This window comes from Trifolium pratense, linkage group LG7 (genome assembly GCF_020283565.1).
Source record: "Trifolium pratense cultivar HEN17-A07 linkage group LG7, ARS_RC_1.1, whole genome shotgun sequence".
In the NCBI taxonomy this organism is placed as follows: Eukaryota; Viridiplantae; Streptophyta; class Magnoliopsida; order Fabales; family Fabaceae; genus Trifolium; species Trifolium pratense.
The window spans coordinates 4,243,662-4,296,311 of record NC_060065.1 but is presented as its reverse complement, the minus strand read 5'-3'; the positions used below and the strand labels follow the sequence as shown (position 1 = coordinate 4,296,311).

The 52,650-nt window shown below is 33.4% G+C and overlaps 7 protein-coding genes across 8 annotated transcripts; 3 read left to right on the top strand and 4 right to left on the bottom strand.

The window, feature by feature from the left end:
- The first annotated feature begins 7,075 nt into the window (after positions 1–7,075).
- Positions 7,076–9,646, top strand: LOC123900078 (F-box protein AFR). Its single transcript, XM_045951393.1, has one exon. It carries the CDS (start codon positions 8,317–8,319, stop codon positions 9,373–9,375), a length of 1,059 nt encoding a protein of 352 aa, XP_045807349.1. The 5' UTR covers positions 7,076–8,316; the 3' UTR covers positions 9,376–9,646.
- Positions 9,647–15,499: 5,853 nt separating this feature from the next.
- LOC123900080 lies at positions 15,500–16,192 on the top strand. Its single transcript, XM_045951396.1, has 2 exons — positions 15,500–16,030; positions 16,105–16,192. Exon 1 carries the CDS (start codon positions 15,758–15,760, stop codon positions 15,956–15,958), a length of 201 nt encoding a protein of 66 aa, XP_045807352.1. The 5' UTR covers positions 15,500–15,757; the 3' UTR covers positions 15,959–16,030; positions 16,105–16,192.
- Positions 16,193–16,375: 183 nt separating this feature from the next.
- LOC123900079 (putative peptidyl-tRNA hydrolase PTRHD1) lies at positions 16,376–20,557 on the bottom strand. 2 transcript variants are annotated; one of them, XR_006805795.1, is made up of 3 exons: positions 20,075–20,557; positions 17,575–17,960; positions 16,376–16,604 (listed from the first exon to the last, which is right to left on the bottom strand). XR_006805795.1 is itself a non-coding variant. In XM_045951394.1 (2 exons), the coding sequence occupies exons 1-2, from the start codon at positions 20,453–20,455 to the stop codon at positions 17,778–17,780; spliced, it is 564 nt and encodes a 187-aa protein (XP_045807350.1). In that variant the 5' UTR covers positions 20,456–20,557; the 3' UTR covers positions 16,376–17,777. The 2 variants fall into 2 exon arrangements, 1 of the variants encoding a protein (XP_045807350.1); XM_045951394.1 differs by having other exon boundaries at positions 16,376–17,960.
- Positions 20,558–22,401: 1,844 nt separating this feature from the next.
- On the top strand, positions 22,402–23,978 carry LOC123897261. The gene is made up of 3 exons (XM_045947823.1): positions 22,402–22,438; positions 22,535–22,665; positions 23,424–23,978. Exons 2-3 carry the CDS (start codon positions 22,567–22,569, stop codon positions 23,763–23,765), a joined length of 441 nt encoding a protein of 146 aa, XP_045803779.1. The 5' UTR covers positions 22,402–22,438; positions 22,535–22,566; the 3' UTR covers positions 23,766–23,978.
- Positions 23,979–27,739: 3,761 nt separating this feature from the next.
- Positions 27,740–29,341, bottom strand: LOC123897260. Its single transcript, XM_045947822.1, has 2 exons — positions 28,682–29,341; positions 27,740–28,497 (listed from the first exon to the last, which is right to left on the bottom strand). Exons 1-2 carry the CDS (start codon positions 28,918–28,920, stop codon positions 28,008–28,010), a joined length of 729 nt encoding a protein of 242 aa, XP_045803778.1. The 5' UTR covers positions 28,921–29,341; the 3' UTR covers positions 27,740–28,007.
- A 4,235-nt stretch (positions 29,342–33,576) lies between these two features.
- LOC123894177 (probable WRKY transcription factor 17) lies at positions 33,577–34,395 on the bottom strand. Its single transcript, XM_045944094.1, has 3 exons — positions 34,031–34,395; positions 33,734–33,862; positions 33,577–33,637 (listed from the first exon to the last, which is right to left on the bottom strand). Exons 1-3 carry the CDS (start codon positions 34,393–34,395, stop codon positions 33,577–33,579), a joined length of 555 nt encoding a protein of 184 aa, XP_045800050.1.
- A 4,752-nt stretch (positions 34,396–39,147) lies between these two features.
- On the bottom strand, positions 39,148–40,618 carry LOC123897758 (probable sarcosine oxidase). Its single transcript, XM_045948510.1, has one exon. The coding sequence runs from the start codon at positions 40,486–40,488 to the stop codon at positions 39,310–39,312; it is 1,179 nt and encodes a 392-aa protein (XP_045804466.1). The 5' UTR covers positions 40,489–40,618; the 3' UTR covers positions 39,148–39,309.
- Positions 40,619–52,650: the final 12,032 nt, after the last annotated feature.

Genomic DNA, 52,650 nt, shown 5'->3' with positions numbered 1-52,650 from the left:
AACCTAAGGCTGATGTTACTATTGTCCAGAAACCTGTTCAAGAAACTGCTGTGGTGAAAGTTGTTGGGACATCTGTTGACCCATCTGACTCATATGATGAAGAAACAGGATCTGATGAAGAAAATTCTACTGAGGTTGAAGAAGGGTCTCTCAGTCTAAAGAAAGTCATCAAACTGTGCCACTTAATGAAGAAGTGGTTGATTCTGAAAAGAATATGTATGAGGTTAATGTGCCTACTACTAAGAAGAAACAAAGTCTGAAAAGAAATGAAGCATCTTCAAGTGACTCTAAGTATAATGTTGAGGAGGATGTGCCAGACATCACACCCTTTGCCTCAAAGAAAAAGTCTGGTGGGAAAAAGATCCCTCAGAATGTGCTTGTTGCTCTCTGTGACAATGTTTCCTTTCATCGTGCTTCCTTTGCACAAAGATGAGATCATGTGTACAAGAGGAGTTTTTATTAGATGGATGCTCAATGCCCTGATTAGAAGACCACGTGCTTTGATACTATGCTGGAAGAACCTGTGCTAGAAGTTGTGCTACCATATGTTGCAACATCTTTGCTAACATGTGACGTATTTTGTGATTGCTCATATTCGCTCTGATACCACGCTATATAGACATGTTGAAACATCTTTGCTAACATGTGCTATGTGTTATGCTAACATGTGTTGAAACATTTTTGTTGTCAAAGCTCTGATACCATACCGGAGGAACCTGTGCTATCTGATGTGCTACTAGATGGTGAAACATCTTGGTCATCTTTGATATTATTGTTGAAAATTTTGTGTTGATGAAGTGTGATCTGTTTTAGGCTATTTGATGATGACTCCACTGCTGATCTATATCTGATGACGTATGTATCCCATGGTGTTGTCTTCGTTTGTAGTAGCTCTGTGCACTATGTTCCTGGATATCTATACTATTGTACTCTTTGATTAATGCATGAAGACCCTATTTTGTCTAAACTTCTGACTAAAAAGGGAAGTAGTTTAGTAGTTGGTAGGCATGATATGTTTTGCTGCTAATGTCTGTTGTGCTACCTGATGTTGAAACATATGCATGCTCTTTTAGTGGTTGGATGTGTTCTACTATATGATGTGGTGTTTGATGCTTAAACATTTGTTAATCCGAGTGGTGTAATATTGAATTTGTGCTGCTGAATGCTTATGTGCTGATATGGATGATAAAATTGAGGGGGAGTAAGAATTGTTTTCTGATGATCATTCTAATAAGCATGTGTCAATGTATTTGGAGGGAGTGAAATTAATTTTTGCTCTGATTCTGATTGTGAGGGGAAGTAGCATAATGCAGTAAGTAGTTACTATTCTGTTGTGCAATGATCTATTTGTTTGCTCTGGATGATGTCCTGCCATATGTTGGAACATCCTGGTTGCATGAGAACTTATTTTTCTCAGCTTTGTGGGAATCTACTCTTCCCAACTGCTATTTTGTGGTTTGCTTAAGGAGTTGTGATCTGTGATGTGTTTTGTGTGCGGTAGCAGTATGTGATGTATGATATCTGATGATTATATGATGTGGAGCATAATATTGAGGACATTTGCCTTTTCTGTTGGTACGTGATGTAATGCTTCTGCTATTTCAAGACTATGGATTGCTAGATACTAATATATGGATCTGTTATGCTCTGATATTCTGCACTATAGATTTCTGTGATGTTCATTACTATTGCTCTTAATGCACGAAGTTTTTGTTTGGCATATTTTGTGGCTAAAAAGGGGGAGTAGTATGTTTGTGTTTTGTCTGCTACTTTACAATGTTGTATCTGATGTTGTGACATGCTAGTCTAGCCTGTCTATGAAGAAGTAGTAGTGTGTGTTGTGACATGCATGAATTCAGGGGGAGTAAGAACCATTTTTTTCTGATGGCCTGATGAGATGCATGAGCTGATGTACTCAGGGGGAGCAAAAGTATGTTTTTCTCTGATCTGATATTAAGGGGGAGTAATGCAATATCAAGTTCTTTGCCTATGTGTGCTTAATGTATGGATGTTATGATGCGCTACAAAATGTTGAAACATCTTGATGCTGATGTGGGAATTTATTTTTCCCAAGTGTGCTTGTGAGAGTTTATTTCTCTCTACTGAAGGATGAAGCTAAGTATGTTATGATTCCGCTGCTGTGTATGCCTCTGATGGTTTATGGTAAAGTTTATTTCTTTACCCTGTGCGTTATTTTCATTTGAGGAATTCTTTTGGAAGTACGTAACATAGAAGATGTTCTACCTTCCTTCATATTTGTGTTCTCACGTTGACTTGAAGGGTTGTATGGTTTTTAAATCTCTCTATGCTAATTAATGGGCTGAAGTTGTTTTAGCCAAAAATTGCCAAAGGGGGAGATTGTTGGATATTTGTGTGTTGGCCTCATTTTGCTAAAACAAATATACAAGCAAGATGTTGGACCAAATGTTTCAACATGTTAGGTACAAAAGATGTTGGACCAAATGTTGTAACATGTTTGGGTACGACAGTCAGATTGCCCAAATCTCGCGCATTTATTACACGTATCTGCTATATATGGAAATCCACTCTACAAACGTGTATATCAAGATTTGATATGATCAAGACGTTATTAGTGCAGATATGTTCTTATCAAGACTTAATGGAATGATTCAACACATTGTTTATTTCCTAAAGAGGATCAACTATTTTAGGAAAGTTTTTATTAAGGTCTGATTTGCTTAGCTGGACGTGACTCAAAGACCAGCTGTGTTCTGAAGCTTATCTTGGAAGATCAGGAGCGTGCTAGCTCTGTCTATATAAAGAAGACTCAAGGCCAAGATTTTATGAACCGAAACCATTGTTTATCAAAGATGTAGTCTTTAGGGTTTCGTGTCTTTAAGCCACTCTCTAGGAGAGTTGGTGTAAGTGAACCACTCGGGTTGTGAGATGGTCACTATGTCCTCACTCAGAAACCTTTAGGTAATGAGTAGAGTATTGTAATATCTCCGAAGCTTTTAAGCAAGGAGATAGTGTTTGTGAGCCTCTCACGTATTGATTTAATACGTGAGTAGGACTGTGTTTTATTGAGTTGTAATGTTTTAAGGTTACTCCTAAGCTTTGAAGTACGGAGTTAACTGTGTGTGATTTACTCGAAGCTTTTAAGCAAGAGTAAAATATGTCACGGTGATTGTCGCCACATTTTATTCAACATTATATGAACAACACAGGTTGTGTTGGCTGTGTGGAAGTGAGATGGGATCTCATGTCTAGGAGTTCCTAGGCAGAAGTTACATGAGTAGTGTCGAGGTCATAAGGCGTAAACCTAGGATTTGCTGGAGGTCTTAGTGTAAGACGTAAACCGAGGGTTTGCTGGAGGTCTTAGTGACTAGAGCTATTAGTGGATTTCCTTCCTGGATTGGTATCCCCCAGAGTAGGCAGGTTGGCTGAACTGGGTTAACAATTTCCTGTGCAGTTTATTTACTTGTTGATTTTATTATGTTTCGTAAGATGTTCCAACATTAAGTATGACATTCTCTTTAAATTGAATGTTGGAACATCTGATAAAACATTATTTCTCAGTATCCGTTTTAATGTTATATGCCTTGCCGTGTTATTTTTGTCAGACCAGATGTCTCGACATTCTATACAACATCTGGTTCTGCTATACCAGAATTTCACTATATCTTTCCGGTACAAGTTTGTCCTGTCCTGTATTATCTTGTTCTGTTATGTATTGTTCTGTCCAGTCCTTGCTGTTTTAAGAATCAAACGCACCATCAGATACACTTTCATGAACCAAAATAATAGTTTGCCCCTTTCTTTTGTTAATTTATCTAGTAACTATACTTACACATCTTAAATATTGAGAAATAAAAAATCTTGTGTTCGAACTCAAGTCCTTGAATCCCAATATTCATGCAGGTACCAACTAAGTTCTACTTACTCTTAGACACAACATATAATAACTAATTAGGATACATTACAAACATAAACCTTAATTACTACTCCTATAATACAATCTTAGTTCACATAAACCTTAATTACTTCAAACAAAATCCAACACACTAATTAGGATACATTACAAACATAGGAAACTTGGGAAACTAATAACTATTGAATCAAACTTCATAATAAGTAGTGACACTCAATACAATCTCAAGCAAAAACTCTTCTCTCCAAACTTAGTTGACGACGAAAGTTAGTAATAAAAATCTCTGCTCTTTTATCAATATCATCATCTTCATAATCATAAATTACTGTTCTATTTTGTAGTATCATGTTATTATCCCTATTTATTTTTTCATCGTCTTGGAACCTTCGCAAGCTCTTTCGATTACAGAACAAACTACGCCATCTTTGTTTTACATTTTTTGATACAATATTTGAATGCACTCGCAATAGATACTTTAGTTTCTTCACATCCCTTTGTAATTGTAGAATTAGTGGTGAAGATTTTTGCTTATACATATTTTTTTGAAATATTGTTGACCACATGATATATAATTTTATTTTGGTTATTAGATGAAGTTTATATAGAAGAAAATTAAAGAAGCTTCTGTAAGAAGCTCCTTATGTATTAATTGGAAATTTACTGAAAATTATGTTGAAAGATCGAAATGATTGGAATAATTAATAAGAACAAGGGAAGCTTTTCATTCAGTTACTTGCGTGGTGGGTTCGAAGAAATTTAGAGCAGTTTTGTTCATGAAATTGAAGGAAATATCCAAGACTAAAATGTGGACTATATTATATATATTGGATTTATTCTTGGAAGGGGTTTATATATTTTTCTGTTTTGTTAAATATGAAAAGGATTTGACACTTTTATTTTCAACAGTTGCGGTGCCGGGTGCCCAAATTATGAAGGTGATCACCATATACTAATTATATTATATTTAAAATTCATAAAAAATCTTATATAATAATTGTGTTTAAGATTGAAAATGTTCTGGACCGAGCTTACAAGCCCAGATACTCAAACACCACGAGCAAATAGAACCGAGCTGGCCCTTAAGACGCGGGCATATGGCAATTGCTCGGCATTCCAACGGTTACATTCCCAGACCTCCTGTAATGTCAAACTCCACCGGAATGATGAGCAGTTTTAACTGTTCATCAAGGCTTTCCAGCCGTTTTCCGGCAGTCACTTGATGACCATTAATGCCATCAAGGGTTTTGGCCCAACGTTGGGGGCTATATATACGTGATCCCATGCGATTCACAAGGTACGTACTATCTAGCATAAGAAAACCTCTGCTTCACCCTCACTAACTTGAGCGTCGGAGCACCTGTAGCAGGTACACAATCCCCCTCCACTTCAACAGAGGCTTACGAGAGTTAAACGCCGGCGCGGTCGTACTTTCTGGTCCAGCACGGACCCTTATGTATAAATAAGATCCTTTGTATTCATTGTAATTAAATTGATCAAATCATCAAATAATGTTTGTTCGTTAGTTTTTACGTGGACCGTTCTATGTTGATTGTCGGTTCATTCACCTCAAATTGTAGGACTTCTATTTTGTTCGTGGATTATCTAGAAGTTGGTTTATTTTATTGTCCTACGCGTTTTTGTGTGAGCTCACTAAGTTAGGTTTATGTCCCCAATTTTGTATATATTTTTTTTTCCTTTTTTTATATATAATACGAAAATATAGATAAAGGATATAGGCAAAACCTGCTTTATCCCTTGATGTCTGGATGCTACCTTAAAAAAACTTTTTTACCTAATTTCATTTTTGCGGGTATTTATTGGGTATGTGTCAAGTTTCTATCCCCAACTCACGCTCATCATGTGGTGGATTAACACACACTTTCTTAGTTGGTGGGAAATTTAAAATGTATTTGAATAACTTTGTCAAATTACGATAGATCAATTTTATCTCTTGCCAAATTGAAATTAAAACTACACTTTTAAATTTGAACCTCTGCATAGCTTGATCATGTCATTGTGGTTCGGTTCTGTAACTCATGATCAAAACAAGAGCTAGCTAGTACTATCACTCAAACCAATCAAGTTTGTGTTCAACTTGAGTAAGAAAAAGTTCCAAAACAAAATAATGTTTTGGATTGGTTCACCGAGTTCATCATGTTCACGCAAGCTGCTAGACTCCTCCAATCTTAGTCATAGTCATCATACAATCAATTCTAAACTAACTTTTTTGTCATAGTTTGTTATAATTCTTAGTAAATTATTTGAAACTTTCTTATATCAAATTTCAAGATTAAAGCTAGCACTGGATGGTATTCAATATTAAAGCACCAGATGGTAGATGATATGAACTGAAGTTAAGATTTTCATCATTTTATGAGGAAACCTAAGAAAGTGAAGAAAATTGGAGAAGAAAGTAAAGAGTTGTTTCTTTTTGACAGATAAAGAAAACTTGGTGATAAAGCAAACTACGTGTATTTGTTAGTGTTCATACTTGATTGTAAAGCTGGGTGTAGGGACGGATCAGGTTTTAAAAGAGTCATCAAATGTGTGTAGTTATGCTGTCTAGTCTATAATTTGGGACCGTTCGATTTCGATTAGACAGTCTAAAAAGATCAAAATATATTTTTATTTTGAGTCATCTAATTTTATCAAACAATTAAAAATTACCTCCATGACTGCACATAATATACATTCAAATAGTGACAATCCTTAGTTAAGGATTGAAAATATAAGAATAATATAGTTACACTTACACGAATAAGCAGTTTTGATTGTTAATTTAAGATTGGAAGGTTTAAATCACAATCATGTAATCGATTTTAAACAATTTTGCCGGTTGATTGAAATCGGATAGTCGAAAACATTACCTGCATCAAGAGATCTATTTCTTTAGTTAAGGTGTTTCCATCGGTCGGTGTCATGTTTATTTATGATGAAAACAACCAACGGCTCATTCCACACTACACATTAAGTTCATATGGAGAAGCAAACACTCCTCTCCAAGTAAAGATACCCACCCATGACCCATCAATTCAAATGTCAATAGTATGTAAACAAGAAACTCTTGTGGGTCACAAGAGTTTAAACACAAGATTTGGACACTCTTATAAAAATAATAAAATATAGAATAAAAAAACTTTAATAATATTTTCTATGGCTCTCAATCGTCCGATCTTGATAAATGACTGAGATATTTAAATAATGTTAAAAATGATATATAATCCAAACCGTGATCACAAATTCAACCGTTGTGATCAATTATTGTGTATAACTGCGTGTTTTTCCTACGCCAGCACATCTCAATCCCTACAAATCTAATCTTGGATCAAAACTACCCTACACATTCATATTCACATATATACATGCGGCTACAAAGCAATTCCACCAAAGTAGACCCATCCCCCATCCCCATCCTTTTGGGGGGATTCCTTCCTTCACACCCACAACAAAGTACAACTAAGTAATCACCATTTGCCAAAAAAGAATAAATAAAAAAAATAATGGAATCCATAAAAGTCTATCTTGATGGTTCATCTTAAAACAAAAATGATTAACACTTTTGTGTTGGCGATAATCAGCGCCCAACCTCTTGTGTTGTCTACACTCTCATATATTATTTCCTTACTTTCATTCTTTAATCAAATCATTGAACCTTTTCTTAATTTTCTTCTCCATTTCTCAAAAAACAATAAAACATCTCCCAAATTCTTCTTCACCAGCCGGAAATTAAGACAAAGTAACCAAAACAAACAACCTTAACTTCTCTTTTTCTCTTCTAGCCGCTACCTCCACTGTTTCTTTCTTCAATTACGTCACTAGGACACTAACCCTTTTCTTTTGCCTTTTATTCTTTAATCAAATCTAGTGATCTAGTAAATAGCAGACATCACTGTAAAATATTCAACAAATTTTATCTTGTCTTGTATACTAATATTTAGTAGACAAAATTATTTTGATATTTTAGACAATTTAGTTTTTGTCGGTTCTCGACTTTCAATTTGTCTACAAGTAGATTTAAAATTGAATACACTATAATTGAAATTTTCACATCGATTGTCTTTTCAGTTCTGATTTTAGTCTTTTTCCGATCACAATCAAACCGTGATTCTCCCTACCAAGTTCAGCGTCAATCATCACTGAACCAACTGATGATCGTTGCATCGATTGCCTTTGTTACTAACACGGATTATCAGGAAATATTAATTATACTCTGTCCTGTCCCTTTACACTTCACTAAACTCCAACCACCACCAAATATATTATACTATTACTAATCAAATCACTAAAACCTAATCTCTCTTTCACTTTTCCCTCCATAAAACCCGTGTCGTTTCATACAAACATCTCTTTCATCTCTTCTCTTTACATACATACATACATACATAAACACCCATTCAAATTCACTTCTAAAAAACATTAACAAAATGGCAACTGTAGAAGATGTGAAAGAATTCAAAAAAGAGCATCAAGAACTTATTCCAGGTTTACCAAACGAAATAGCAGAGATTTGTCTTCTTCATGTTCCATATCCATATCAACCTCTAGTACGCTCTGTTTCTTCTTCATGGAACAGAGCAATATCAAATCCATCTTTTACACTCTCCAAAAAAACCCTCTCAAATCCACACCTCTTTGTATTAGCTTTTCACACAGTAACATCCAAAATTCAATGGCAATCGCTAGATCCTTCTTCTAACCGTTGGTTTATACTTCCTCCGATGCCGCTTCCAAACGACACCGTTTGTCCAACCTCGTTTTCATGTGCTTCGTTGCAACGTCAGGGTAAGATATTCGTCATGCGAGGTACTTGTTCGGAAACGGAGACATTCATTTACCGTGCCGCGGTAAATAAATGGTTGAAAGTTTCGGAAATGATCACCGGGAGAAAATCGTTTTTCGCGGCGGAGGAAGTTAACGGAAGAATCGTGACGGTTGGTGAGAGTGGGACAGATATCTACGATCCAGAGAATGACACGTGGAAGAGATGTTCGAAATTTACCGGCGAATTGGATAGGTATGAAATGGTGGTTAACGGAGGGAAGTTGTACGTAACAGAAGGATGGTGGTGGCCGTTTGCGGTTAGACCAAGAGGTTGGGTTTACGAACTGGAGAATGACACGTGGCGTGAGATGGGAGACGGAATGAAAGACGGTTGGACAGGGGTGAGTGTTTCGGTGTGTGGGAGAGTGTTTATGATACCAGACGTTGATTTAGCGATGAAGGTTTATGATGAAGTGACTGACACGTGGCGGTGTGTGGGTGGTGAGAGATTACCTAGAGAAAGAATGAAGAAACCGTTTGTTGTAAGAGGTTTAGGTGATAGAATCTATGTGGTGTCACTTGGTTTGAAAGTGGTTATTGGTAGTGTTGTTGTTGATGATTCTGATGATGTGTGTGGTGTTAAGGTGACGTGGCAGGTTTTGGAGGGAACAGAAGTTTTTGGTGAATTTGCACCTTCTAGTTGCCAGGTGATGTATGCTTGAACAACTACAAACAGTAACTGTTTTGAACTGGTGGACAGGGTGGACATGTTTTTGTTTTTGTGTATGATTTTTGTTTAATAATGTTAATTAATCTTTCAAGTTCCAACATGTTTTCCCAATGCTTCCGCTTGGTGTTTTTTAATTTCAATTTGAGTGAGGGTTAATGGAATTGGGACTTGTTAATTGAAAATTGAATCTGATTTGAGGGTTGGCCTTGTCTCATAATTCAAATGTTCAATGTAAAATACAAATGGGGTCTAACTTCTAAGTACAGACAATATGTGTTGTGTATCAGGATAAAAACATTGAGTATGCGCTATTCACTCTCTTTATTTGGAGCCAATGTATCTTGTTACTGGATTTCAAATTTTGTAGAATCGTGGAGTGCATGTTCTTAGTCTTAAAAGAGTAAAAGACCTCCTATATTCCTATATAGTTGTTTAAACCAAATATTAAAATAATAATTCTTTCGATCTCCTTTAATAACTAATATATTCAATCTCGAATATAACAACTCGCTTACGATCCAACGAGCCGTTAACTATCGGTTTTGTTCCCATGTTATGTCTCTAAAGGAACTTCTCAGTTCAATCTCTAAGGGAACACAATATGTGTTCTCATATTTGCAATCCATCAAGTCCATTAGTGATGAGTTATCACTTATTGGACATCCACTTGATGACCTTGATCTAGTCATTTATGCTCTCAATGACTTGTGACCATCTTTTCGGGAATTTTTCGCTTCTATTCACACACGAGACTCTTCAATACTCTTTCACGAGTTATATGACAATTGACAAGTTGGTTGATTTTGAAATGTTTCTACAGCGTGAAGAAAGCATGAATACATCTCTATCAGTGGCTGCTAATCATGTTCAGCATTGTCATCCTGGCAATGGTCATAATTTTGGTCTTAACCACAACAACCGTGTGTTTGATCCAGCTAGCTCAAGCACCAAGAAAACTTTGTTGTCCGTCAATATTGTGACATACCTGGACACTCTGTGAGATCATGCTACAAGATTCGTGGCTATCCGAAAAACCACGTAATTCATCTGCTCATGTTGCTCAGGTTGCACCGCCCACTTATCATCCTCCATTGTGGCTTTTTGACTCGGGTGCTTCTCATCATATCACAAATGACATGAGTAATTTGTCCATCAAGAGTAACTACAATGGCGCCGATAACCTGCAGATTTACAAATGGCAATCACTTAGCTATCAGTATCATACATATTGATTCTTCCATTATTTTCACTCCTTCTCACTTAAAACTCTCAAATGTTTTGTGTGTCCCCACTGTCATTCAAAATCCAATTTTTGTTTCTCAGTTATGTCAGACTAATAGAGTTTCTATTGAATTTTTTTCTTGGCATTTCGAGGTGAAGGATCTATGCACTCGAAATTTTCTTTTAATTTAGAAATTTAAATGTTGCAAATTTTAATTAAAGAAATCATGAAAACACAAATAATATACCATATTTTTTTTAATATTAGATAAATAATACACAATTTTTTATTTTTTTTTACACAAAATACACAATTTGTTTTCCCATTTTCATGTGTTAAATATGACTCTTGAACTCATATGTATAAATCACTATAATACTACCAACCAAATACATGCATGACACCACCAACCATGAAGTTTAAATTAAAATATTAAAATTTTAATATAATAATTATAAACAAGTTTCTGGTTCTCATGTATTAAAAATATGTCTCTTGATGTCATGCATATCAATATATCACTAAAAACACACATAACCAATTATTACATATTATATAACACCATCAGTATATTAGAATTTGTTCTTCTTAATTTTTCATGTAATACTACATACATAATCATTTCTTTGATATTTTATTTCTTTTCGTATGTCTTTTGCATTTTTCTCTTTTCACTTCTTTCATCTTTTTTGCATATATTCATAAAAATAAAAGAGAATTGCGTAAAAATATGGTGTATATTGCTATATATTACAAAAAACAACAAAAATATATATATTCTCTAACTATTTACAATACTACTAAGATAAATTATGTTCATCCAATATTTATATATATATTATATGTATTATTAAAAAAAATTTGGTGCCCTTTAAATATGGAGCCTGGGCAGTCATCCATCTCGAACGATGCTCGGGGCCGCCATTTTTACAGGTATTTACCGTTATTTATTTTAATTAATTTTATATATGTATAATAAAATAATTGTATACTTATATGTACTCATTTTATTAATTTTAAACATATACTCTTAATTTTTTATTTCAACTTGGACAAACAAAACTTATTTATTTTATATTTATACATATTAGTAGTTTATTAAATTATGGGTTATAATATGATAATTTTTTTTATTTCTCATATATATATATAAAACTATGTGCAACCAAAACAATGGGCATTAAAAAAAAGGTATGTTGGTAGAAATTTGAACTATGTCATTAAAGCACTTTGGTGTGTTTTAATTTTTTATATAGTCCTATTATAAAAAAAATAATTTAATCCTTAAAAAGTGTAAACTATTTAAACTTTTGAAATGAAATTTTATCTAATCACATAGACAAATTTGTATCAAGATTACCTAATAAAAAAATATATGAATGCTAAAATCTTTCTCCTCTTTGGATCACTTCATTAATTCAAAAATATATACACAATATACAAAAAAAAAAAATACACAATATACAAAATTGAAACCCATTAATATTTGGCCTAACAAAATCCATTAATCTATTAAGAAAAATGCTAAGTAGTGTCTCCGGGCACTAGTTAAGGATATTAAAAGAAGAAAAATAACCTTGAAACCTGTGCTGTCAAAATGTCTAAAATATAAATAATGTTGTTTTCAATGCAAAATTTACCTTTTTTTTAGTTCTTTTAACTAGTGCTTCAGGGACAATAGTTAGCATGACCCATCTATTAATATCATGTGTAAGTCAACGGACTTGCACAAAATCTACACCAAATATCACACCACCATCAAATAGAAAGAGCAAAATAAGTTCAAAAATAAGTTTATATCAGTGGAGAAAATATATTATGAATTGGTGTAGTAACCGGTAACAAAAATGCTAAGTCAAGTAGTTTTGGTGGCGATGGTTAGAATTCATAGCACCGCAAAAGTACTTTTTGTGGCTACCGATAGTTCCTTTATTAGAATAGGGTTTTGCAAGATTTTAATGAACGAGTTAGACAATTCTCTATGCTTCCTTTGAAGATGGAGAGGAAACGTGGCAAAATCAATAAGGATTTGAACCAATCGCTAAAATGTGACAACGTATTCTGGATTGTTAGTAGTCTGGATTGTTAATATAATTCAATGTTTCATGTGTATCATTGGTAATATGTTTATAAAAAAAATAAAAAAGGTTGATTTAAAAAATAAAAATAATTGTAGACAACAATATGTGTTAAGGACAATTTTATAGAAGAAAAATCAATTACTTGTCAAACAATTTTACTAGTGTTACTTACCTATAACTAATTAATTTGTTAGGAGTTTGTTAGATTGCAATTAATAGTTCAGTAGTGTTTTGTATCACCTATATAAAAATGTGATCAATAAAATTTCTCAGCGCCTATCATGAGCTTGTCGCTAGTTTTATGTGTCCGCGTCTATGGCGCACTCATTTTCTGCATTCATCATCAAGCTTAGTTTGAGCTTTCACAATATGTATCAATTAAAGATTAATGTAAACAACAAAGCTGATGTCAAATGGCACAAATCCAGGCCAATGCTAGGGTGGGAGACCATGACATGTCTCTCACCGGTGCACCATATGATATGTGGATTGGATTGAATGTGTACATGATATTATGGTGTACTGTCAGTATTATATTATTTATATTTTTTTGAAAAAAAAAAGTTTTAAATTTTTCTGGAAAAAAGTTTTCTATCTTTTTTTCGGGCACAAAATTTTCGATTTTTTCTTTTGGAAAAAAAGTTCCTGATTTTTGGGGGAAAAAATTTCGATTTCACATAAAAGCAATTCCAGAGTTTTTCTGGGAAAAAAATTTTCCGTTCTTTTTCGAGAAAAAAGTTTCGGATATTTTTCAAAAAAAAAAAGTTTTTGTTTTTTTATGGAAAAAGTTCAGATTTTTCCCAAAAAAAGTTTCCGATTTTTTGGGAAAAATAGTTTCGAAATGTTCACCTAAAAATTATTGTCGATACAAAAAAGAGTAAAAAAATAGAAAATATTTGAAACTTTTTTTTCCGAATAAAATATTGGATCTTTTTCAGAAAAAAAATCGGAAACTTTATTTTCGGAAAATATCCGAAACTTTTTTTTTTTGAAAAAAGAACGAAAACTTTTTTGTTCAGCAAAGACTCCGGAATTGTTTTTTTCTAAAATCGAAACTTTTTTCCTTAAAAATTTGGAACTTTTTTTTCGAAAAAAAAAAACCGAAATTTTTTTTCCAAAAAAAATAGAAAAATTTTATCCGGAAAAATTGAAAACTTTTTTTTTCAAAAAAATTAATAAATAATATAATACTGACAGTACACCATAATATCATGTACACATTCAATCCAATCCACATATCATATGGTGCACCGGTGAGAGACATGTCATGGTCTCCCACCCTAGCATTGGCCACAAATCCATAGCAACAACAGATAAGTCACAAATGTTGAAGCACAAAACATGAAATCCTAGAAGAAGGTACACCATGTACCGCATAGTAGAAATATAAAAGGTATTGTAGTCTGTCTGTCGTATAATTAGTTGAACTATATGGGGATAATATGCGATTTCAAGTGGGATCAAGACATCAAAACGTCACATCACATTACTGGTGTATTTTCTCAAAAAGAAGTGTTGACCCCAATATTTAGAATTTAGATTCGTCTTTTGATCGGAGTTCGAACCGCGAAGTTCTTATTTTCCACACTTAAAATAATCACTTAATTTAATTATACTCATGTTTAATAAATTAAGCTTTTTATTTTTCGTTTTTGGATAAAGATTTTTTTTTTCTATATTTTAAATAATTTTGAGTGATAATAATACATGTCTAGTTTAAAATCTATAAACGCAATTCTCATTAAAAAGATTATAAATACAAGCATTATCCACACACCAGCCTCATATATATAAATAAAAATTAGTCAAAATAAAACCAAATGCATAAAAAAAATGGTTTTTTCTAATTAACCCTCTCATAAATTGAGGGTATATACCCTATGCTGATGTGGCACCAATTAAATTCATTCACATGTATTTAAGGCAAAAATAATTAATTTTTTACCACAAAGTAATTTTGATTACTTTTATTTTAAATTAATTATATTTTAGGTATTATATTCTATATATGAATTTACATTTTGGTCCTAATTGCTTCTAATTTGTTTGCTTCTTCTTCAAATTGTTTTACGGTCTCAAACAACTTTCTTCATCGCATAAAAAAAAACTTTCTTCTTATCGTAAAAAAACTTTCAATTCATCTTCTTTATGATTTCACCTTCAAGCTTCAGATTTGTTCTCTGATTTCACCTCCATTCAAACTTCTCCTCAGATTCGTTCAACCTTCAGCTTCGATCTTCAAAATATCTAGGTCCAGTTTCTCATTTGTTTATTGTTAAATTATTGAAGGAAGAACTGTTTTGTTGAAGGAAGGATCACAAGTGAAGCGGAAAATTTGGTGGCCGATGAAAAGAATGGAGACGAAAAATTTGGTGGCTGATGAAAAGAATGGAGAAAGAAAATTTGGTCGCTATGATGAAATTGAATGATAAAGTGCGTTTACACAAATAGCCTAAAATATAATTAAAGAAAATTAGTAACCTAAAATATAATTAATTGAAAATAAAAGTAATCAAAATTACTTTGTGGTGAAAAATTAATTATGTTTGACTTAAATACATGTGGATGAATATTATTTGTGCCATATCAGGCCACATCAGCATAGGGTATACACCTCAATTTATGTGAGGGTAGAGAAGTAGTCAAAAAAAATTACCAATTTTTAACTATATTTGAGAGAGAGAGGGAGATATTGCGGAGTAAATAATTATCTAGTCCAAAAAATATGGAAATGATCGCTTAGAGGAAATTACAAGGATGATGTCGTGAAAAAATATGGAATAGTAGAGTGGAATTTTCTAGATACGCGGTAGCGTTTGTTTGCATATGTTGGAGTATTCTCTCTTCTCCTAGAAAAGAACCTTTGACTTGTCTTTCTTCTCCAAGTTGCCTCAACAATTATCTTTCTTAGACACTATATAGTTCTGATCATACAAGTTGCTTCTAACGTCCGATCAAGATTCAAGATTATTCACCTCACAACACAGTTAGACAAGACATAACAAGCTTTTATTATTACCATACCAAGTACCAACCGATAGACACAACACAAAGAAGGGTAGAAGAGGAAGATGTGTTTAGTGTTTGTTTGTGGACAGGATGAAAGAGTGGTGTCAAGGCAACCTGCACCTGGGGCATGTCCTTATTGTGGAGGGATGATTCAAGCTGTGGATGTAGATAGCCAGTGGAATTTTTGTTTCTTACCTTTGTACCACAAGACCAAACGTAGGCACTATTGCACCATGTGTTCCAAAAAACTTGTGGTCAAGTAGCTCCAGTCATCATGATCATTCATCATCACAACATACCACGCAGGATCAACCTTTTTTCCAGTTCTCATTTACTTTCCGTGTACAATGATTTGTAAATCGATATATGATAGTAATAGTACGAGTTTATCTACTGAGATTAGACTTACTTAGATTTATGTATCACTTTTGTGCACTAAACATATTATTGTAATGATTTCACATATATAATAATCTGCAAGTTCCTGTTAAATTTCATACAGTATAACAGAAATACCAATTTCTCAATTGAAAGAGGGCCTATGAAAAAGGCACAGGACACTTTATTAAAAAAAAATGATATCAGATTTAGATTGTTAATGTCTTCCTCACCAATGACTGTCTCAGTTCTGTGCATTTTACGAGATAAGGCAAAGAATAAGAAATTCGAAACAGCCATAGTTCAGGAAGGAAAAAGTAAGGAAATACTGTAATATCAAATATGAGATCACTTGCAGAGTTTCAACTTCTTAAAATACGAAGATACAATAGACTTAGGGTAAGGTTTTGTGGCAAGGCAGGTAGGTATGTTTTCAGGTTGCTCAATCCACAGTTTGTGAATGATCCCACCAGATGTCAGCTTCTCAGACAAGTTTTTGATCTGAGGTTCTCCCTTCACTTCTAGTGTGACCTAAAGTTCAAGTTCAGTAGCTAGTTAATTCATAAACGAAATGCTATGCTGCAACAAACGGAATTAGAGATATATAGTCCTTGAATAGAAACTACACATGTATCTGTGCACAGCCAGACACTACAACATAGAATTATAGACAACTTGATAAATGTAAATAACAAAGCTGATGTCAAATGGCACAATCCATAGCGACAGCAGATAAGTCACAAATGTTGAAGCACAAAACATAAAATCCTAGAAGAAGGTTCACCATCCATATACCGCATAGAAATACAATACTGAGTGTTGACACCCAATCGAGGTTTAGAAAATCAAACAGATCATTGACTTGGTGAAGGTGTTAGTTTGCAATTCTAGTCCAACCATATGATTGAGCCATAGCCCATAGTAGAACGAATAAAAATTGAATAAAAAATCATAAGAAGGCAATTAAATTTTTAAATTCACATACAATGATCATATTTATGTAATGAAAAACAATGCACGACCCTTGTTAACTAACTGTTAGACCTTGGTTTATGTATCTGGACAAATTATTGAATTAAAATATATAAACACTTAGTTCCCCACCATTGATTTACACATTAGTTAGACTTTAACGAGAGTTTATGTGACAAACAACCAGTGCGGTCGAGTTTTTAACCAACAGTATACATAATAAACATAGACACACATAATTTGAAGTTAGCTCATTCGGTTTCTTCTAATGCTATAAAACTAGCAATGACTAGTTAGACAGAAAAAACGAGGATATTGTTGTGGGTATGTCTTTCGTCGTCACAAGACTTTGTATAGTCTACAAATCAAATAACTAGATGCAAACAAGTATAACAACAATTGACTTGTCCAAATACACTAAGGCAAGATAGATGTTAAGATTTCTTCAACACAACATCATGAGCCTTAAAAGGAATTAAATAATCTGCAAGTTCCTGTTAAATTTCATACAGTATAACAGAAATACCACCTGAATTGAAAGATGACCCACGAAAAAGGCACAGGACACTTTAGTTAAAAAAATGATATCAAATTCAGATTGTTAATGTCTTCCTCACCAATGACTGGCTCAGTATTGGGCATTTTAGGAGATAAGGCAAAGAATAAGAAGAAATCCGAAACAGCTATAGTTCAGGAAGGAAAAGGTAAGGAAATACTGTAAAAAATATGAGATCACTTGCAGAGTTTCAACTTCTTAAAATACGAAGATACAATTGACTTAGGGTAAGGTTTTGTGGCAAGGCAGGTAGGTATGTTTTCAGGTTGCTCAATCCATAGTTTGTGAATGACCCCACCAGATGTCAGCTTCTCAGACAAGTTTTTGATCTGAGGTTCTCCCTTCACTTCTAGTGTGACCTAAAGTTCAAGTTCAGTAGCTAGTTAATTCACACACCAGATGCTATGCTACAACAAAAGGAATTAGAGATATATAGTCCTTGAATAGAAACTACACAACATAGAAGTATAGATAACTAAATAAATGTAAACAACAACGCTGATGTCAAATGGCACAGTCCATAGCAACAGCGGATAAGTCACAAATGTTGAAGCACAAAACATGAAATCCTAGAAGGTTCACTGTGTACCACATAGTAAATATTTGGCAAGCTTGAGTACAAACAGCGATGTTAACCAATCCCCTCGAACATGGTTTGGGGGATTCAGCAGTGTTGTTAAACAGTATGACATGATTAGGGGTGAAGCTGATCATTCCGTATTTTATGAATACTGCTCTAAAAAATATATCTATTTGGTCGTCTATGTTAATGATATAAGTGATGAACATGATGGGATGGTAGGACTTAATATCTAATCCAACACTTTCGCCTTTCAGGTTAAAGATCTAGGTTGGTTGCATTATTTCCAGATAAAGTATGCTCTTGATATAGAAGAAACTGGTATGCTCGATTGCGAGCTGATTGATGCTCTAATAGATCCAAATATCAAACTACTACCTAATCTAATGTCGTCCTTTCCAGACCCAAGAAAGTGCAAAAGTTAGCTGGGAACTTTTCAGCACCAAAATCTTATTCTCAAGTAGGGATGGCAACGGGCGCCCATGGGTGCGGGTTTGACACTTACCAAACCCACACCCGGAATCATCACCCAAACCCAAACCCAAAGGTTGTTCGGGTGGCAAAACAACACCCACGCCCACATCCATTGGGTACGGATTTTTTCCACCCAAACCCAAACCCGCAGCACATTTGAAAATAATTTGCAAATTTAAGAAATTGAATTCCAACATAGACTTTGAATTAAATTACAACTAAAATTAAGGTCTTCCAAGAAAATTCAAACATAGACTTTCAAGAAATTACAACATAGACTTTCAAGAAATTAAATTACAACTAAAATTTAAGGTCTTCCAAAGAAATTGAGGGAGACTATGGGGGTAATTAGGTAATTATAAAATATTTCGGGTGGGTGTATGGGTTTCGGGTGTGGGTTTGACTAATACCAAACCCACACCCATATTATCGGGTGTCACCCAAACCCAAACTCAAACCCAGTCAAATCGGGTTTCTCCCGTTGACTTGGGTTTGGGTTCGGGTGGGTCTCTCGGGTTTGGTTTTTTTGTCATCCCTATTCTCAAGTGATATCACAGCTCAATAATTTCCAATAAGAAAGAAGACATTATAAAAAAACCAAATGTTTTTCACAGTCTAATTGACAGAGAGGCGGGTTTACTTTGATGAGTAAAGGGCAACAAGCACTTCTAGTTTGCCGGATGTAGAGAAATGAACATCCATGATATACATGGAAAAGCCAACTACAAATCACATAACATTTTGTTTTGCCCTATAAAAAATTGAAGAGATTCATTACCATGGTTTCTGTTATGGACCAAGCCTAAGCCCAACTCAGCATCGAGCACGACCCACTTAGGCGTCAAGCTCGGCCCAATAGGACGTTGACCCAAGGCGATGTGTTCCTGCTCAACGGCCACAGAAGTTGGCACTTCTATAACGTCCGACATCGAAATGCCTGACGTCTGACATCAACTGTCAATTATGGCTTTTCAGCCGTCATTCCGACAACCTTCAATGGTGAGGCCACGAGGTTCGCCCTCACATTGATGGTTTTGGCTCCGCGCTGGGGGCTATATATACATCCTTCTCATGCAGAAAGATCATGTATTTATTTCTTATTCTCTACCCTCAGCTCTCACTTCAGCAAGTTTGTTACTTCATATTGAAGTAGTTGTAAGGGCATTATTGGTGTGTATTCCTAACTGTGTTTTTCCTTAAGACATTTTATGTTTCTTTTATCATATGCTAGTATGCTACACAACTTTTGCATCTTTGTGCTTAGGTTAGTTTTTTACTCCCATTACTATTACTATTACATACTAGTATTAATTTTTTCGACTATTCTTAATATGTTAAACTAGAAAATCTAAATTAAACAGATTTCACAACCTAGAAAATCCACATTGCAAAAAGAAGAGAAGAAGAAAAAAAACTTACTTTGTGCATAGAATCGATTTTATCGGGGCTGCAATAATCAATAGTGATAGGATCGTCTTTGTTGGACCAAACAGCGGAAACAGAAGCGTGGCAACCTTGAGTAATCACACTACCCAATGGCCAAGTATCAATCAGATCGCGCCGGAGCACCACGTACTGGACAACAACATCGGCGTTTTCTGACGGTGACGGAGCATCATTAGGTGTCGAGATAGTGCTGGAATCGGTGGCGGCAGGTTGACTCATTGAGTTAGAGGCGAGTCGACTCGTCCGGTTCGAGAAAGAAGCCGCGTGTAAAGTGACAGTAAACTTGGTTGTTGAGAAGGGGAAGTTGGAACCGGAGGGTTTGAAGAGACGAAGCGATGGAATGGTGTAAGCCATTGATGAACTGACACGTATGGTGTTTTTGACAAATATGGTGTTTTTTTTTTACTTTTTATTAGTACTTTTTTTTGAAAGCATTTATTTGTAATTTTTATGCTTTAAAAAAATGTAAAATGTGTTTTTGGGCTGGGCATAATAGTAACTTAACCTAAAATGGATGACCCATTCGAAAGAGTAGACTTCCTCAGCAAGTCGAAGTCCACAACGGCTAAAAAGGACAAAGTGTCATAAAAGGTAGAGCCGAACATCAAGCCATCATTGCGAAGATTATGATTTGCGCCATAAAAGTTTTACCCGTCGTTGGCTCCTCAATCTCGTTGCAAATACCTCTCTAGATAGAATGAAGCGTGAACAATTTCTATATCTCGAACCATCTTCTATTTTGCTCACTTACTAGTTACTTAAGCAACGTCAAAGTGTTTGCATGTATTACCTCCCATCAACACACAAAATGTTGCCCGTCCATTGTCAATAGAACCAACTTCTCGATCTAGTTCAGATCGAGGTGTTATTTACAATTAAATGGAATATTCAATCGAAGGTTCAAATTATAGTTTGGAGACTTATATATGGAAGACTAACAACTAGAGATCAGAGTTGATAGAAGGGTTATTACTAGGAGAACTTTTTAAGTGGACACAACGATTTTGCTCATAACATTCGGTCACACACAAAATTGATAAAAGGTAGAAAGAAAAAAAATAATAAAATAGTGCGTATTTGTAAAATAATTAAATTATGTAAATTTTTGTTAGAATGTCGTAAGAAAAATAATTTATGTAAATTTAATCTCATTGATTTTTCATATTTGCATTTTTCATCTCAAATGAATGAAATTAGTAATATTTTTTTTATATTATCTTTTCATTTGCACCAATATATATAAGTCGAAAAAACTAAGGAAAAAAAGTACAAACAATTGTTCGGTGGGAGTGAGAAATCAAATTCCAGGCAAAGCAGTGGCCATTGAGCTAACAAACAGGATGCAGCTCCCTCCACCCAAAATCATGTCAATGTCTTATCAATTCCTTCTATCTATCATCAACAATATGGGAATCTGGAAACAGAAACTTCCTTGTTGGTTCTATGTTTTTTTTTTTTGTCTTTTCTCATTTTCAATTTAAATGCTTAAGTTTTGGATTTTCGAATCAATATCATTTTGAACTTAGGTTTTGGTGGCGATTGTTTTAGGACAGATACTTTTGGACCGTGTTTGTAGTATGGTTTTACGACGGAGGAGGATCCTCTTCCGTGGACAATTAATTAGAGGACCACCCTCACTTTCTAATGTGGCATGTGGGAATACAAATGGGGCTCTGTCTAGAATGGGAAAGTGGTGTAGGTCTCCCATCATGGGAAAGGAGGTTTTAGCCATTGGATATATTAATAAAATAATTAATGGATAGGATGACTGACTGGCAACCTGAAGGGTGCAGTGTTCTTCAGTTTTTTGTTTTTCATACTATTGACCACATGGTTTTGAGTAATTAAAATTTGTCCATCACCAATATAACCCATATATTTCCTATAATTTAGTTTTAATTCCACTGATTTTAAAATAATAAACCAAAAAACATAATTGGTGTTGTGAATGTGTCGTATTAATCTCTATAATTCAGTTTTAATCACATGTTTTTAATCCCATTGAAAACCCCCTTGTACATCATTGTGAAGGTGTTGCACAGATGGAAGAACACGATGAACACGATGAAGATTTCGAACACAATCGCAAGAACACGGTGGTTTCGAACCAGACTACGGTTTCAAGATTGATACACAATCACATATCAGTGAAATCAGAGACTACAAGGTAAGATTGATACTGATTTGTCCTTGAAATTTGTTGAACATGATGAATTTCATTGGGTTGTTAACGTTTTTTTTTTTAAAAAAAATTATTGATTTTTGAGGTTTTTTTTTTGTTGGTAATTGTTGATAAAATCGATGCAACTCAGTTTGTGTTGAATAGAGGGAAAATTGGTAATCTCTCTTTTTTATTTATTTAATTATAGATTTTAAGGGTATAAAAGGTTAGTATGATGGAAACACAACTCCCCCAAATTGTGACTGTGTTAGGGTTAACAACATTTTACCATCAACTCATCATAATGTGCCCTGGACGAAGATTTTTCGGAAATGTTTGGAATTCTAGTATGTTTAAGGATGTGAAAGGTGGATTTGCAACCGTCACCATGAATTTCATGGAGGTGAGCATTTATTTTTGTTTGGTTTTTTGTGTTTAAGCATGATTTTTTTGCAAATTTGAGTTTTTTGATGTTGAATCGCATTTTGTGTTGTGTAACCTTTAGTTTGGTGTTCAGTTATAAATTTGATTGGAATTTGCAGATGTTATTGTTGTTGATTTTAGCATAGATGATGATTAGGTTATAAATTGTGTGTTGATTGAAATTGTTTCGTTCTAAAAGGTTTCACTAAGCATATACATTCTCCATATAACTTCTGGTTCTTTCCAATTCGAGGAAAAATGATAACTTGATCTTCCTGTACTATAAAACTGTTAAAACTCAAAACCAAAATAGCATGGTTCAAAATCATAATAAGTCAGTTACAAGAGACACCTACCAATGAAGAAACATAGTAGCTATTTTTGGTGGTCAAACACAAAGCTAGTTAAAGGGGGATAGTTTCTACCAATCTAAGTTTAGGGCTTATAGCATCCTCTAAAACCATAATTCAGAGACACCAAGACAGTAGAAACCAAGTATTTGCAAATCAACAAATAGTTACTTTCAGCCTTAAACTAAAATGTAAGTTTTAATTTTAACATCCAAAGAAAATAAAGGTACCTCCAAGTTGGAGGTTGAAGTTATGGGATTTCGATAAAAGATGGAGAAGAAACAAACATGTGCTCCTTAATGAAATGGTTATGTAAAATTACAAGAGTTTGATAGGTTTATGTTTTTGACAAATATATGATTGTGTTAAGTTATTTTTTTGTTCGTAGAGGTATGCCGAGGTTGACCCTAAATTTGTTGAAGAATTTAAGGAAGAGCTGGGTGGAATTTTGAGATTAAAAGATGAATGTGGAAATAGGCATATTGTGAAGTTCAACAATTCAGTTACGACTCCTGACATTTTTGAGGGTATGACTGAACTCAGACAGTTTTATGGGTTGACCGGAAGCCATTTACTATTATTTGGCTACAAGGGTAACAACAAATTCAGTCTCACCGTGTTCAAGAAAGAAGTTGATGAATTCAGTTTCCCCGCATTCCATAGTCAGAGTAGTATGTTATCGGACAAAGAAAATGCTTACATATGTATTAAGTTATGTGTGATGTTATGAAATTAACCCGTTAATGTAATTTTGACCCTAGTTTATGGTGGAGTAATGTTATATCTTTCGAATTTTCGGTGAAACCAAATGGGGTTGTTCTGTGGAATTTAAAGAAAGGTTTGAAGTTTGAACTTGGGTGTGTGATTGTATCTTAGGTCATATAATTGTCGTGTAATGTGATAGCGGAATAATTAGAGAGTCTTTCTCATACTTCTTTAGATCAAATAAATGCCTAATTAGTGTCCGAAATAGTTAGAAAGTCATTCTCATACTATTTTAGGTCAAATAAATCCCTATTTAGGGTCTGGAATAATTAGAGAGTCATTTTCATACTACTTTAGGTCAAATTAATTTGTAAAACTTGTCCGGAATTTTAAAGAGTCATGATAATACTCCTCCGTTCCTTTTCCTTTTTACTTGTCGTTTTATGAAAAAATATTTGTTTCAAATTACTTGTCGTTTTGATAATTTAAGGTTATATTTTGTCTATTATACCTTCATGTAAATTCCAAATATTTAGGATTAGCCGTTGAAATCGTAAAAGATTTAATATATATTTAGAAAATTAGAGTTTTTTTTTTATTTGTTACATAACATATTAATTTATTTATTTTTTGAAAGGTAACAAATTCATTCAAAGAACAAGATTACACTTGGAAATATTAATTTTGTTTGTTACATAATATATTAAATTTATTGGAAAGAGAAAGTTGTTTGGTATTTACGTACCAATTCAAGAAAACAAGAAATTTTCAAAAAAAGTTGTTTGGTATTTATTATTTTTTTTCAACTTAATCATCACTTTTAAGTTAAATTTGGTGGTAAAATAGATTAATAACTGACTTATCATAAATTCATGATCATCTAAATTTAAAAGGTAATTATCCTAATAATATAACAAACTTAAAAAAGATAATAATAATAATAATAATAATAATAATAATAATAATAATAATAATAACAACTTTAAAAAGATAATTATCATAATTGTTTTTTTATGAAATAAATTCTTTTTTTAAGTCACTTATATTGTGTTTTTTCATTAAAAAAAGACACTTTTTATTTTAATAATTTTATCGAAATTATGTTGGGCCCTACTTCTCCTTAAAATAAGTAGAAAAGTAAAAAATAAGGACTGCCAATCGGACACTTATAGAGTCATCCTAATATTATTTTAGGTCAAATTAATCCTTAAAACTTGTTCGAAATAGTTAGAGAGTCATTCTCATACTACTTTAGGTCAATTTAATCCGTAAAACTTGTCCGGAATTGTATAAGAGTCATGATAATACTATTTTAGGTTAAATTAATTCGTAAAACTTGTCCGGAATTGTAAAGAGTCGTGATAATACTATTTTAGGTCAAAATAATCCTTAAAACTTGTCCGGTATACTTAGAAAGTCATCCTAATATTATTTTAGGTCAAATTAATACTTAAAACTTGTCCGGTATACTTACAGAGTCATCCTAATACTATTTTAGGTCAAATAAATCCCTAAACTTCTCCGAAATAGTTAGTGATTTCATCGTCATACTACTTTACGTCAAATAAATCCGCAAATAGTGTCTGGAATAGTTAGAGAGTCATTCTCACACAACTTTAGGTCAAATGAATCCGTAAAACTTAACTTAAAACTTGTTCGAAATACTTAGAGGTTCATGCTAAATACTATTTTAGGTCAAATAAATCATTAAAACTTGTCCCGAATACTTATAGAGTTGTCCTTATACTACTATTTTATAAGCAAATTTCACCTTATTAGGTTCATTTCATAATTAATGTATTTGAACTATAATATATGTCCGATACATTAATTATGCAACGAACCTACCAATTTATGTTTATCTTATCTGCATCACAATCCTCTTCTCCACTCTCATCCGTCGACGACATTTCAAATTCTCCTTCAAACTCACCGCCGTCCACGTTTCCACTAATTTCTTCATCACTTCCACCTCCTATTTCACCAACACTGCTACTATATTCATCATTGTCAAATGAACTATCTTTATGTTCATCATCAGCCTGTTTACATTTACATAACAAAACTAAGACATTATTTCAATGCTAATATATACTTACATACTTCAATTCAAATAAGGATAATTCATTACTTACCCGATCCTCAACACCAACGGCATTCTCTAATTGACGCTCAGATTCCATTCTTCCACACCTATATACATACAACAAGAGATTAACTAAAGCTCTAAAACACAGCTGCTAAACCACAAAAATAAAGACTGATATCACCTCCAACGAAAAAGAAAGGCTACAACCAAACATCCTCAAGTTCTAATAGCTGGTCTTATTATCTAAGTTTTCGTTCAACATAAAAGATATATTAAAATTGAATTAATTTGTACTATTACAATTAAAATCTGAATCTCCAGTTTTATGATATAATTTGTCCCTTTGATGAAACAAAATTACAGTCAAAATATAATTTGTCCCTTTGGTAACAATGAAGAAATTAATTGATTTTTCAAATAAAAGAAATCATGAAGAAAATAGTTAGAATTACAATTAAATTTTTAACTGTATAAATTGTTGGATTGCAATAGGAATTCTTGTGAAGTGATGAAATTCACGAGTTGCTGATGGTGTTGTGGTGGAAGTGATGAGATTTTGAAGGTTAGAGTTTGAGAAAGTGTCCATTGAATTAATTCATACAATTTGGTGTCATATTAATGATAGAATTCATGGTAGAAATAGCAGAGCAAAAAAACCCCTAACTACAAGGGGAAGTCTTCAATCTAAGCTTATTTTCATCTACAATTTCATCATCTAACTTAGTGCAATGAAAACCCTAACTACAAAGTTTATCAGGAACAAAAAGGAACAAAAACAGCCCTGTTTGATAACAATGCAAGTTCCATAGTTTTAAACCAAGATAGTTATGTCAGAAACAAATTCAACAGATCTAAAACATGAATACCATAAAATAACGGTGATGCTCAGAGCAGCAACAACCATTACTTACCTTAACAGAATCGGAATCGACAGAAGCAACAGCGGAACAACGAGATCGAGCGAATATTGGTTGAATCGGAATCAGCGGAAGCAACAACGGAACAACGATATCGAGTGAAACCAACACCGGAACAATGAGATCGAAGAGGGGAAATATCTCAGCGGCGGAGACTTACATGGCGCTTTCTATTTTTCTTGATTATATGTGTTTTTATTTTTGGATACAGAGAAAGAGGGAACGCTACAGAGAAAGAAGAGAAAGAGGCGTCTATATTTTTAATTTGGGGTTAAACTAATATTTAATGTTGTAAAGGGCAGTATTCATAAATATGTCAGTTGTGGTAATTGTGCAAATAACATAACTTAATATTATAATGATATAACCTGTTTCACCTGCTAATACAGGTTAAAACCTCCTTTCCCATGGTGGGAGACCTACACCACTTTCCCATGCTAGCCAGCGCCTACAAATGGATCTTATAAGATACAATATCTCTTATAAGATTAGGTTGAAAAGTCAGCATGACCCATGTTATCCGCTAAGCCAAATAGTCAAAGTTATTATAGCTCAATAGTTAATCACTTAACTTAATCCTCCTACCAACTACTCCTAGTCCTAAGCAACCCAAATGGCAAATGTCTACCAAATTAGAGATTAACACTTATTAACAAACTTCAAATCCTATTCTAATCCAACTTCAATTTTTAGTACATACAATGGGACCACAACTTGCAATATCATAATAGAAACCTTAATAAAGACGTAAATAAAAGTCTTTCTTTTTCTAGCATCTGTATCAATAGTCTGAACAAAAAGATAAGATAAGATTTGTTCAAGATACGTTCTAAATACTAATCACAATTAACAACCATATAGTCTCATAATCAATCCAAACCCTATCTCATCAACAACCCTTACCCAAATTTTTGTTGTTTATATTTCCTTGTCATTAATGTAATTCCAATAACACCATATCCACTTTTGAGAAAAACAAATAAACAAACATCATCAAAAAAAGAAACAAAAAATTTCGATTATTATTATGAAACTTACATTACTTTAGTAGACCCACATTAGGATATGCAAGGAATATTCATAATTCATTACTAGTAGCAAATTTCATTTTTAAGTCTTAGCATAAAAATACAAGTTATTATTCAATTCAGTAGGTAACTTAGTAGTACTGAATAGTGATTGATACTATAAATTTTATTTAACATTTAACAACAAAAGAATAAAAGAAAAAACTTTATGTTAATGTTAATTAATTAACTAATTAATCATCCTCATCATCTTCCTCATCATCATGTTCTTGTAGATCTGCAAGAGAAAAGCTTCTTGACTTAAAGCTTCTCAATCTAAGCCTCATTTCATCAGCATATGATTCATGCATTCTACCATTACCAATTTGAACATGATGATTATCATCTTGTTTCTTATCCTCAACCAAGGAATTAGAGGAAGATGAAGATGATGAAGCAAAAGGCATTTTTCTAGCTTTTTCCTCTTCTTCATAGTCTTCATAATCATTATCTCCATAATCATAATAATCATCATTATGATCCTCATTAACAGGAAAAAGTGGCATGGATTTAGGATTAGACCATGAATAAAAAGATGATTTTCTTGAAAATTTAGATGCAATAAGAACCCTTCTTCTTTTGTTGAATGGACTCTCTTGCTTTTGCAATTCCTTTAAATTGTTTACTTGTGATAGATCTGTAAATGACTTTGATTTTCCATCAAAATGACTTGATAATCCTCTCCTAATACCAAAATTAATCAAAAGTTAATAAATTAAACAAAAACATGAAAACAAATTAAAAACTTAACTTAACACACCAAAATGGCAAAAAGCAACTTAAAATTAAAAAAAAAAAAATTGATTTTTTTACCGACCCAAAATAGAAAGAATGAAGAATGAAAGGTTATATAGAGAAAGAAACAAACTTGATGGGAAGAGAATCTTCTAAAGAATCCAACGAACCCAACCCATTTCTTCCTTTTAACTGACTCTGCACTTCTTCATCGTTGTCACTGTCATCAGGAGTTCCGATCGACGATGAACTTTCCGGCGAACCTCCGGCGAAAAACTTCGGTGGTCCTGAGATCCGAAAGGCCGTCGGTAAATCCTCTCGGGTCTGGTCGGGAACGTTGATGGTGAAAGTGGGTCCCACAAAAACCTCCATTTTTAACCAAAAAAAATAAAAAAAGTAAAATTTCTAAGCCCTGAGAATGAGAAGGGGTGATCGTTGATTTGATTACCCTTGTCCTGTTCGTCTTCTCTTTGTTTTGGGCTTCCAGGTAAAAGGGGTGTTTGTCATCAATCTTTAGAACCAGACAGTAACAGGAACAATCTATGTATGAATCAGATTTTTTGTTTAATAACGAGGTTGTTTATTATGTTTGTGTCGTTGTTCATCAATATGTGTAATCATAAGAAAGTGAGAGAGAAAGAGAGATGTGGAAAAAAAAGAAAGAAAAGAAGGGAATGAATGAATGAAGTGTGTTGTTGTTAGTGAAACAAAAATGAATATATAAATTTGTGATTTTTATCATTTATCAATAAAAAAAAAATGTATTGTTTCACATTTTAATACAACTACTTATTCCGTCAAATCTTCATAATACACCCCATTTTATTGATATGAATTACGCTTAATTAGTAAAATGGTCTCTTAAAGATATTTTTTATTTTATATTGATCCCTTAAAGAAAAAAAATGTCTTAATAGGTCCATTAAAGAAAAAAAGTTCCAAACAGGTCCCCTAAAGAGATCACCGTTAATCAGTTTGGTCTTTTCCGTCCATTTTTTCGAGGACCAAAATGATTAATGAAGATGTCTTTAAAAGACCAAACTGATTAACGAAGATATCTTTAAGGGACCTATTCGGACCTTTTTTTCTTTAAGGACTTATTCAGTCCTTTTTTTTTCTTTAAGGGACTAATGTAAAACCTATGTAGCATGGGTACTTCTAAAATGGTGAAGTACCCGTACCGGGTACGTATCAGTACCGGATACTCCATGGTACTCGTATGGTACGCACCGATTCCGTACCCATTTTTATTTGGTTGATTTATGATGATGAATACGGAAAAAACATATTGGCTGTTGAAAAATCTCTTAAAATATTATAATTTTTTATTATATTTCAATTATCTCTCATTTTTTATGAAAATAGTTGAGACAGTAGACAAAAAAAATTAAATCTTCAAAGCATCAGGATAATAATTCACTTAAAAATAATTTTTCTAATATTTTATACTAACGTACCCGTACCTTAAATTTTCTAAAAATGTTGTACCGCGTACCAGTACCGGTACCGGATACTGGTACCGTACCCGTACCTAGGCAACATAGTGTAAAACCAAAAATGTCTTTAAGGACCATTTTACTAATTAAGCCATATGAATTAATAATAAATTTTCGGTGTAAAAATAATTGATACTGCAGAGGTTATCTGTTGTAAAAGAATGTACAGATAAATACTCATCTAGTCTTTATTATAAAAGAAACTTTATTTTTAAGGTTGATTGGAAAATTAATGAATCTAGACTATATTATAGTTCAGATTCATTAGTTTTCAAGTGAATTTAGATTATATTATAGTTCATATTCATTAGTTTTCAAATAAACCTAAAAAATAAAATAAAAAATTTTATTAAAAATTATGCATTATAATATTGTGACGTCTAGATTTATAAATATAGTTTTTCAAAAAAATTTGCTATTTCGAAAAATTAGTGAGGCAACTTGTTTTTCATCTATATTTTCTATGTGTATCCTACAATTTTGAAAACTTTATACTAAATCATGGACAATCCAATAAAATGTATTGATAAATACTAGTAACAAATAAAAAATGTACAGATAAGTACTAACAAAAAAAATTATATAAGTGATGAGATGGGAAAGAGTAAAGAGATAGAGAGAGAAGAGTGGTTTGACACGTTTTGAATGACGTGGCAAAAAACTAGACAAGATAAAATCCGTTTACCTTGTTGATGATGATGATGGGTTGGTTGGGTAAGGTGTCTCACTCTCATCATCTCATTCTTATCCATCCTCATTCATGTTTCCTTTTATTATGTCAGATTAAGTGCATGCTTCTTATTTACTACATTTATTATTTTAGGATATTTCCCTTCTTTCTTCTTCTTTTTTGGTAAAGATGTTTCTTTGAGTTGTACCAACGTGGTTTTTATTTTTATTTTTATTTTTATGAGATGAGATGAGGTGTTTCCTTCATTAAATTGATTAACTGTTCACTAATAACAATTGTGATATAAGTAAAAAATCAATTGTGATAAATGCATAATATTGTTGTGTTTCTTTGGCACAAGAAATCCCAAACCAATTTGGGTACTATTCTTTCATAAGTTTATAAGATAAAATTATTTTACCCTTTTGTATACTCTAATGTGTTAAGGCAAATGGAACTCTACTCTTTCATTGATAATGTGCAAGGCCTTATATAGCCAATGCATAAGGTGTACAAGGCAGTTACAACAAACTAACCAACACAAACAGACAGTTTGGATCTTAAGTAACTACACGCGCGCTAAGTACACAGGTCAAGCAAGCCAAACACACGCACCAGGCCTAACTATGAGCATTACACACACAATGATCAACACATATCTAACACAATGCACTACATTTTTTCATAATAACGCGTGGTATATATGGAAATTATTCGAGGAGAGAATTTATCTTATGTATTTTATAAAAAAATTTACGAAAATTAGTTAAACAATGGTTAAATAGTCATATAGTAATAAAAAAGTGTACGGTACATATATTAAATAAGAATCTCAATACTAAATGAATTCTCTTTCAACAAGCGTTGAAAGATTTAATTGGTTTAAGAAAAAATATGAGAAAAAATCGGAGAGATCCTAATTAACAAGCATTCAAAATATCCTTGCAGCTTTTATAAAAATAAATATATAGTATAATTTGATTTAGGTGGACTTTGTCAAATTGGCAGACAGATATTCCAAATTAAGGGAATTTAATTATTAACTAATAAAATGGATAGAATATTAGTAGTAGCTAGCTAGCTAGCTAGGATGAAATGAATATGAACGAAGAAAATTGGGTCAACATGAGGAGTGAGACCAGTGATTGTTGTTGTTCCACTAAGCTATTTGCTGATTGCAATTATATAGATGAGATAGTATAGACCAATCTTATCTCTTTGGATAAAGTAAATTAATTTAATCAAATCATGAACACCAGATTTGGTGCTCGGGTAACCCACTTGCTTAGGAAGACAACTAAGTAATTGTAAAGCATGACGAAAGGAATGATGTATTGTAGATACAACATTTTTATGTGTATATACATATATATTTACAATTTTTTTTATTCTAATAACCTAGTTGTTAGAAATTTCATCTTAAAAATAAATAAATAAAGTATCCGACACTTTTTAAATATTTCATTAAAAAAAATTTAAAAGTGAAACATTTCAATTTTTAATGTGTTGACTTCACACATTTTCCTTTTCTTTTTTGCAAAAACTTACTCCCTGTATCCTTAATTATAAGTAAAAGTCAACTTTTAAGATTTATTGAATAACTTATGTATCTGGACTATAATGTAGACCATATACATCACTTTTTTAATGAATCTAAAAAATAACTTTATTGTATTTTTACTAATAAGTGTTTGCAACAACTCTTGTTCAAAATAAAAAGTGTTTGCAACAATCTTTAAGGATCTTGGAATCCAATGAACAATACAATATATCAGTTTGTCAAAATTACAATATACCAGAATCATTTTGGTTTTTCACTGCCAGTTTAATCTGGTTCGGGAGTCAGTTCTGGCATCAAGTGGTTCCAGCCCCTCCCGATCACAATATACCAGAATCATTTGGTTAGTGATTGAAAAAAAAAGAGAGAGAATCATTTGGTTAAGCACTTAAACTAATTTATGATCTGAGTACAAAAACAAAACTAATTTATACTCAATATTCTGTTCCTGGCCACTATTTTAGTTCTGGGCTTTATTTTCACGTGAGCCCAATTTATTTAGTGTTGGGCCACTATTTAGTGTACCTAGGCATTTTCACGTGATTTTGAAAAAGATATCCAAGAAACAAAATAAGATAACTTTTTTTTTCGTCCCCTAAGTTTTCTCACGCGTCCCTTAAAATCAACAAAATATTTCTTTCGCTACTTTAGTGGACGTTTAAAATCTTGAAAATTTTATGTGAAGAGATGTATTTTTTCCTCTCAAATTTCTCATTTGTATAACGTCTGCTAGCTACTCAAGTAGCATATGTGTAAAATCTTAAAATTTTCAAGTTATGGGGTATTTTGTTTTTCAAATCTCTCATTTTTATAATACCCGTTATTTAAGTAGCGGACGATGAACATGTCAAATGTTAAAAAAATTCATATTATAGGGTTTTTTTGTCGATTTTTTTGCCAAAAGAAGTTCTCAAAAATAAAACAATCGTAGTGGTTTCTTCATTTACAAGTTATCACTTTCATTCTCACTGTTTTTTTTTCAGATCAAATTAGATTATTTATACTAAACCTTTAATTCAATCTTATACTACAATACAAACTTGCACATAAAATCTATAACATTGTAACCAAAAAAATAAAATCTATAACATATTACAAAAATTCTACTACTACAACCATTGAACGGATGGGAAATTTTTAGAAGAAAAAGTTTGGTGTCATATTAATTAGTTTTCCAAATATATAATACTCCATATTAATTAGTTTTATAAAAAATGATAAGAATAACGGACAAATGGTATAATTAACGAACCATACCATTAAAATACTAAGACGATAGTTAAATAAAAACATTAAATTCACAGTCAAACTACACATAAATATTCTAGCTGGACACCATTTTCCGTAGTGCACTTATAATATCCCCTGAAACAAACAAATTAACATAATCAACGGTTATTAAATACATGCCTTTGACAATAGTCAAAACTAATCAACGGCCATAAATTACCATTCACCCACCTTGGATATGGTGATCCCTTTATTGATTTTTGCCCATATTTTCTCCATTGATATCCATCCGCTGGTATATCGGCGATATTATCATTTATTGGCGCCATTACTCTCACCGTTCTCTGAATCCTAATTTTCCTAAAAAACAATAATCAAAATCTTACGACTGAACGACTAATAAAATATGTGAATAAAGATAAAACATGTGATTCCGACTCATTTTTTATTGTTGCAAAAATTAATTGAAAAGAAAATACTCCGTAAATCATCTACCGTGATTATTTATACAATGTGATGTGGGTGTACCTCTCTTTCATGCGGTGACATTTGTTAGAGTTAGATGAAACGCTAAACGTATCTTTAGGGAATTCACGATCCAGAGACAATAATTTAGGGTTAGATTTCAAAATATTAGTTTTTGTGAAATCAAGAGTTAAACGTTGGTGTCGAGGAGGTTGAGGTTGAATATGAAGTGGTGGCATTGGTGGTGGAGGTTGAGGAACCACCGGAGCACGGCGAAAACGAGCATGACCAGTGCGGTTGAGTAAATTGGAGAGTTTTTTCAAGTGTGCTACGGAGGGTTGTGGTGTAAGAACATTGGTGAGCTTGTTAAGTGAGATTAAGCTTTGAGAAGTGATTTCTAGTATTGTATCTTTGTTATGGAATTTCATCTATTCTAAACTTATATTTACTATATGGAGAGATAGTTTAGAGTTAAGAATCAAAATGCTGTGAAAGTAAAAAATAAGTGAGTTTATGTTGGATTTATATATGGATATATGACATCAAGATGTCACGATAATGGTTTTTTTTTTCTTTTTGACTAAAGTATAAGTTTTTTTCCAAAAAAACAAAAGAAGAAAAAAAACGAGTTTTTTCCTTTTTAATTCACTTTGATAAGAGGATTGAGATTAGTTTGACGAATTAATGAGAATATGGTAAAAACTTGGAAGGTCTTCTAAAATCCAAATGTCTGGAATAGGGATGGCAATGGGTAGGGTATGGGTAGGGTACTATAGTACCCATCTCCATACCCGCAGTTTGAAAAAATACCCGTACCCATCCTCATATCCGCGTGGGTAACAACCTTTGTCCCCGTCCCCATACCCAATGGGTACCTAAGTACCCATATCCAATGGGTACCTAAGTACCCATACCCGTACCCGTTACCCGCATTTTTGCTAAAAATAAATCGATCGATTATAAAATATCATATCGTTTTAATATAATTAATTTTTTTTAAAAGATTTTAATGTCGACTCATGAAAATTATAAACAAAATCTTTACAAATCTCATGTTAAAGTTCATTTCTTTGTTAACATATTCACACTGTGTTTGTATTATATTATAAATAAATATTTTTATTAAAAATGTGTAATAGTTTAATAGTTATTGTATTTTTTAAATTGATATACATATCTTATTATATAAAATAAATATATATATACATTATGTGGGTATGGGGCGGGGTGGGTACTAAGGTACCCGTACCCGCACCCATACCCGTTCGTTTTGCGGGTAATTATCCATACCCGTGCCCGTACTCAAAATGCGAATTTTTACCCTACCCGTTATGAGTAATTTTTGCGGGTGCCCACTGGGTATGAGTCAAATTGCCATCCCTAGTCTGGAAAAAAAATCCAAAGTTACCAATGTTTAGTGTTTGAAAAATAGAAATTTTTAAGTGAGTCAACACCTAATCATTAATGATTAAACATAACTAATTAAATAATTAATATATTAAATAATTACAAATAATTAATATAGAAGTAATTAAAATCAAATCCTTTAAATAAGGAAAGAAAGAAAAAAAATGCACATTCACTTTATAGTACTCCCTCCACTTTTTTAGTGTCTTTTGACGTCAAATTTAACATTTTTATCTAATTATCGTTTTGGTATTTTAAGGGTACAATTTGTCGATTATATCTATTGTCAATTACTTACTCTTATTCTTTTCAATTATATTTGAAAAAATAATTATTATAATTAAAAAATAAGATGCAAAAATACATCTTTTTAATTTAGTGTTACTAATTTAATTACTATTCTGAATAAAAATACGGAGGGAGTAGTATAGTATTCTGACAATTAATACGAGTAGTTTTTTTCTCACATGACCTTATACTTATTTAGTAATACATTTAATAATTTAATAATAAAATGAGTAACTAATAATTTATACGAGTAGTTTATTATTTTTCTCTCTTTTATCACCGCTGTCTTATTTGAAATATTAAATATTAATTAAACATATTTAGTTTTTATCTTATTTCATATTTATAAGTTAGTTCAACTTTAATTTTATCAAATACCAAAAATTTAATCAACTAATTTATCTTCTATAAGCTACCTTATAACTTATTAGTCGTAAACTCATCCGCTATAAATTTTACTTACCAATTGGGCATAAATTTGGTATTTATCAATTAGATACAAGTGGTGAGCCCAATATTTATTTGAAGGTTATGTTGTTAAAATAAAACTTTCAAATATTGTGTGGAAGCTTCAACTGTGTCGAAGTGGGAAGGAGTTTCGAAGGCGTCGAAGTAATGCTTGAAGGTTAGTTCGCCAAGAGGCGCGTCGAAGCGGTGAAGTAGATCAAAGGGCCAGTCGAGCCAGGCCCAAAGAAACAACACTGGCCCAATAGAGAATTGGCGCGCACTGAAGGAAGAAGAGTCGAACGTGGAGAACGTGGGTCGACGTGGCAAATCGAATAACGTCCAGATGATCAAGGAGCAGTTACCACTTCGCCATAGTATTTATAGCAGTTTTTCACTAGTAGTCGAGGTCACAAAATTTTATACAAAACTTTCTCTGAAAATTCTAAGTACTCAGCGATCGAACGAAAGGAATCTTGAAGAGAAGATGTATGTTTTGTGAACCATTTAGTCTGTAACTGCTTTTCATTCAATGCAATTTACTTTCCAGCAATGTTCTTTAGTTTTATTTGATATCTGTTCATGAAACTGCTATTTCGAGGCGATTCGAACTAGCTTTTTCTTTTATTATTTGCGCAAGATTTAATTCTTAAAGTGTTTGTTATACTTTTTAAGACGAACACTCAAACATTTTTCTAAGTAAACAAAACACAAAATTGTCCTGAGATTTACTAGTTGATCTCTCGAGTTTAAATACTTAAACTAGCGGTTGTTTACCAAATTCCTACGTAAACACCAACTATCCACTATTTTTTACTAAACGGAACCATAATAGTTTGAAAAAAATATATAAAAATAATAATGTATAAAAATAATTGAAAAACATAAAATTAAAAAAAGAGAGTTTAGTTAGAACAAAAAAATGAGTGGTTCAAATATAAATTGCATATGCGTTTTTTTTTCTTCACTTATTTTTACAGATTTGGTTTTAATTAATACTCTATTAATTATTTATAATTATTTAATATATTAATCATTTGTAATTATTTGATTGACTATGTCTAATTAGTAATTATTAACTATGTAACCGAAATCCAAAGCACAACCGGTATTAGCTGATGCATCTGCACAATGATTAGATTCCTGATAGACATGTCGCAGAACAACTTCCCAATCTAATTCCATAAGGCGACAAATCTTATAAACAAGGGCACGACCGCTCGGGCTACCATTACCATCTTGGAAATCACATTCACCACGGTCGCTGAATCCACATCCACCTCTATACGTGTAACCCTAACTCTCTATCATATAACAGTCCTTCAATAGACCACAGAATTTCGAGACGTAAGCGCTACACACACCCAACCACTTTGCAAAGCCTCCGGTCCACTCCCCATGGCTACCACGCAATTCACATCCGTGTACAAGCAAGACCGCATTCAAATTACCATGGCTACTCCCACAAACATCAACGCCATTGTCTGCATTTGGTGGCCGAATCACTTCAATCATATTTAAAATATGAACTGAAAGCCAATTCTGCAGCACATCCAATTACCGTTTCCATCCACAAGGTCCACCACCTTAGCATTTTATTTCCATCACCAACAACAGACCCAAAATAATAATTTTCTAAGTTCTGCCAGAGTTTCACCAAATTCTTCCGTATGCATTTAATTTAATATGAAAAATTACAATTCCAATTTTTTTTGAGAAAAATTCCAAAATTAATCTTGTCTTTGATTTTTCTTTTTTGGTACGATTATCATGTCTCGTAGTTCAGTGAGTCGAGGACAATAATTTCATTTTGTGTCCAATCTTTTGGCCCATAATTTATCCAGTTCAAGCAGTTTCAAAATTAAACATATTATCATTGAAATTGTCATGCTCGGTCCGTTATTTTTTAACGGATCAAACGCAATTAGTATCACAAGTGAGGAATTTTTTTTTCCTACCCCTACATTTATCTCTTTACCCCAACATATTTCAGAATATTCCCATTCTACCCTTAAAAAAAAGTGTGCTGGTATGTTAAAAGTGTGCTGGTATGTTAATTAAAGTGTGCTGGTATGTTAAAACTGCATCAAAAGTGTGCTGGTATGTTAAAAGTGTGCTGGTAGGTTAAAATTACATTTATTTCTTTAACATATTTTACCGGAACACTTTTCAAAAGTGTACTGGTATGTTAATTAGCGATGGTTTAACGGTGGCTAAATGGAAAATTCACCGGAAAACTTTAAAACTGTATTGTGAAAAATTACTAAACTGCAGAATGGGTCAAAAAAATTAAACATCGGAAACCTCTCATTTTCTTCCACCCATTTCTCTGTTTCATCTGAAACCACCAAAAATCTGCCACCGGAAATATGGTACATGGCCGGAGAAATTCACAAGAAGAAAGAAGAAAATGGGTCAAAAAATTACAACCAAAGTTTGAATTTTTATTGATAAATTAAGATGCAATCAAAGCTTCAGAATATGAAATCAAAAGGGATAATGATTTGATTCTTGAATTTGCTGATAGTTGGTGTTCCAAGACCAACACATTTGTATGATCCTTCAAGCAGATACGGGGATATGAGGAGTGGTTGGATCTCACAAATTATTATGTGAGTTGAATTGACAAACTGGGCACTCTTTCAATCTCAATCTGATCCCTAACTTGAAGGATTGTAAAAAAAAGAAAAAACAGGAAAAAAAATTACATCGGAGAAACAAAGGTTCGATTTGGCTAAACTTGTAAGGTTCAAGAACGTGTTTTTGTTCTTCAAATTTCCGGAACTCATTTTTACACTTTTCCGGTATGTAAATCATCATTGGTTTATGTTTAAAAAAAAAAAGCATTATTGGTTTATGGTTGTAAGTTTCGGAACTCTTTTCTCGGAACACTTTTGCAATGCTTATCGGTTGTACAAGTTTAAATGATAAAAGGATAAAATTGGAATATTTGGTTATTTGTTGGGGTGAAGAGTTAAATGTTGGGGTAGAAAAAAAAATATTCCACAAGTGAATTACGTGTAACAAGTGTAGCATGCAATTATATATTTTTTAATAATAAAGTTGATGGCAGTTTATTTAAATTTTTACAAACCAAACAAATTTATTCATAATTTCCTTGGCAGCAGCCAAGTCAAGACTCACACAACATTAAAAAAAAAAAAAATTACAAACACAGCACATGGATAACGATGAGCACACACCTAAATCTTAGATGCCATTTGGAATCTTCCAATCCTAAAATGTTTCAAGTCAACCTCATTAGTTTCCCCATCCACCACAAGCTCACTCAATATCTTACCAATAACCGGAGCCATCTTAAACCCATGACCCGAAAACCCAATACCCAAAACCACATTTTTCCCAAACTCACCACCCAAAAAATCAATCACAAAATCTTCATCAGGAGTCATAGAATACATGCAAGATTGTTTCACAACAGGCTCACTTGAATCAACAATTCCACCAAATCTCCCTTCAATCCACTCTTTCAATTCATTCATCATCACAACGGAGCCCCATGGTCTCTTATCCGGGTCACAAACACGACCACCGTGAACCGCCACTTTAATCAAACCCGGAAACTCCAACGTTGGTGTTCCGTAAACATAAACTTTTCCAAAGCTAGCAAATGTTGGAAAATCGCCACCAATTACGAATTTACCTTCATGCCCTTGTTTAATTCTCCAGTAACAAACATGAGTTTCTATGGGCTGTATCGGAATTTCAACTCCACTAATCCTCTTAAGTAACTTATTCGCCCACGCGCCAACAGTTACCACGCATTTTTTACCGCGAAATGTTTCACCGCTCGCGGTTAAAACGACAACGCCAGCGTTGTCATTTTTAATATCCGTTACTTTTGTGTTGTCTTTCAAAACGGCGCCGTTTTTGTAAGCGAGTGTTTGAAACATGGCAACAGCTTTGGTGGGCTTTAGTATACCACCGTGTTCAGTGGTCAAGCCCACCCAATTTTCCGGTAAGTTGATTTTTCCGGCGAATTTCTCGGCCACTTGCTGGTCGTTGAGAAGCTGGTGGGGGATATTGTGTTTGTGGCAGTTTTCGATGACGGCGCGGAGTGTTGGGTCGTTGAATTGGCCCATGTCTAAGTGTTGGGCCTTGAAGTAAACTTCATAGCCCACTTGGGCTTGGGCTTCTTTCCATAGTTTGAAAGATTGGATTACCAAAGGGTAGTAATGGGGTTGAAGATAGGTGGTGCGAATTGTGCGGGATTCACCGTGGGAGGAGCCACGGTGGTGGAGGAAATCAAATTGTTCGAGTAAGAGTGTTTTAAGGCCACGTTTGGCTGCTTGGTAAGCGGTGGAACTTCCCATGACGCCGGCTCCGATGATAATCACGTCGAACTGAGAATCCTGATCCATGGTTGATAGAATTGGTGTTTGTTGAGAGTGGAAATTAAGGGAGTGAGGGTGATATGATATGTGATGATGATGCTGATGTGTGTATGTGTTGTACTTGTACTTGTTTAATGATGTCTTTATCTCGATGATATATAGACAGCATGGAATCTTTATTTATTGCTGCGCTTGCATGTTGTACACGCGCACTTGTGTTTGTTGTTTTTTATAACATTTTCATACACATTTTATTTTATTTGGATATGCTAGGTGTATAATTTTAATAATTCATAAATGGTTTGATAAAAAAGAAAATAATTCATAAATGGTTATAATATAAAAAAATTAATAGATATAAATACTATTTATAAATTTATCAAAATTAAATATACCGATATGTATCTAAATAAAGTATGTATAAAAAAAATCATCTTTATTATTTATTTTTTTTGTGTTGTTTACTTTAATACTATAGAAGCCATGCATCATTATTCATTAGGTTCATGTTGCAGAAAATATGACAATATGGATTAATAATGTTGTGTTTTAAATTTTAGTAGTTATATCTCACACCAATTTTAAAGGAATTTATAGGGATGACAATGAGTAGGGTATTATAGTACTCATTCTCATACTCGCGGATTGAAAAAATACTCGTACTCATCCCCATACCGCGTGGGTAACAACTTTTGATCAATTATAAAATATCATATAATTTTAATATAATTAAAAAAAATTTAAAGATTTTAATATTGACTAATGAAAATTATAAACAAAATTATTACTAACCTTATGTTAAAGTTCATATTTATGTTAAATATGCACATTATTTTTATATTATGTTATAAATAAACATTTTTATTAATTAAAAATATGTAATAGTTTAGTAGAGTTGTATTGTTTTAAATTGATTTACATATATTATAATATACTAATATAAATAAAATAAATAAATATATATTATGCGGGTATGGGGCGGAGTGGGTACTAAGGTACCCGTACTCGTTCATTTTTGCAGGTAATTACCCATACCTGTGCCCGTACCCAAAATGCGGGTTTTTACCCTACTCGTTGTGGGTAATTTTTGCGGGTACCCTCTGAGTATGAGTCAAATTGCCATCCCTAGGAATTTATAAGAGTGATGACTTATGAACTTAATGACAGTTTTTGATATAGAGATGTGGCATGGCAGCATTAGTCACTATAAAAGATTTTTTGTGGTTTTCACCATCATTATATGGCCCACTGAATCTCTTAATCTGATTCGAATGTTAACATCAAGTGGTTTCAGTCCCCTCTCGATCGCAGTTGCAAGGGATCAAATTATGATTATTTCTACCAAGTTCAGTGTCACGTCAATCATCACTGGATCAACTAACGATTAGTGTCTCTATATAAAATTCTAGATGAACGAGAGTGAGAGAAGATAATAAGAAATTTGAATATTATTATGACATATAAAAAAATACTTTTTAGTTTTAATTTTTTCAAATATATAATATTTTGCTTTTGGTTCTTGATGACTTGTTTTAGTTTTTTTTGTTTTGCTTACAATGAGCTGGGAATCGAACTCATGACCTATAACATTCTACTCAAACCTCTCACCACTAAACTTGTTTTAGTCCTTAAAAAATATGTTTACGTTAAAATTAATCCTTTTAATATTTATTTTAATCCTTATTTTAAATATGTAAAATTAATAAAATATTTTACATATTACGAGGAGCAATTCCAATATGAATCAATTTTATAAAGACTAAAACAAAACAACATGGGCCAAAATTAAAATGTTATATATATATTTACAATGATTATAATAATTTTGTTTTTTACAAGAACTATATTTATAATCACCATATGTTTCCATATTTAAGCCTATTATTATTGAAAATGACTTGATAGTGATATTCACTTATATATAAGCAAGTGACTACATTTAAATTTATAGTTAAGTACCTTATTATAGAGATGATAAGTACCAACAAACCTAATTATATAGAGATATTTTCCCAATAGAATATAATTTAAATCTCATACATGTCGTATTAGATATTAGGAGTAATAATATAAGATATTTTCAAATATTCTAACCTTCACTTCATATATAATTTGTACTTGAGTGTTTAGTATTAGTATTGTTATTAATGTAAGCATGTTATATTGGCGCAAAATATACCATATTAATTATTAACTTTGTGACCGATTTCCGTCAAGAACATAACCTTTTTTTGTGTGCTAGCAAGAACATGAAACTTTAAATACCAAACACTTTTCGTAGAAATTAGTTTATGGTAAAATTGAAATTTTTAGTGGTTAGTTTAGAGCAAAACCTAAAATTTTTTGTTGGACTATTTATATGTCATATGTGAAATTTTGTCCGAGATCTATAATTTTTTGGTCCACCACTTTTGTCCTTACAATGTGTTGTTATCTTGATGAGATCGAGGATTTGTGGGGAGATGAGAAACATGGTTTTCATGTGCCAAGTGAAAGGTAAAGTCACCATCAACCTTAATTATTAAAGAGTATGTATCCTTTGGGACTTTGGGTACGTTATGAGTTGCTCTTATTGTTGATGAAATGTAAAGTCACCGTCAACTTAATTTAAAGAGTATGTATGTCTTGGGACCTTGGGTTGAGTTACTCTTCTTTCTTAGCACATGCATATATATATATATATATATATATATATGTTGGTGATAAAAAAAACAGAAAAATTGTTGGCCTTTTCCATCTCTTCCATTTCTTCCTCCAACTAATTAATCTCATTGGCTGGACATGAAGGGTGTGACATCCACTATAACTAGTTCAGGAATAGAGAAATACCACATCGATACACTTAGACAAATGAAAACTACTTGCCAACAATGAAGGTACGTAAATTCAATTAGCTAGTAAGTATACAATTCATATCTCTCACAAAAGCTAGCATGTGTATAAATTTAAGTGTCGATGTACTCCCTCCATAATAATTTATAAGCAAATTTCACATTTCTACATTCATTGCATAGCTAATGTATTTGAAAATTTGCTTATAAAGTGTTACGAATGGAATGGAGTATATGAAAACATCTTCTATGGATAATATGTAGAATTCTATATAACCATGATTGTGGTGTCTATGCGCCCATAATCTCAATGATTCGATATCTAATCGAATCTTATAAAATGAAGGGTCTTGCTAAAACTGTTTTCAGGAGATTTTTTAAATATTCAATTTAAAGAAATTACTTATTTAAAGAGTGAAACATTTCACTTTCTGATGTACTGACTTCACACGTTTTTATAAAATTTTCACAAAAACTTACTATTTAAAATGCTTAAAAAGTATCATGAGATACTCTTTAGCATTCCCTAAAAAGAATTATGGGATGAAATATTAGAAAGAAAAAAAAATACTACACCTGAAGCAAATGTACAAAATTGTTCAACTTTTAGTCTTTTACTATCCTCCCAACACAAACAATGGTAGTAATATTAAATTAATTAGTGTAGTATGCATAAAAGTTTTAGGTTGAAATTTCATTCATTGTCTCCATTACACACAAAAAATGATTACGCATTGAAAGTACTAGTATACTTTAACTTGGGCATTAGGATTTATTTGTGGTGATATTATGTTTTATCAACGATCTTAGTTTTGGCATTGATTAAGAAAAACACATGTGCCCATAAAGACAAAATTAAGGACATGCATGGCCGTATAAAAGTACTAGGAGTAATTTGCTTTGGAAGATCGTTTCTACTTTCTAAGACCAAACACATCAGAGATGTACATTTCTGTCCGATTACTTCTTCTGTGTCTAGTGTTGGTGGTTTAGTTTGTTTTTTTTTTTGGGTGTTGGTGGTTTATTTAATTAATGAGAAATGTTTTTTTGGACACAAATATAATATCATTGATAATGTAGTCATTTTCATAATAATAATTATAAAAAAAATTGATTTTGTCAAAGTGAAAAATTTAATATTCCTTCTCTCCGCCTTGTCCGTCGTTTTCTCTTCTTCCTCATTCACCTTCTCTTCCAACTGCAACGACCTCTCTCTCTCTCTCTCTCTCAATCCATTCAGATCCGACCTCCATTATCGCCGCCACAATTGTCGCCGACCTCACCAGTCACCACCACGCTGAGAGATCCTTCCACGTACACCAGCAAAGAACAATGAGAGAGAGTAAAGGTAAGAGAGAGAGAGGGTGGCCCAAAAAGAGAGATGGTGGCCGATGAAAGTTTTTTTTTTTATACCCAAAAAAAATCAATTCTCTTATTTTTTAAACTAAAGGTATCATCCGTGTGCAACTACGTAGACTAATTCATTCCAAGTAACTGGGATCCATTTAAATATGGTTGACATCTCTCAATAAATGCTTCTCTATACGCACCGGCCGGATATCGAACCCATAATTAATTGATTAAGGGACCAAAGTATTTACCATTACCACACTATGTTGGTAAATCAATTCTCTTTCACATATATGTGTTTTTAATTTTTCTTAAAAAAAATATATAAAATGAGTATAAAATCATAGTGGCAATATTGTTAGGGGCGGAGCCCCTCATGGGCTGGGCTGGGCCATGGTTCACCCCAAGACTTTTGATTTTTTTCATAGGTATACTATTTAGCGGCTGTTTTAAACCACCGCTATATAGTATGTTTAGTTTGTTACTTGCCAGTTTGCGGGGGTTTCAAGCACCCCAAATTTGGACCACTAGAACAGGTTTCCAGTTTGCGGGGCTTTCAAACCCCCTCTATTTGGACGACCCAAAATTTCTCCATTATATGTTAATAATTCAAATATCCTTCTTAATTTATTTTCTTTGAAGTATCCCTTCTAATATTTTATTGTTTAATATTTTAGAATGTGTAATTTATTTTGTGAAAGTATTCAAGTATATTTTTTTGAAGAAAAAAGTACTCAAATTTTTATTTAAAATAGAGTTTGTGTATAAAAATTCATGTTTGATCAATCTTTTGTTAAAAAATTTTAAATTTATTTATTAAAAATGGTAATGGTCCATCTATTGACTCTTTTTTAGATATCCATATTAGACACACCCTCAATATGATATGTCTTTTTTTAGTAATGTTTTTTGCATATTCGATTTATATTTGTAGCGATCCGCCCCAACTATTTGGACTAGCTCCGCCACTTAATAGTGTGTGTTGGATTTGTGTTGTAAAACTGTGTGCACATAACATTATTGTTCCATTAATTAGGCAGGTCCACATAGGCCCTGCAATTTTAAGACACTAGCAAACAACACACATGTCATGTAGGTTGAGAAATTGAGACGCAAGAACTAAGGCTGTGCATATAAAAATAACCCGACCGAAACCCGAACAACCCGCCAAAAAATGAAGGAGACGGGTCGGATTCATGCGGTTTGCGGGTCAAAGATTTGTTTTTATCAATCTCACATGAGTATCATTGGGCGGGTGCGGGTGTGGAGTATTCAATCCATCGATACTCATACCCGACCGAAAAGGTAACACTGTAAGTACTAGTAGTAATTCATAGCCATACTTCAATGATATGTCTTGTTTTCTCTTCTCCAATCACAGCTTTTAACCTGCACCATAGTCACATGCCTACATATTTTTTGTCTTGAAAATAAAAGAAAAGCTACATCTACATGAACTTGAAACTAACAAAAACACTCAATGCACTATTTTCAATAATAAGACACGTACAACTTCACACATCACACATCTAATTTCAAACATCAAATATCAGTAATTAATTATTCTCACCTACTACCAAATACTAGTACTCCTCCTCCTTCTTTTTGTTATGTTTTAATTTTAATTTAAAGAACCAAAAAACATCTCCTACCTTCTTCAAATGTCCAAAATCTTTCTCCCTCTGCTATTCCGGTGAAACCTCCTCTGTGATGTGCCTCCCTCTGCTATTTGTACTTGTTTCTATATTTTTAGTTGGTAAGTACTAGTAGTCACGCAGAGACACAACAATGATTGCTATATTCTTTTCTAGAGTCAGGCAGAGACACATTAAGCCCTCTCTTCTTTTTCTTCTTCTACTGAAGGCAAAGACAACAATGTTTGCACTTGCGGTGTTTGTTCTTGTGATAAAAACAAGGTTACACTATATCGTTTCCCCTCTTCTTCTTCTGTAAGGGCAAAAGTTGTTTGCAGTGTTGTGATAAAAACACTATAATTATTTCTTTCTGCTTTCTTCTTTCTTTGTCAAACCATAGTAATTCTTTCTTCTCTGAAGTCATGACTCAATATAAAACAACCACAGATCCAGATCTGATTTGCAAAAGTCGTCAGAAATTTCTATTTTGTTTTGTTTCTTACCCGTGTAAAACCATCCGATTAACCCGGTACCCGATCCAACCGCCAACCGCCGAAACCGATCAAGGAAATGGTCGGAAATGGGTGATGATTTGTGCTTCTCGGTTATGGTCGGATTTGGATTTTTCGGCCCGAAACCGCCCAAATCCGACCGATGCACACCCCTAGCCAAGAACTACGGTAAAAACAAAGTGTAGAGAAAATTATTAGTATTCATATCCATGTTACAAATATTCTATATAAGTTTGCAATATATTTTTCCATATTTTACCGCTACACTCATTTTGTATGATCACGTTTTTCCATAATAGTGATACTATGACTTTTCGATGCAAATATATTGTTTATGATATATGAAGGCATATCCTATAATTTGCCTCAAAAAATAAGTGGACCAAAATAAAAATGAACTTCCCTTCGATGCTATTATCGCTTTTTTGCTTTGCTAAGGTGAGATTATTCTCTGCCTTCTTTTTCTTTTATTTTTGTATTTGGATCTAAAATTTCCATCTACATATTGGTTGACTTATTCTCTATACAAAATTGATATATGCAACATATTTAGTGTGGAAGATCATATCTACATAACACTATTTTCTTAATTAAACTGATTTTTCCCAGTTTTGTTTTCAAGTTTTACATAACAAGTAGAAAGATGGGTAAACATTTTGGAAAGCGCCAAATTTGTTATAGGTAGCAAAGTCATGTTAAGACTCTTGTTTATTTTAGAACTTTCAAGCCGTTCGAATTTTTTTTTTTGGTGAGTGTGACCAAATCCAAATTATTTGGTCATGTGACTACATAAGAATATCTCCCTTTAAACCTCGCAAGTCTTGAATTTTATGTTGAATTTGTGATAGTATTGAATTTATGTTAAAAATGATAATAATATAACTGAGACCTGTAATCTTTTGGTGTATATGATTTTTTATGATATGTGAAGAGTTGAAACTTGAAATACTTTATTTGTACATCACTTCTTGACACTTCTATGTATGAATTTTGTGGTTTGAGATGCTTTAATTTAGTAAAGGTTTAAATGCAGTTTTGCCCTCCTGTTTTGATTAAATCGGAATTTTATCCTTCCTGTTTTAAAATGTGGATTTTTGCCCCTCCTATTTTATAATTTTTTGTATTTTGCCCCCCAAAAAAATTCTGCAAAAAATTTGCTTTCGAGTCACAACTTCAAAGCTTCGCACAGAATTCAATTTGGATCCATAATTCACCAAATTGATACTGAAATGACTGCAATCGAGTTAGTTTTTTACAGAATCAAACTCCAATAAATTTGGAGTTACAGAGAGAGATTAATTACCGTTTAGTGAAGATCTGTCCAAATTAATTATTGTATGGAACTACTACTGGTATTTTTGTCATGTCTCTCACCCTGTAGCTCATTTTTTAATAGTATTTACATGTCTGGAAATCTAACGAAATTACCCTTATTGTCATTTCAATTTCTTCGAATTTGAAGCTACGATGTGTTTGGTAGACGATGTTGAATTTGAAGGTCATAACTAGATTTTTGCAAAATTAGTAATTGGGCAGACCTTCACTAAAACGATAATTAATCTCTCTTTGTAACTTCAAATTTAGTGGAGTTTGATTCTGTGGAAAGCTAACTCGATTACGGTCATTTCGGTATCCGTTTGGTGAATTATAGATCCAAATTGAATTCTGTGTGAAGCTTTGAAGTTGTGACTCGAAAGCAGATTTTGTGCAGAATTTTGGGGGACATACCTTCACTAAAACGGTAATTAATCTCTCTCTGTAACTCCAAATTTAGTGGAGTTTGATTCTGTGGAAATTTAACTCGATTACGGGCTTTTCGGTATCAGTTTGGTGAATTATTGATCCAAATTGAGTTTTGTGTGAAGCTTTGAAGTTGAGACTCGAAAGCAGAATTTTAGGGGGGGCAAAATCCAAAAAATTATAAAATAGGGGGTAAAAGTCCGCATTTTAAAACAGGGGAAGTGAAATTCCGATTTAATCAAAACAGGAGGTTAAACTTGTTGGGAAAAACCGGCATAGAGAAAATAAAAGAATGCAATCAACAACACAAGAATATAACGTGGAAACTCCAAAACCGGAGAAAAAACCACGACCGTTGTCAAAACCGACAACCAGAGAATAAACACTATGTGAAAATTGTTACAACACATAGACTTCACTCTCAATCACCCCATGCCCCAATACACCCACACTCTCCAAAGTAAATATTTGAACTACATCTCAAATACTCTTAAACAAGAGCATAAGAGAAAAGCAAAAAGACACAAATATAAACTTAAAGTGTTTACAAGTGTTACTGTTTGGTGCAAATATAAACAAAGAACTTATGTCCATTATATAGCTTTGATTTCCTCCTTGCTTCACAATTTTAAGCGATGTGGGACTTTCAATAGCTATTTTTTAACCTCCTTCTTTTTCTTCATTAGCAATGTGGGACTTACATTGCAATCAATCCCAACAATCTCCACCTTGATTGTAATGGTCTTCAATCTTCATTGTCTACACCGACAATCATTATCTTCTGCTTCCATTGTCTATACCGACAATCATTGTCTTCACCGACAATCATAATTCTCATTGTCTATACCGACAAATTAAATTATCATACTCCACCATAAAAAGTACACTCCATTTGGAACTAAACCATCCCAAGAATTTTATTCACTTGGAACTAAACCATCCTAAGATTTTTCTTCACTTGGAACCAAGGCATCCCAAGAATTTCATCTCGAAACCTCGCTGAAAATTTATGGTGCAACTTCCATGTTGGCTTTCTCCGGAAGTTCATCAGCCATCGAGATAACCGCGTACCTTGCATCAATGCCAACCAATGCCCGCACGCTATCATCACACACCTTGCATCCATGTCAACCGATGCCAATGTGTCACTTGAACAACTTCACACATCTATGAAACCACCTCAGGCCATTGTTAGGCTCCAACAATTCCAGTTTAGTTACATCACCTAGTAAACCTTGTTTCACTAGTTCAACTAAACTCATGTCACTAACAAGTACCCACCCGAAGATCCACAACTTAACCAAAACATGATAATCACCACTAGTAACAGATGTATAATCAATAATAGTAGAACTATCTAACAAGTATCTACCTACTATCTATGCATCAAAGTTCAAGAAAATACCTCGCATTATGTTTTTTTTGAAAAAGCTAAAATGAGATATATTACCACATCAGCCTTCCCAGCACAAGACGTGCCAAGATAGACTACAAAAGTTTACAAAGATTCATAGAAACATAATCATAAACCAATCATACAAAGCCTAAACAAATCATAGGACTAGACCACCAGCTATGGTAGTTATAAGATAACGTAACACTCGTCGTCTTCAACCACCTAAAAGAGAAAAGCTTGATCTTGTCCAACAAAATATGGGGTGTATCTGCTGATCCTGTGAACAATCGATGGTTTCGCTCCGTCCATACAACCCAAACGCAAGCAAGCCAAATGAGCTGTAAAAATGAACGACGCGCGCGAGAGCCACCTGCTGAAGATACAAACTGAACAAAATGGTCACGCAAAGTAGTAAAACCCACCAAAGGAATACCAATCCACGAACGCACTAAATCCCAAAGAGAACCAACAGTACTGCAAGAGATGAATAAGTGATGGGCTGACTCGGTCTCTCCACATCCAAAAATGCATGAGTGAGCTGTAGAAGATAAAACACCTCGAGTAACCAGGTTTACTTTCGTAGGCAACCTGTCACGCAATAAACGCCAAGCTAAGATGGAAACCTTCAAAGGAACCTGAGAATGCCAAATGAGGTTATCCGCGTCATCCATAGTAACCGAAATATGTGAGGTGAGAAGCTGATATGCTCCTCTAACAGAGTAACCCGTGTCCGGATCAGGACGCCACTGCCACCTATCAGTAGAATGAGCCTGCAATAAAATGTTAAGAAGTAAAGACTGACACTCCCTCAGCTCTCCTCCTCCCATGCCCTCAGCTGCCGCCGCCACACCCACGCCTCGCCTCCCTCACCCCACCCTAAAGCAAACATCTCTGCCACCGTACGCAGTTTGGTCTCAGCCAACTCAAACAAGCGCCCAAACCGCTGAGACAAAGGAATCTCATCCACCCAGGGATCGGTCCAGAAAAAAGTGTCTGACCCGTCCCCCACCCTCTTCACAACCTGCTCTTGAAACCACCTGCCCCCTATCTCACTCCCTCCATCCCTAATACGCGATATCTCCCTCCACCACGACGACCCTCTCCTGCCTCCATCTCGAAGTCTACCTCCCTCAATCCCATAACGAGCTGCCAACACTCTAAACCACAACCCCTCTCTGTCCACTAACATCCTCCAACACCATTTACCTAAAAGAGACTGGTTAAACTCCCTCAACCGCCTAACCCCCAAACCTCCACTCTCCTTACTTAAGCAAATAGATTTCCAATCAACCCAAGAAATTTTCCTAGAATCCTCACAACCCCCCCAAAAGAATTTAATAAAAATAGATTCAATAGAGGAAATAGTACCTGAGGGAGCTTTGAAGAAGGAAAGAGTGTGGACAGGTAGAGAGGTCAAGACAGACTTTAGCAGAACCAGACGACCACCAAAAGACAAGAAACGACTCTTCCACCCAGATAATCTATTCTTTATACGAAACAACATCGGTTCCCAAAAACTCAAACGTCTCGGATCACCCCCAATCTGAAGACCCAGATAAAGGAAAGGAATCATTCCCACTCTACAACACAGAGCAGACGCAGCTTCGCCTAACCAGGAATCAGGAATATTAACCCCAACCAACATGCTTGTTAAAAGAAACTTACTCATACCTTGAACCTTACAAGCTTTCCGTCACCGAGATGAACAACTCCACCTTCAACTAGCTCTAGGGATTCAAAAGTATTTATTCTTCAAACACATGTGATAGGAGCTTCCAAAGTTTATGACTCAACACTCCACCGATTCCCAACTTCCACTAGCACCTCCGCATCCTCATAATAAGTTGTTGTTTCTGATGTAAGCCGAGTATTCTTAGCACCGCCTCTCCAGACTGATGTCGAGTATTATTACCACCGCCTCTCCAAGCTGACCTTGTGTAACCCTGATTGCATCAACACATCCTTGACTTGATTTTCTACAAGCCAAACATCAATTTTCTCTAGCCTAAACTTCACAACGGAACTCCCTCCTCCTGAATCAAACCAAGAGCTCTGATACCAGTTGTTGGGAAAAACCGACATAGAGAAAATAAAAGAATGCAATCAACAACACAAAAATATAACGTGGAAACTCCAAAACCGGAGAAAAAACCACGACCGTTGTCAAAACCAACAACCAGAGAATAAACAATATGTGAAAATTGTTACAACACATAGACTTCACTCTCAATCACCCCATGCCCCAATACACCCACACTCTCCAAAGTAAATATTTGAACTACATCTCAAATACTCTTAAACAAGAGCATAAGAGAAAAGCAAAAAGACACAAATATAAACTTAAAGTGTTTACAAGTGTTACTGTTTGGTGCAATTATAAACAAAGAACTTATGTCCATTATATAGCTTTGATTTCCTCCTTGCTTCACAATTTTAAGCGATGTGGGACTTTCAATAGCTATTTTTTAACCTCCTTCTTTTTCTTCATTAGCAATGTGGGACTTACATTGCAATCAATCCCAACAAAACTGCATTTAAGCCTTTAGTAAAAGTTTTATACTGAATGTTGATACAATTAGCTTATTTTGATCACTTGTGACTTTTTATTGGTTTGGATAAAAATCAATAACTTTCTATATGAGCATTTTGAAGGGGATGAAAATTCCAAGTGGAGTGTTCGGGGTTCAAATCCCGACCCTGTATATATAAGGCGGTGTCTCAACGTT

Excerpts from the sequence above, each read along its gene's own strand:
- LOC123897261 (XM_045947823.1), top strand. The coding sequence starts at position 22,567 with ATGTGCCCTGGACGAAGATTTTTCGGAAATGTTTGGAATTCTAGTATG. Across the intron at positions 22,666-23,423 it reads TCACCATGAATTTCATGGAG|AGGTATGCCGAGGTTGACCC; the intron begins GTGAGCATTTAT and ends TTTTGTTCGTAG.
- LOC123894177 (XM_045944094.1), bottom strand. The coding sequence starts at position 34,395 with ATGAAATTCCATAACAAAGATACAATACTAGAAATCACTTCTCAAAGC. Across the intron at positions 33,863-34,030 it reads TGTCACCGCATGAAAGAGAG|GAAAATTAGGATTCAGAGAA; the intron begins GTACACCCACAT and ends ATTGTTTTTTAG. Across the intron at positions 33,638-33,733 it reads AAGGGATCACCATATCCAAG|GGGATATTATAAGTGCACTA; the intron begins GTGGGTGAATGG and ends TGTTTGTTTCAG.
- LOC123900079 (XM_045951394.1), bottom strand. The coding sequence starts at position 20,455 with ATGGCTTACACCATTCCATCGCTTCGTCTCTTCAAACCCTCCGGTTCC. Across the intron at positions 17,961-20,074 it reads AAATCGATTCTATGCACAAA|GTCACACTAGAAGTGAAGGG; the intron begins GTAAGTTTTTTT and ends CTTGAACTTTAG.
- LOC123897758 (XM_045948510.1), bottom strand. The coding sequence starts at position 40,488 with ATGGATCAGGATTCTCAGTTCGACGTGATTATCATCGGAGCCGGCGTC.
- LOC123900080 (XM_045951396.1), top strand. The coding sequence starts at position 15,758 with ATGTGTTTAGTGTTTGTTTGTGGACAGGATGAAAGAGTGGTGTCAAGG.
- LOC123897260 (XM_045947822.1), bottom strand. The coding sequence starts at position 28,920 with ATGGAGGTTTTTGTGGGACCCACTTTCACCATCAACGTTCCCGACCAG. Across the intron at positions 28,498-28,681 it reads GAAGATTCTCTTCCCATCAA|GAGAGGATTATCAAGTCATT; the intron begins GTTTGTTTCTTT and ends TTTTGGTATTAG.
- LOC123900078 (XM_045951393.1), top strand. The coding sequence starts at position 8,317 with ATGGCAACTGTAGAAGATGTGAAAGAATTCAAAAAAGAGCATCAAGAA.